The 71,499-nt window shown below is 38.3% G+C and overlaps 5 protein-coding genes across 6 annotated transcripts; 3 read left to right on the top strand and 2 right to left on the bottom strand.

The window, feature by feature from the left end:
- Positions 1-17,288: 17,288 nt before the first annotated feature.
- On the top strand, positions 17,289-17,666 carry LOC109236930 (probable LRR receptor-like serine/threonine-protein kinase At3g47570). Its single transcript, XM_019403171.1, has one exon. The coding sequence runs from the start codon at positions 17,289-17,291 to the stop codon at positions 17,664-17,666; it is 378 nt and encodes a 125-aa protein (XP_019258716.1).
- Positions 17,667-22,704: 5,038 nt separating this feature from the next.
- Positions 22,705-26,374, bottom strand: LOC109236935 (ABC transporter G family member 17-like). The gene is made up of 4 exons (XM_019403175.1): positions 26,003-26,374; positions 25,531-25,710; positions 25,114-25,382; positions 22,705-24,391 (listed from the first exon to the last, which is right to left on the bottom strand). Exons 1-4 carry the CDS (start codon positions 26,372-26,374, stop codon positions 22,705-22,707), a joined length of 2,508 nt encoding a protein of 835 aa, XP_019258720.1.
- Positions 26,375-35,367: 8,993 nt separating this feature from the next.
- On the top strand, positions 35,368-54,536 carry LOC109236941 (peptide-N(4)-(N-acetyl-beta-glucosaminyl)asparagine amidase). Of its 2 annotated transcripts, XM_019403179.1 has the most exons (17): positions 35,368-35,516; positions 35,611-35,664; positions 36,277-36,444; positions 37,250-37,348; positions 45,060-45,146; positions 45,809-45,891; positions 46,655-46,768; positions 47,380-47,434; positions 47,497-47,583; positions 49,443-49,498; positions 49,580-49,639; positions 50,169-50,256; positions 50,340-51,101; positions 51,221-51,281; positions 53,268-53,370; positions 53,959-54,093; positions 54,171-54,536. In XM_019403179.1, exons 1-17 carry the CDS (start codon positions 35,439-35,441, stop codon positions 54,253-54,255), a joined length of 2,175 nt encoding a protein of 724 aa, XP_019258724.1. In that variant the 5' UTR covers positions 35,368-35,438; the 3' UTR covers positions 54,256-54,536. The 2 variants fall into 2 exon arrangements, with proteins under 2 accessions (XP_019258724.1, XP_019258725.1); XM_019403180.1 differs by lacking the exons at positions 35,368-35,516; positions 35,611-35,664 and adding an exon at positions 36,539-36,640 and having other exon boundaries at positions 36,353-36,444.
- Positions 54,537-57,997: 3,461 nt separating this feature from the next.
- LOC109236939 (leucine-rich repeat receptor-like protein kinase TDR) lies at positions 57,998-64,530 on the top strand. Its single transcript, XM_019403177.1, has 4 exons — positions 57,998-60,310; positions 60,774-61,053; positions 61,531-61,739; positions 63,957-64,530. The coding sequence occupies exons 1-4, from the start codon at positions 58,132-58,134 to the stop codon at positions 64,361-64,363; spliced, it is 3,075 nt and encodes a 1,024-aa protein (XP_019258722.1). The 5' UTR covers positions 57,998-58,131; the 3' UTR covers positions 64,364-64,530.
- Positions 64,531-64,630: 100 nt separating this feature from the next.
- Positions 64,631-67,949, bottom strand: LOC109236940 (QWRF motif-containing protein 7). Its single transcript, XM_019403178.1, has 5 exons — positions 67,234-67,949; positions 66,859-67,095; positions 66,039-66,128; positions 65,836-65,943; positions 64,631-64,847 (listed from the first exon to the last, which is right to left on the bottom strand). Exons 1-5 carry the CDS (start codon positions 67,879-67,881, stop codon positions 64,788-64,790), a joined length of 1,143 nt encoding a protein of 380 aa, XP_019258723.1. The 5' UTR covers positions 67,882-67,949; the 3' UTR covers positions 64,631-64,787.
- Between the last annotated feature and the right edge of the window lie 3,550 nt (positions 67,950-71,499).

Raw genomic sequence — 71,499 nt, 5'->3', positions numbered from 1 at the left:
TGGGATGTTAGGTTTTGGGAGCGTTCAGTTGGAAATCTTGTATTGTTATATGCCGGGCGGCATCTTAAACGTTGTTATATTTTGTTATCTTGGTTTTTATTAGTTTCTTTCCGAAATTGTTTCTTTTTTCGCATTTGTTAGGCTTACCTAGTCGTAGAGACTAGGTGCTGTCACGATTGTTCACGTAGGGCGAACTTGGGTCATGACAAGTTGGTATCAGAGTTATAGGTTCATAGGAGTCATGAATCACAAGCCGATTTATTAGAGTCTCACGGATTGGTACGGAGATGTCTGTACTTATCTACGAGAGGCTATGTAACCGTTATGAAAATTCCACTTCATTTGATTTCCTTGTCGTGCGAGATTTTTTACATCACAATCCTAAGCCTCTATTTTCCATTCTCTCACTGATGGTGCGGATACGTGCTACCAGAGGTGACCAGACACCTGCGCCCCCTGCGAGAGTCGTCAGAGGTCAGGGCCGGGGTAGAGGCCGAGGACGCACATGCGGTGCAGCTAGAGCACCAGCACGAGCTGCTACCGAGGAGCCACCATTAGTTCCAGCGGGAGCCCAGGCGCCTGATACGCCCACAGCAACTACTACTCCAGTACTTCAGGAGACCTTAACATAGTTCCTGATCATGTTTGGTACACTGGTTCAGGCGTGATTGATTCAGATTGTACCAACTACTTCACAGATCGGGGGAGGGACCCAGACTTTCGCCGTTCGCACTCCAGGGCATCAAGTTCACATTGGTCAGGTTCCAGGTGTCATGGCGACACAGCTTGTGGTCCCAGTTCAGCGGGTGGTGAGGATCTCTCGTCCAGTAGAGGACAGGTGGGTCTGGGAGAGAGGGGACAAACGAGATCAGGAGAGAGAGAGTACAAGGAGGCGAGGAGACCTCGTAGACCGGAGAGACCCACTGGCCCTTATTTTGGAGGAAGAGTACGACATGGTAGAGGTTTTGTGGGCCAGCCAGCTCAGGTTGGGTTTAAAGCTTCGCACAGTGTTTCAGGTGTTCAGGGGTCTCAGAGTACCCGTACCGCACAGTTCCCACTGCCAACATCAGCCGCGAGGTTGTTTTGAGTGTGGTGACATACGCCATGTGGTGAGGTATTGCCCTAGACTAGGGAGGGGTGCGTCTCCACAGACTTTTAAGCCACTACGTGCTCTGCAGAGTTTCCAAGCTACGATTTCAGCACCAGTTGCTACCCTACCTGCTCAGCCAGCTAGAGGTAGAGGTCAGGGAGGTAGAGGTCGCCATAAAGGGGGAGGCCAGGCCAGATATTATGCCCTTCCTTCCCGTACCGAGGTTGTCGCCTCTGATTCTGTCATCACACGTATTGTCCTGGTTTGTCATAGAGATGCATCGGTTTTATTCGATCCAGGCTCCACCTATTCTTATGTGTCTTCTTATTTTGCCCCGCATTTGGGTGTATCTCGGGATTCTTTGAGTCCCCCTGTTTATGTTTCTACTCCTGTAGGAGATTCTCTTGTTGTGGACCGCGTTTATCGGTCGTGTTTGATTGCTCTTAGTGGTTTTGAGACCAGAGCCGATTTTTTATTGCTCAGCATGGTAGACTTTGATGTTATCTTGGGCCTCATTATGCTATTCTTGATTGTCACGCGAAAACCGTGATGATGGTTATGCTAGGTGTACTGCGAATAGAGTGGAGGGGTACCTTAGATCATACTTCCAGTAGAGTTATTTCATTTCTTAAGGCTCAGCGTATTGTCGAGAAGGGGTATGACGCGTATCTATCTTATGTGAGAGATATCAGTATTGATACCTCTACAGTTGATTCATTCACAGTAGCACGGGATTTCTCTAATGTGTTTCCAGCTGGTTTTCCGGGCATGCTGCCCGATAGAGACATTGATTTTGGCATTGATCTGTTGCCGGGCACTCAGCCCATTTCTATTCCTTCGTACTGTATGGCTCCTCCTAAGTTGAAGGAGTTGAAGGAGCAGTTATAGGAACTGCTTGATAAAGGTTTCATTCGGCCCAGTGTATCACCTTGGGGTGAGCCTGTCTTATTTGTGAAGAAGAAGGATGGTTCTATGCATATGTGTATTGATTATCGCTAGTTGAACAAGGTTACAGTGAAGAACCGTTATCTTTTGCCTCGTATTGATGACCTGTTTGATCAGTTACAGGGTGCTTGTGTGTTTTCTAAGATTGACTTGCATTCAGGCTATCATCAGTTGAAGGTTCGGGAGCCAGATATCTCGACATCTGCCTTTAGGACTCGGTATGGTCATTACGAGTTCCTTGTTATGTCATTTGGGCTGACCAATGTCCCAATAGCCTTTATGCATTTGATGTACAGTGTATTCTGGCCGTATCTTGACTCATTCGTCATTGTCTTTATTGATGATATTCTGGTATATTCCCAGAGTCAGGAAGATCATGAGCAGCACCTGAGGACAGTGTTTCAGACTTTGAGAGAGAGGATATCATATGCTAAGTTCTCAAAATATGAGTTTTGGTTGGATTCCGTGGCATTCTTGGGTCACGTGGTATCTAGTGAGGGGATAAAGGTGGATCCGAAGAAAGTGGAAGCAGTGCAGAGTTGGCCCAGACCATCCTCAGCTATAGAGATCCGTAGTTTTCTTGGCTTGGCGAGTTATTACCGTCGATTTGTTGAGGGATTTCATCCATTGCAGAACCTATGACCAAACTGACCTAGAAGAGTGTTCCGTTTCAATGGACGGAAGAGTGTGAGGAGAGCTTTTAGAAGCTCAAGGCAGCATTGAACACAGCCCCAGTTTTGATATTGCCTACTGGTTCGGGGTCTTATACTGTCTATTGTGATGCCTTGAGGATTGGCCTTGGAGCGGTATTGATGCAGGACGGTATGGTGATTGCCTACGCGTCCAGACAGTTGAAGGTTCATGAGAAGAATTATCCTATCCACGATCTTGAGTTAGCTGCTATTGTTCACGCCTTGAAGATCTGGCGTCATTATTTGTACGGTGTACCTTGTAAGATTTATATTGATCACCAGAGTTTGCAACATCAGTTCAAGCAGAAGGACCTTAATTTTCGTCAGAGAGGTGGTTAGAGCTATTGAAGGACTATGATATCACTATTTTGTATCACCCGGGCAAGGCCAATGTGGTGGCCAATGCTGTGAGTCGCCAGGCGGAGAGTTTGGGGAGTTTGGCTTATTTACCAGCAGCAGAGAGGCCCATGGCGATGGATGTTCAGGCCTTAGCCAGTCAGTTTGTGAGATTGGATCTTTCGGATCTTGGTCGGGTCCTTGCTTGTGTGGTTTCTCAGTCTTCCTTGTTCGATCGTATTCGAGAGCGGCGTTTGATGACCTTCATTTGTGTGCCCTCAGGGTCCGAGTTCTGCAGGGTGATGCCAAAGGTGTGACCATCGGTGATGACAGGGTATTGAGGATGCTGGGTCGGGTTTGTGTATCCAATGTTGATGGGCTTCGGTACTTGATTCTAGAGGAGGCCCATAGTTCGTGGTATTCCATCCATCCGGGTGCTGCGAAGATGTATCAGGATTTGAGACAGCACCATTGGTAGAGGCGGATGAAGAAGGATATAGTTGGGTTCGTAACTCGGTTCCTCAATTGTCAGCAGGTAAAGTATGAGCACTAGAGGCCGGGTGGGTTGCTTCAACAGATAGAGATTCCGGAGTGGAAGTGGGAGCGGATCACCATGGACTTCGTAGTTTGGCTCCCACGGACTTCGAGAAAGTTCGATGCCATTTGGGTGATTGTGGATTGGCTGACCAAGTCCGCGCACTTCATTCCTGTATGTACCACATATCCTTCGGAGCGGTTAGCGGAGATTTATAACCGGGAGATTGTCCGTCTGCATGGTATTCCAGTTTCCATTATTTCAGATAGAGATACTCAGTTCACATAACGGTCCTGGAGGGCCGTACAGCATGAGTTGGGCACTCGGGTAAAGTGGAGCACAACATTTCACCCCCAGATGGACGGACAGTCCGAGCGTACCATTCAGATTCTTGAAGATATGCTCCGTACGTGTGTGATGGAGTTTGGAGGTTCTTGGGATCAGTTCTTGCCACTGGCAGCGTTTGCTTATAACAACAACTATCAGTCCAGCATTCAGATGGCACCATATGAGGCCTTGTATGGTAGGCGGTGTAGGTCCCATGTGGGTTGTTTCGAGCCGGGTGAGGCTAGATTATTGGGCACAGACTTAGTACAAGATGTTTTGGAGAAGGTTAAGGTGATTCAAGATAGACTCCGTACAGACTAGTCCAGACAGAAGAGTTATGCGGACCGGAAGGTTCGTGATGTTTCCTATGTGGTTGGAGAGCAGGTTTTGCTGCGGGTTTCACCAATGAAGAGTGTTATGAGATTTGGGAAGAAAGGGAAATTGAGTCCAAGGTTTATTGGCCCTTTTGAGATATTGCAGCGTGTTGGGGAGGTTGCTTATGAGCTTGCCTTACCTCCCAGCTTGGCAGGAGTTCAACCAGTATTTCATGTTTCGATGCTCCGGAGGTATCACGGTGATCCGTCGCACGTGTTGGATTTCAGTCCAGTCCAGTTGGACAAGGATCTATCTTATGTTGAGGAGCCAGCGGCAATATTGGACAGGCAGATTCGAAAGTTGAGGTCAAAGAACATTGCATCAGTGAAGGTTCAGTGGCGGGGTCAGCCGGTCGAGGAGGCCACTTGGGAGACCGAGCAGGATATGCGCAGCCGTTACCCTCATCTTTTCACTACTTCAGGTATGTCTTTATGCTCGTTCGAGGATAAACGAATGTTTTAAGAGGGGGAAGATGTAACGCCCCGATCCCCTATTAACTACATTCCCGTGTTTGTTTCTGCTATTGTGAGTTGCCGGGAGGATTTGTTTGGAGTTTCGGAGAGTTTTGGGACACTTAGTCCCTAAATGAGAGCTTAAGCTTTATAATTTGGACCGTAGTCGGAGCAATGTGAAGACGGCCTCGGAATGGAATTCTCTTGGTTCCGTTAGCTCCGTCGGGTGAGTTCGGCTTAGAGGCGTGTTCGGGTTGTGTTTTGGAGGTCTGTAGCTTAATTAGGCTTGAAATACCGAAAGTCGAATTTTAGAAGTTTCCGGTTCGATAGTGAGATTATGATATCGGGGTCGGAATGGAATTCCAAAAGTTGGAGTAGGTACGTAGTGTCATTTGTGACGTGTGTGCAAAATTTCAGGTCATTCGGAGTTGAATTGATAGGTTTCGGTATCGTTTGTGGAATTTAAAAGTTCCTAAGCTCTTAAGCTTGAATCCGAAGTTGATTTGGTGTTTTGGTGTTGTTTTGAGTGATTCGAAGGCTCGAATAAGTTTTAGTGATGTTATGGGAGGTGTTGGTATGTTTGGGTTGAGATCCCGAGGGCCTCGAGTGTGTTTCGGGTCAGTTTTGAGCGAGTCCGGGCATTATCGAAACTCAGGCATTGGTTCTGGCGCTTAAATTTACAGCTGGGGTGGAAGTTTTACTGCTGGGGGCGGTGGTTTTACCGCTGGGTCGGAAAATGATCCGCGGTCCGCGGTCATGAAGAATTCGCAGGTCGTTGGTCCAACTTCGGAAGCCTATATCTTTTGATATACAAGGAATTATGAGATGATTCAAAAACGAAAGTTGTATCCCTTCGTGTCTAGTTTCCAAAAATGTAAAGAAATCATAATTTGGACATCTTTAGAGAAAGTTATGGCCAAAATACTAAAGTCTGTCACTGCAGTTAACATTTTCCGCTGCATCGGTAGATTTACCGCGGTCAGCGGTGAGTTTCCGTGGTCAGCGGTGAGGGAATCCGGAAGGTGAATTATAAATACGAGATTTTGCATTTTATTTCATATTTTGACCTAGAGAGCTCGGGATTTGGCGATTTCTCGAGGGATTTTCAAGAAAACCATCGGGGTAAGTGATTCTAACTCAATTTGGCTAAAATACATGATTCTAACATTGGATTCATCATTTGAGTAGAGATTTGGGATGAAAATTTGGGAAAAATTGTGGAACTTCATAAAATGAACTTTTAGGATTTGAAAGACGATTCGTAGTAGGAATTGAGTAAAACTAGTATGGGTAGTCTCGTAATTGAATGGGTTGTCGGATTTTGAGACTTTGGTTGGATTTCGAGACGTGGGTCCGGGGGGGGGGGGGGGTCTTTTTGGGCGATTTTCCTAATTTCACGTGTTAGATTCAAATTAATTAGTTGAATTAGTTACTTGAAGTTATATTTACATTATGCAATTACTTTGAATAGATTTGGGCTATTTGAAGTCGGATACTCGTGGCAAGAACATGGTATAGATTTGATTGAGCTAGTTCGAGGTAAGTGGCTTGTCTAACCTTGTGGGGGGGGGAACTCCCTTTAGGATTTGGTACTCTGATATTTGAAATGCCTTGTACGTGAGGTGACAAGCGCGTACTTGTGCTGATTGTTGAAAATCCTGTTTTTCATTTAAGTATCTATAATTTCATATTTTTCTTCACTGATTACACTACTTGAACTTTGAGCTTACTGTTAGCTTAGGAAAACATGCCTAAATGACTAAATTGCCTACTTGCTCAAACTGCCTTATGTGAACTCTGTGCAACATGCTAGGTTAGAATTACCTGTCTATTTCGATATTAAATTGAACTGAGTTAATTATTCTTATGTTGTTGCTGCGTGTTTACATTGGGACTACGGGCGGTTCCCAACAGATCCCCCTTGTCTTTTTATTTGGGACTACTGATGTGGTATTCCGGTAGATACCCCTTGTCTGTTTATTTGGGACTACGGATGTGGTATTTTGGTAGATCCCCCTGTATAGTTGTATGGAACTACGGGATTGCACCCGGTAGATCCCCCAGTACTGGGTATTTACATTTTGGGGACTACAGATCGGGATTCCGGTAGATCCCCAACGCACTATGAGTTGGACTACGGGACGACACTCGGGAGATCCACTGGACATTTACATTTGGGGACTACAGAACAGTAGCCTGGTAGATCCTCGGTTGCTGGACCGAACGATAGCCTTGGTTGTGGTTGTTGTTTTCTCACATTATTTGTAATTCCTTACTACTGCTCATCTCACTATATATTATTGTATATGACCGGTAGGGCCTGACCTTCCTCATCACTACTCGACCGAGGTTAGGCTTGGCACTTACTGGGTACTGTTGTGGTGTACTCATGCCCTTTCCTGCACATGTTTTGGTGTGTGCAGATCCAGGTACTTCTACTCAGTCTTATCACCCTTGAGGCGAGGCGCTTTTGTAGAGACTTCGAGGTATATCTGTCGCGTCCGCAGACCGAGGAGTCCCTTTCTATTCTCTGTACTAGTATAGCCTTTCTGTATCTTCCTTGTTGATAGACATTTCTAGAGTTAGAGCCTTTTATGTACTCTTAGCTTGTGATTCATGGGATTCTGGGTTTTGGGAGCGTTTAGTTGGAAATATTGTATTATTATATATCGGGCGGCATCTTAAACACTATTATCTTTTGTTATCTTGGTTTTTATTAGTTTCATTTTGAAAATCTTTCTTTTTCCGTATTTGTTAGGCTTACCTAGTCGTAGAGACTAGGTGCCGTCACGACTGGTCACGGAGGGCGAACTTGGGTTGTGATAATGTGCAAGGTCATGATTCAATTACAAAAGGAAGGTCATGATTTTATGCAGCACACACAATTTTAGATGTTGGAATCATTTGGTATTGCTTGAGAAGGGTACGCGTTTCAGAAGGTGCACTATGTTTTAACTTATGGATGTTTCATTAGTACCGCGGTACTCACTTGGTTGATCGATTGTTGATGTTCAGATTTTCTTATATGGCATGAAAAAATTATAGTAGTATTTCTCATGGGGATGATTATGTATGATAGATGTGTTAGTCATTCGAGTGGCGAAGTTGGGATCGGCTATGGTAATTCATGTGTTTTATGGATTTGGAGACTGGGAGATCATAGAAGCAGATTGTTTCAGGGTTGCGGACTATGAAGATGTGGCCAAAGTTAGCTAGATGGTGGTACATGCTATGGTTAGATCATTGTGTACTTTTGCATGGCTATTTATCCATTTGGGGATGGGTGGAGTTAATAATGGAGCCCATTGGTAAGCCCAATGAGAATGTGTATCCTACACCGGGTCGGATTTGTTGACTCAGCGTTGTTATTGTATAGAGGTGTGTCGTTCGGTTAGAATTGATATTATGCATATCTGATGTGTTTTATGTGTTACTCTTCTATGTTATGAAGGGTTGTGATTAGTGGTTATATGGATATATGGTGCGGGTTTGTTTTGGTCTTGTAGCAGAATTTAAGCAAGATGGTTATTATAGTGTTGAATGGTTGATTGCGCCTTGGTTATGTTCTTTCCGTGCTGTGGTATAAAGTGTTATTCACTTCTCCATGGTTATTGTCATGCACTTGTGTACTTGATTTCGAATTGCTTATGTTTGGTTCGAGGTATTTCATATGGATCTGTGTTTGAAAGGGTCACGTATTACATCTGGGTTATGATGGGATATGATCCTTTGTGGTAGATTCGTGTGTTTTGGTTCTACTGTGTGTGCTAGGTTCTTAGCTTTGCGTTGTAGTGGTACTTGTTGAGGTTGCAAAACGCTCCTCTCTTTTAAGTCATTTTTTATTTTTGAGTGCATTTGAATTTGTTGTGTATTGGTGCACGGATAGCACAGTTTGTGGCTTTGGTAGTATTGGTGTGGTTAGAGCTAGTAGCTTATATTTGATGAGATGAAGTCTTTGGGCCTGAGGTGGTTGCTATCGAATTTGATTACGGTGTGTTTGGAGGAATAATATCGGAAGTCAGCTTAGGATTTGGCTTTGGTTCTTGTAGGACGAGAGAGGGCTCCATGACTGGTTGATCTGATAAGTGGTTATGAGTTTCTGTGTGTTTCTTTCATCATTGACAGTGTTCGAAGGTTTAGAATGAGATTTGTTACATATGAGGTTTATTACCGGTACCGGGTTTGTTTTGAGCAGTTACACTGATCAGAAATTATTGTTACGAGTATGCGAGATGTGTGGTATATCATGCAATTTTATCTTCGATCATCGTTATGGCTTGATATAGCTTGCTTAGACTTATACAGTGTGTAGGTACGAGATTCGGGTCTTGTAAGGAATACGGATGTTGGAAATTAGATTCTAAGGCTTACACACTAAGGTTGAATTAAGGATCTTCAGTTATTTTGTGATTTGATGGCTTTGGAACGATTCTTGGCACCTTCGATGATGAACCTATGTTTAAGTGGGGGAGGATGTAACGACCTGACCGGTCGTTTTGAGCATTTGTACTTAACTGAGTGGTTTGAGGGAATGAGTAGCATCGTATGATGTATGATGTATTATGACGTGTGTGAGCCGTCGGTTTTGGTTTTCAGGTAATTGGGAAGCGATTTAGAAAAATAAATTTCGTGATTGAAGCTTTAAAGTTGGAAGAGTTGACCAAGTTTGACCTTTTAGTATTTGACCTCAGATCGGAGTTTTGACGGTTCCGTTAGGTCTGGATAGTGATTTTGGACTCAGGCGTATGCCCGGATTGCATTTGGATATTTTTAGAAGATTTTGGAGCTAATTGGCGAAAACTGGAAATTTGAAGGTTTGGAAAGTTTATAAGTTTGACTGAGAGTTGACCTTGAGGATATCAGATTCGGATTGTGGTTTCGGGAATTGAAATAGCTTTGTTATATCATTTGGGACTCGTGTGCCAAATTTGAGCTCATTCTGAGTTGATTTGATAAGGTTCGACACGAGTTTTGGAAGTTGAAAGTTGAAAGTTCATTAAGTTCGATTTGAGGCGCGATTCGTGATTTTGATATTGTTATGCGTGATTCGAGGTCTCGAGTAAGTTTGTATTATGTTATGGGACTTATTGGTATATTTGGACGGGGTCCCGAGGGGCTCGGGTATGTTTTAGACGTGGTTCAGATCATTTTGTGACATGTAGCATTGCTGAAGGAGACCTGCAGTTTGTTTTGCGCAGGTGCGGTGGTCGTAGAAGCGTTAATGTGGTCGCACCTGCGATGAAGGTCGAGTTCGGGTACCTCCGCAGAAGCGGGATTTTTAGTGCACCTGCATCATCGCAGATGCAGGGAATTAGTCGCAGAAACGGGAGCTGTTGTCGCATCTGCGTGTGCACAGAAGTGGGTCTCTTTCCGCAGGTGTGATGGGGGAGTTTCAGTGATTTTTTCACAGAAGCGCATTTTGGTTGCAAAAGCGACGTCGTAGAAGCGGCTATGTGTGTCGTAGATCCGACGATGCCTGGGCAGAAGCTATATATCGAGGGCTTGACTATTTATTCATATTTTGAGTTAGGGAGCTCGGATTTGAGCGGTTTAGGAGGCAAATTTCACCACATGGATTAGGATAAGTGTTCTATACTCGACTTTTATTACATTTCAAGAATCTATCCTCGTTTTTGGTATTTGGTTGATGATTTCAAAAGAGAAACTGAGGGGTTTTGTGTAAAGTTTCATAGAGTGAGCTTTTTAGTTTTGAACATCGATTCTGAGTCGGATTTGAGTGAAACTTGTATGGTTGGACTCGTAATTGAATGGGTTATCGGATTTTATGAGTTTTTGTCGGGTTCCGATGTGCGGGCCTGGGTTTGAGTTTTTCGTTGACTTTGGGCTTTTGATTAAAAATTCCACCTTTATCGGTTGGGTTTGTTTCTTTTGGCATTATTTGATGTTCTTGTGTTTCTTTTAGCTAGTTTTGAGCCGTTCGGAGATCGGTATGCGCGGGATGGCAACTTTGGAGCATTGTTTGGCTTGCTCAGTATTGGATTTGGCTTGTTCAAGGTAAGTAACACTTCTAAACTTGGTGTTGAGGGTATGAACCCATGAATATACGTGTTATGTGTTCGATATTGAGGTGACGCGCATGCTAGGTGACGGGTGTGTATGCATGCATCGTGTAAAGTATGACTCGGTTGATTCTGCGATACTGTGTAGCTAATAATCTTATTTTTATCCATGTAATTTCTACGTACTAGAGTAATTGAGCTATGATCCATGTTAGAAACCATGTTTAGGCTATATGCTTATTTTGTTGGGACCCACTGAGGTCATTTCCGTTGTTGAGTTATTTGCTTGAATTGTATTTACATACTTTGTCATGTTCATTCATTTACATATCATATCTTAGTCTTTGTTGTCATTTGTTGTCACATCATGTTGTTATCATTATTTGGGCTGTTTGGCATGAGATTTGTGAGCCCGAGTGACTGGACAGATTGATGACTAGCCGGATTATTAGTGATGTTGATGGGATCGGGCTGCACGCTGCAACAAGTGTTATTGATCATGATGGGATCGGGTCGCACGCTGCAACATGTATTATTGAATCATGATATGATCGGGCTGCACGCTGTAGCAAGTATTATTGATTCATGATGGGATCGGGTTGCACGCCGTAGTAGGCACTATTGATTCATGATGGGATCGGGCTACACACCGCAACAGGTTATATTATCGCTTAGGCAGGATGTCTGGAGTCTGCACACCCACAGTGAGCATAATTACTATTGATTCATGATCGGATCGGGCTGCGCGCCGCAGCAGGTACTGTGCAGTGCTGAGTGATTGAGCTTGATGAGTGGGAGTGTGAGACTGTGATATTGAGTACTCTAAGAGTGTGAGTACATGAGTTCATCGCTGTGACGTATTGTATCTGACATGCATACTTGACATACATGCATAGAGATGCATTTCCTCATGTTACACGGTTTTATGACATTTATGACTTCACATGCACATTGACATGTAGGCATAGAGATGTACTTTCTCGTACTATCTGAGATTGAATCATCTTACCTGTTGTTGAAAGTTTTTGGGAAAAATCAAAGGCTTCTGACTTACTCATATTTTTAGTGTTTTCGGTGAAGGATTTGAGTTTTACTATTATACTTGAAAAGCATGACTATTTTTCGTAACTGTGAACCAGCTGAGCATCATATCTCTGAGTTATTTCTTGTACCACTTTTATTATATTTTTATGAGCTGTTGTTGGCTATTGGTGTTGGATTCTGACCTTTGTTCCAGCTCATCACTACTTTCAAGCTAAGGTTAAGTTTGTTACTTATTGAGTACATGAGGTCGGTTGTATTCATACTATACACTTCTGCACCTAGTGAGATCCACTAATAGGAAGTCATAGCATCTAACGTCTCCGCAAGTAAACGAACTTATATTTTATTTTTTTACACAAGAGAGTGTTGGGATCGAAACAACATGGTGCATGCGGAAACTAACAATACAAAGCTTGGTAGACGATAAATCAGACGACAAAAGAAAAATATACTAAACTAAGCATAATAGTTTATAATGGTTTGGTCAATTGATCTACATATGATAAAACTAATATAAAAGAAGAAAACTATCGATAGAAAAATCTCCCCTTAAATAAAACTCTTTAATGACTGCAGTGTGGATAATTTTTGTGCTCTTGTGAGAAGCAGAGATCCTTAATTTATAGATGTGCAAAACTTGTCTTCTAAGAAAAGGATAAGACATATTAAGGAGATTTAATCCTTTTAGGAGTCTTTTTCATTCCTTCAAGAAAGAGAGTCCTAATAGATTAGAAATTAAGGGCAAAACCCTAACAGAGATATCTAATTTTACACATAAGCGATTTCAAAAGAATACTTTCTTAATTTCAAACATTGTAAATGGCCACGAAGGCCCATTTCCCCTCTTGGTACTGTGGCCTACATCTGAAGCGAAAAAAGTACAACAATGGAGACGCGAATACATAATGCGCTCAGTAAGTATCATAGACGACTCACTAAATGTTGGGACAAGTCTTTGATATGCAGTTATAATCAAGACTATCTTTTATTCAAATCTATATACATTATTAAAAGCAGGAAGCCCTTTTGTAAGACGTTAAATTACTTTTATGCCTTCCTAGCCTAAAAAATCTAATTACCTGATTTATTAAAAAAGAAAAATATTTCCCTCAAGAAAACTTACGAACCGATGTGTTATTTCAGAAGTGCGTTACTCATCCATGTGAAAGGATGCTTTGTTTAAATTCATTCGATCACATTAGATTGTGGAGTATCCGAATTGTCCCTTCTTTCTGGTCCAAATTTTCGTTGCATGCATAATTGGTCATAAGCTCCAAAGTTAAGAAAGAATTCCAAATCTTTTTTCTTCATGCAATTTAGGGGAGATATTTGTGTAAGTTGGTCTTAACTCACTATTTTCTTTCTCTCTCTTTCTTTTTCATGGATTTTTGGCGGAACACTGGAACATGTTCTCAAAATTTAGTTGGATTCATCAAAAACCTCCAATACTGTATTGATTTCTTCTCTAATTAAGATTATTCGAGTATAACTTTTCGTTGTTTATCCTTTATTTTCTTGCTTTTTATTTGAATTAGTTAGATCTAATAAAGATTAGTTGCTGACTTGTTTGTAATCCTTCCTGCTAAATTTCTACAATGAAGAGCATCATTAGTTGTTTAGGTAAAGAAGATATCATTAGTTTTCAAATATAATATCTATATATGCGAGTGTGGATAGAAGTTTCAACGTACTTCATTATTTATAATAGGGTTTTGGTTTTGTCATTCATATACTATCCTTATAATTTTAATTAACTTTCTGTAGTGAAAAGGACCTTTGCTATATCAACATTGCCCGTTTACTTAAAAAGTATCTTACGATGAACTTTCTGTCTTTTCTCCACATACACCTTCATCGAATGAAAGTTGAGATTCTCTTTAATTTCGATAAAGAATAAAAAAAAATTAAATTCCAATTTAGTTGACAAACAAAGAACAAAAAAATTGCTAAAGTTGTTTCCTGTTTGATGAGTGATATACAGTGATTCATCTAAAATCTGCGGAAACTCACTACTTATTCAAATAAGTTGCCATGATAATAACAAAAATACTGTGAAGTAGTAACATTGATATGTACAAAGTACTAAATTGTTAAATTCAGGAATTGGTGGAACTGGTGGGGTTTTCAGAAATCATAATGGAAATTGGATTTTGAGATTCATGGAAAACATACCCCAAACAACAAACATAAGGGCAGAAATTAAAGCCCTTATCAGAGGTCTACAACTAGCTGAACTAAACAACCTAGTTCCTCTAGAAATAGACACTGATTCAGCAGAAACAATCAATATGTTGTTAAATGGAAATCTAATATTTGACCCCCTAATTTGTGAATGCAGATTGTTGATTCAAAGGATGGGCAGCGTGGTCGTGAGGCACACATATCGCGAGCAAAACAGGGTAGCTGATGCGCTGGCGAAGGAAGCAGCTAAAGAAATTTTTTTGAACAAATACTTGCCTCTAGCAGTTCCCTCGGTATTTGCCAATGATGTATTTTGCGCAGACATCCTAGGAACTGAACTACCTACATCTTTTGTGGGATGTAACATAAGTACAATTATGCATAACTTTGCATCTATGGGGGCCATAAGGTACCCCAGTAACTCCCAAAGCAGTCGTAACCCCCCCCCCCCTTCCCCCCTCCCCCCTTTAACTAATTAATATATATTATCCCTTTGACCAAAAAAAAAAAAAAAAAACCCTAATGTGTCTACTTTGTCAGGTTACTACCTTAAAGATTTTCAATAATACATAAGTTGGAATTACATAAATATTTGTTATAAATGCATAATTTTGGGACGAAAGGATTATTTCGCAAATGGTTTGGTCTTTCTGCATAACGCAATTATTAGCCCTTTTTCCAAAAACATCTTTCCGTCAATATTGCCAATTCATCATTCTTCTTAAATTACTTGGCGAGTTTTCCATTCATTTTTTACTATTGGGTCACGTTTTTATTGTAGAAGAAATCAAAGTGTGTCTACATGCATTATGTTCATTCATTCTTACACACATTTCTCTTGCATGATTTACTCCATTGAAGTAGGAGAGAACCCACGTTGAAGGAAGCGAGTTCAATTATATTCGCTTCGCAAAAAAATATATATATATTTTTCTTTTTTAAATTATATTAAAAAGGACAGATATATTTGCGAATGAACCACTTGACTTATGGAACAATATAATGGTCGAGTGGGTTGAAGTTATTACGAGAGCCTATGCCTGCTCAAGGCTTCCTCAAATATTTCCTACCGGTTCCCTATAAACCAAGCTTGACACTTCTCCCATATACTTCATGGCAAGTTTCTTTTTTATACTTAGTTTATGAGTTTTTCAATGTTAATTTAGTATTAAATCTAAAGCTTCCTATTGAAGTTCGATTCTTTATTTGTGAAATAAAAACTATAAGCCCGTGTATGTGATTTACTAGCTAAATCGTCAATAAAATATATACAATTTCCTAAGAAGTTTGTGATTTTTTGGCAGAATTTGTTGGCTCACATTTGTTATTTTAGGATAATTTAACTTAGTTTATATTTAAATTTCTTATTTATATTATATTATGATTAGACGATTACTGTATAACTTTCTTTCTCCTATTACACTTTATTAGTTTTCTTTACTTTCTAGCTCTTTTATTTTTACTTAAGTTAGCTTATTATTTATGTTTACGGCTTTGCTTTTGTTAGTCTCGCAAAAAGAATTATTGGAGATTTTTTAAGTATGTTAAAGTCTAAAATATTTAGAGTTAAACTTTAGAACAAAAAATTTTAAACTAATGTTTATCAAAATGTAAAATTCTTTGTTAACATTTAAATTGTTTGCGCTTATAGTTTATACAATTAAAATTTTAATTTTAATGTACTTTTCGGTTTTAGTGTAGAAGCTTAAAATTATTGTTGGTATTGTTCTAAATGATGACATGAAATATTAATATTTTCTTTCAACCACTTAAAAGACAAGAAGGCCTAAAATGATTCATGGTATCACATTAACTACAATTGTAACATGTCATCGTTGAATCTGCTTGTGCAAAATCTTGGGTCCGCAAATGAATGCAATACTTTATATTATTTGTATTGGTTTGGAAGAACTGCTATATCTTAAATTGCAAATCTGAAACCAATTTAAACTCCTTGCTATTTTCATAACAAACATTACTACTATTATGTGCATGTGTGCCTTTCCATAGATTCATGAGCAGGAATCTATGTTGGTGGGAGCAAAGTTGTCCATTTTACGCAGCAAAGTGTTGTTTCAGAAGACCCAATTCTCTTCTCTGCTCCCTCTAAATGCTTGTCAGCTTCGTGTACAAGTGTGTCTTCGAGTAAGAATGTGTCAGCTTTGAGTAAAATTGTGTCAGCTTCAAGTAAAAATGTGTCTACGTATGTGTCAGCTTCGACTAAAAATGTCGTGGATTAAAAATGTATCAGCTTTGAGTAAAAATGTGTCTTCGAATGTGTTAGCTTCGAGTAAAAATGTGTTAGCTTCGAGTACAAATGTGTCTTCAACCTGTACCATTCCTGACTGTGGATTTCAACAAAAGGATAGTGGGGTTGTTCTCTCTTGCCTGGATGGTGGACGATTGTACCGCTTTGAGTAATGGAGTCAGCATTTCATTTTTCCTTAGTAGAGTCCGTGGGGGCACATGCACTAGTGCACAATCCGATCCTCCTGAGGAAGTGATCCACAGAGCCATTCTTGCTGCAACTTTGTTGGTTGTGCACTTGTGCTACTACTACAACTACGAGAAAACATACGAATAGAGAAACATTTTCTGAAAAGTGACTCATGTTATCCAAATTCTGGAAACAGCATTCTCTCTACATTCCAAGGTCTGTCTACTATCTACCCTCCCACTTGTGAGATTATACTGGTTTATTGTTGTTGTTGACTCGTGTTATCCAAAACCCACTCTCCGTCTAGATGTTTATTTCCTCAAAAAGAGGGTTATTAGACGACAAGTGATGCAATATTAATGAAACATATAAAGCTCATGATTCTTTGTAGCTTCCATTGAATAGAAGTAAATGCATTAATGTGGCACCAACAGCCGCAAAGACAACAATACAAGTCACTGAGAAAAATGTAATTAGATACAAATATCTCCGTCCCTCATAGACAAGAATTCCTCAAGGTGAAAATTTAAGTCAATTGCACTTTGCAATATTGTTGGTATGACATGATGAAGCAAGGAAAACCCCGTGTCATGAATTTGTAAATGGAATTTTTACATTCCTATACCATATAGGAAACCTTATTACCCTCAATGTTTACGGTTTGATATAATTATATTTAGTATACCGAATTACCAATTCAATACCATAGTGTATTTTAAGGGTACAATTAATGCAGCGTATATCCCTCCTTAATTCAAGGTACCGTATATCCCACCCCTCCCACGTTTCTCACTCCCAAACCCTCACCCTCACCCACGTTTTAATGAGGGATTCTCTGCATCAATTTGCTTGGCATGGGTGCTTTTCGGTCTGTATATAAAGGAATTTCTGAAGACGATGGTACAGTTTTTGCTGTTAAGGTACTGGACCTTTCACACCATGCAGCTTCCAGGAGTTTTTTAGCTGAGTGTGAGATTCTGAAGAACATAAGACATCGTAATGTTGTAAAGGTGTTAAGTGCATGCTCAAGTATTGATTATGAAGGTAATGAATTCAAAGCTATAGTTTACGAATACATGGATAAGGGGAGTCTGGAGGAGTGGTTGCATTTCACTCCTGATCAGGAGTCACATGAGCACAAAAAGCTAGGATTTCTTCAAAGATTAAAAACATTGCCATTGATGTTGCCTGTGCTCTGGATTATCTTCATAATGATTGCCAACCCCCAATAATTCACCGTGCACTACAAGAAATTGGATAATTAGTGGCGACATTTAGCAGCAACCCTATAAGTTGCTACAAAATGTATATTATCAGTAGCGACTTTAAAAGTCGCCACAGTTTGAATATATTTAGCAGCGACTATTTATGGGTCACCTCTAAAGTGGCTAAAATTTTCACTCCCGCTAAAACTAAAATTTTGGCTCCATATTTATTGTGGCGACTATTGCAAAGTCACCGCTAAATATGAATTGCAGCGACCGGGTCGCTCCTATTACCTTTTAAAATAAGTAAACTAGCAATTAAAATAAGAAAAGAAACACTAAAGCCCTGAGACTCCAGAGACAGAAGTGAAGAACACTCTCATCTCGAACAAATCGTCTCGATGTCAAAAACAGTGAAACGCCCAAAATCCGTCCTCTATAGCTAGAAATCCCTAATTGAAACCCAAAATCGCTACTCTCTAGTTAGAAATCTGTCCAGATATAGAAATCCCAAATCGAAATCCCTCAAAAATCTCACCCAAATCGAAATCCCTCAAATCAGAATGTGAATTCGAATGGGTGTTTATGATACTTGCTGGAAACTTCATTTTGAAGCTAAATCTCAAGATTGGAAGCTGGTTTGACACGAGTTTTGGTTTGAATTTGTGAACCGAGTATGCGAAGAAGAAGACCACTAGGGTCTTTCGATTCAAAGCTTCTTCAACTTCAAGTATTCAAGAACTTGATTACTGCTTCGGAAGTCGGCAAAGGGCAAGAAAATATAAAAGTGAAATTTTAACAACTCAGCTCTGTTAAAATCCCTAATCTTTTAGACTCGGCATTTAGAACTGTACAACTCCTTGCTAAGCTTTAGTCGGGTCGATTTTAAACTATTTCTGTTTGTACCCCATAGCGTGCTTCTTCGTTGTCGTGTTCGAGATTCAAAGTAATAGTATGAAACTACGAATCTGATTGAATATTGTTAATTCCCTAAAGACTTGACAATGATGAAGTTTATGTGGCCAGTTAGTATGATTTCATGGCATGCTGTATTGTGCTGTATTGTTCTGCTGATTTCTGGCTCACCTCCATATTCCCCACAATACTCCAGAGATTGTGATGGTATTTCAAAAACAAAGGTGTTCAATGTGACCATTGGTTGTTTAATTATTTGAGTACTCAGCATCATAGAATTCTGGGCCTCTTTGATTATTTGTTCGACTTGAGGGTTAGAAAAATATAGTCTAGAGCTATTAGAATTGTGTACCTCGGGCTTGTGCGCATAGACAGGAACAATGTCCTGCGAAACAATAAGTCGACCACTTGTGTTCTTGGAAAACTTCTGTTGTGTGCTACTGCCTGGAGCTTGTGGTTGCCTATTTTTTGATGTTGTGTTCATCAACATAGCTGCTTGGGCATTCTTTACCATTTTATCTAGCTCCGGATTGGAAATATGCATTGTTGCTGTAGTTGCATCATGTATTTTAGTTGTCTCACCAATGTGATTATCCCCCGTTGCAATCTCAAGTGTAGCACAAATGTCCTTTGCATTAATATTTTGCTTTTCAGTTCCTGTAGAGCTCATTTTTTCAGCTATTGATCTTGTATCATTATCCATCTGTTGCTCCTTACTTTCAGCCTCCTTCGTAAAGTGTTCCCCCTCATTCACCAAAGCATCAAACGAGTTTGAAACCCCAATGGCATTTGATGGTACAATCTGATTTTGAAGATCTGGTGTTTGCTTCTTGCGAGGTGATTTATTCACCTCTGTCCAGTTGTTATTCTTTGTATCTAATTTGCTTGGAGTTGAAGCAAATTGCCTTTGAGTATTAAGTACCTACCCTTCCACATGCATTCCTGTATCCTTAAGACCTGATTGTTTATTAATTTGTGCCGCAGATGCAACAGTACTTCGTTTCTCCTGCATAGCTGATATCTTCTCCTTGTCATGTGCAAACTGCTGTACATTTTTTGCATTTTCCACACCTTGAACTTCAGATCACGTGATCTGAAGCCAAGCAATATTCTCCTCGATGAGAGCTGGACATGTTGGTGATTTTGGTTTGGCAAGATTTATTCCACCAGCTATTCACAACTCTTCAGCAAATCCAAAAAGTTCTACTGGTGTTGGCGGAACTATGTACAAGTTGTCACAAGCTTTAACTTAGCTCCATGTGTTATTTCAATATTTATTCTTCTTAAATCATAATGATTCGTCCAATCTCATAAATGGAATTTTCGACGTAATTGCATTTTTTGCAGAAGATTTGTAGAAGTTTTAGTCGTTTTTGATTTGTGAAAACAGAAAACAAAGCATCTACAATCAGAATACAAATAATCTACAATTTATCTACAAAATATCTACAAACTGGGTACATTGAATTTTAATATCCCAATTCCCATTCGATTGTAGTTTAATTGCGATTTTCGACATAATTGCGTTNTGGAAGAACTGTTATATCTTAAATTGCAAATCTGAAACCAATTTAAACTCCTTGCTATTTTCATAACAAACATTACTACTATTATGTGCATGTGTGCCTTTTCATAGATAGTGTGAGACCTCCATGCTCCATATATAGGGGTAAATCTGTAGTATAATGAGATAATATATGGAGTAATTATATTAGAAAAATTACAGGTCTGCTTTCTAATAGTTTGAGTTTGTCGATGAGATAGTATTGGAATTCAATACTGTATTAAAGCAGGCATGTGATTTTGGATTCATTTTTCATCCCTATCATCTTGTTCGACACCTCAGTTAAAAAAAACTATTTGTGCCCTGCCTCGATTTGAATTATTAAAAATTTTAATCTGACCTTCGCCTCTCTTTACCTCGACAACATTAGTCCCCTTACGACGATTCATATTGATCATGTGTAGAAAGTTATACTTTATTCTTTCATGTACTATTATTTGTTCAAAATTTCATTTTAATAATATTGATATTATTTTATAAAATTATGTTTCACATGACTCAACATACACGTACAACGCACGTACGAAGAAACTAATATATATATATATATATATATATATATATATATATATATATGTCTGTGTGTGTGTGTGTAATAATAAATTTAAATAGCTACTTCTATAGTCGGTTTGGTTCGGGTTTTTTCGGTTATTTTTTTATTAAAACCAAAACCAAATCAAATTTGATCGGTTTTAAAATTCAAAACCAAAACCAAACCAAACTTGAAAAGTATCGATTTTTTAGTCAGTTTGGTTCGATTCGATTTGGTTCGATTTTTCGGGTTTTTATAAACACCCTACGTACTAACATCGCGTTGAAGAACAATAACAAATAAAGATTGACTCGTTAGTAGAAGGGAGAGATCAAGTCAAGGCCCAATATATATATGATCAAATATCAGGACGTAAGTTAGTTTACGTAATCAAGTTGACGCTATAGCGAAAAATCAAAATATCATCACAGGAAAATAGGGAATAAATAAGTAATAAAAACAGAAGAGTTTTGCAGAAAGTACTTCTTTGAATCCTTAAATAAAACGTCTCAGTCACCAATAATACTTTTGTTCTTTTTTTTCCCACTCTTAGCTGGAAATGATGTTGCAATTGAAAGAGTTGTCATTCTTGTAGTAGTTGTGTTGACTTGAAGCTTTGTTAAGTATGCACATAACCTTTTAGGACCTTTAGCCCGTATTTAATGGCAACAGGGTGTATGTTGATAAAATACAACTCTTCACATGGCATTCTTGTATATAGAATTATTCTCGATCACTACAGGAAATAAAGCTTTAGGTGATGTTATTTTGTGGCAACCTCTTTAGTCCCCACCAAAAGTAATGCTATATGTCGCCGTTTGTAGTAGCGAGGTGCCTAAAATTTATTTTGTGGCCTATTTATTTACTATTATGACGAGCTTAGTCGAAGCTAATATGAATAAAACAATTATAACATTGCAACATGGGCAAATGGCAAGCGGCGAAATTTTTTCACACAAAAAAAATCCAATTAGCCAATATTTTCTATGAAAAAAGTAGTAATACTTTGAAAAATAATGTACTTGACTTCAACAACTACGGTTAGAGCTATAACACTACAGGAAATAAGGTTTTCAGTGATAGATATTTTGCGGCAACCTTTTTGCTCGCCACCAGAAGTAGTGCATACGTCGACTGTGAGAGCAGCGACCTATCAATGTTGAGGCACTTTGTTCACCATTTGTAGCGACTAGAGGTCGCCACCAAAGCTTCAACTCACCTTAACTTTAACACACAGGACATGGGGTTTCCCGTGACGATATTCTATGGAATCACTAGCCGCCACTAAAAGTAGTGCCATGTGTCACCAGTTAGAAAGGCATCCTACCTAAAATCTATTTAAAGAAGCTTCAACTCACTTTAACACTTAGGGAATGGGGTTTTCAGTGGCGATATTCTGTGGCAACATCATAGGTCGCCACGAAAAGTAGTGTCATGGCTAGAATGACTACCTACCTAAAATCTATTTTGGCACTTTGTTTAGCTTTTGTGGCTACTTCTTATCGCCACAAAAGCTTGAAGCCAAGTAATTATTCTTTAAATATTACTTTTCTCATAGAAAATATTGGCTAATCAAAATTATTTGTATTCTATATATAATTTTTTAAATATTTTTGCTAAAGCTTGTACCAATGTGTATGCCATCCGTTTGTGGCGGCTAATCTCACCACAAAAACGAAAACGAACGCGCCACAAATATATAACAATACTTTAATAGCGACTATTTTAGTCGCCACGGAGCGTGTGACAAACATGTTCCTGTGGTGCATCATACTAATTAACTGCATAATTAGCTTTACAAACTGAACTAATTACAAATATATAGTTGCATAGGTGGAAGGGTCTAATAGTTGAAGACTTATGAGCCCGCGATAAAATTCCATAAATCATTAACAACTATCTTTATTGTATTGTGTCCACCTAAAATGGAATTATCATCATTATTGCACCTTTCATCAATGAGTCAGTTCATACAAAACTCTAGAATTATGGGTGAAAAAAAATTTAAAATACAAATGATATATTTTAAACAAACCTTTAAACAGGAAAGTACATTATTTTCTTTCATTCTTTGAATAAAACCTAAGAACAACATAGAAGAAAAGACGATAAAGAACTCCCCAAGCCAATAGGATCACAATATCCAGCCATATATTTTCCTTTGTAATATCCATAGAAAACAGAACATCTTCTCCAATCAACGTGCAATTTTGTGGCAAATCACCTCTAGAAATTGCAGTATTATGCAATGGACTAATCTTCACATCACCTAAAGGACCAGGTGAAAGATCTGCAATATCACCATTGTAACAATGTTTTGTGCCTTTAAATTCATTAATTAGCAATGCTTCAAATGGATATTTGATTGCTGAAATATAATGCAGCCATCTCCAAACCAAAGGAATCTGAGTTCTCTTCAAGAAGAATCCACAAGTAAGGAAAAAAAGAGCTGTGGTAGCTATAACAATCGCGTACCCCGTGATATAACTTGGAACAAGTGCACTAACTAACATCACATATGCATTGCTAGTTATGAGTGAGGAGTAAAGTATAAGCCAAAAGCTAAGAATGCTGCTATTTAGGCGAAGAATGTATTGTGTTATGCCAGCAAATGTGAAGCCTTGGATCGCGAAGAAGGGGAGGTAGACGATTAGGGAAGAAATGACATAAGAAGATGCCCTATAAGCGTTATGAGATGTCTCGCGAATGAAGATGAATCTTTCTTGGATGAAAGTAGGAACAGCATCATTCGACGAGAAAAAGACTAGGCAAATGGTGAAAATGTAGAAGTTGAGGAGGTGATTGATTGTTTTGAAGTTGAAATGACTTAGTCTTTGGAAGAAGGAAGATAGGACAAGGCCCATGACTGTTAAGACAATTTCACGAGAGAGGAAGAGTTCAGGAGTGCGAATCACGTTCAATGTGGTACGCCACGAGAGTACTAAAATTTCTCTAATCCATGGATTTGCAAATTTTTGCCTATGAATTGGCTCATCAAGTACTTCTTCAATTTCAAACACTTCTTCATAAGATGGATTATATGATGAGTGATCCATTCCTTCTCGTCCCGGAGTAAAGATTGCTGAAGGTGCTGGAGTTATAACATGACGTGAAGGTGTTTGTTGAGTCATTGAGAATTGACCTGAGGACATGCTTGATTTAAAACCTGAAAAAGGTGTTTGTGCTCCATTGTTATTCCATGTTGGTGGACGGCGAGGAGTTCCTTTAACACCATTGTATAACCAAACTGAGAAATCTTTGTAGAAATGAGAAGCCAAACGTGGATGAATCCCACTCTGCATACTCATAGGTGTTTGTGGTACCTTACGTTCCAACGAGTTATCAAAATCTTCCTCATCGTCCTCATCATCATAACCATAATTATTAATGTCAGATTCAGACTGATCTTTAGGATCTCTTTGGGAATTCATGTTTCCATTGGCCGAAAAATGAGAGCTGCGAAGGCTGATATGTTTAGTCCAGGGTGACTTTGCATAAGGAGTACGATGAGTTTTTGGTGTTTTGGGTGGTTTTCGGAGAGGGGTTTTTGCAGCTTGATCAGGTTTGATGCCATCCTTTTGATACAAGACAAGGGGATCAAGCCCCACAGTTGATTCGTCGTACTCTTTGATCACATCTAAGAGGTACTCTAAGCTGTTTTCACCATCTGGAACTGGTCTTGCAAAACCAGCTAGAAAAGCTGCTACTCCTGTTGGACTTCCCAAATATACAAGTCTTCCCCTGCATATTCACATTGCAATTCTACTTTACATGAAAGTTCTCCGAATATACAAGTCATGGAAAACCAGCTAGAACTTTGCGCACCAACTCATCTCAAATACCCTGCATTTCATTTTATACAATGGCGCTCGACTGATTACGAAGTTTAAAAAAGATTTTCAGCGCATACCAAAGTACTCTTAAAGCCTGCGGTCTTAAACATTGAGTTGTCTTTTCTATGGCTATACGAGCATGTCATTAAAGGTAAAATGAGAAGGTTAAAGTTCAAGAATTTTCAAATATAAAAATTCCTTGCTTGATTATATTTGGGGGTTGGAGGGGGGGGGGGGGGTTACAGTGAAGAGAACCAAGTAGCAGATCCTAGCAAAAAACAAAATAGAGTTTTGAACCAGAAGGACAATATTCAAGTAGCCTATTTTAATTCTCCACCTTCTTCTGTTATGAACTTTTGTGTACAATTAGACCTAAAAGGAATGTAGTTCACTAGAATCATTCCATTAATCATGTAACTGTTTGCTATATGTCTATTATATTATCTTTTGACTTCAAAACAAAATATAAAAATGTGCCGTTCTTTCTTAAGCATATTAGATAGAAAGAATGACATAAATTGAAGCAAAGGGATTACTATTAGTTATCTTTCAACAGGGCAACATGTATTTTAATGTCTGAGCATAGTAAAACTAGCAAGGTCAATTAAGGATGGACAAAAATAGTAGTACCTCGCAAGGACTGTGATGCGATCAAGGAGCATTTGGATTCTGTAAGAAGGCTGATGGATGGTCATGAGAACTATGCTACCACTTTTAGCGATGTCTTTCACTTTCTCAACTACACTAAAAGCACTCGTAGAATCAAGACCTGAGGTAGGTTCGTCAAGAAACAGCAGAGATGGCTTATGGATTATGTCAATCCCAATTGAGACTCTCCGACGTTCTCCCCCTGACACTCCTCTTCTTCCTTCATCTCCTATGTACGTGTGTGTTGCACTCTACACAAACACATAATAAGTCTAACTTATATACACCGACAGTGTAAAATAATTTCTGTATTATTAGGTCAAGTCATCTAAAGTGTAAAGCAGGTAACTTGCTGGATGTGAGGGTGAAAAATGAGGAAATTAGTGAGTCTTGACATACCGTTAGGCCTAATTGTTCGAGAAGTTCATGAACTCTTTTCTTCTTCTCGGCTCTAGATATTGAAGGTGGAAGCCTGACTTCAGCTGCAAACATGAAAGTCTCGAAAACTGTCAACCTAGGAAAGAGCTGATCATCTTGCATTACATAGGAGGAGATCATCTTCATGTAACTTGTTGTCACCTGCAGAAATATTGTAAAATCTCTTAATCATAACTGTCACATGGTCATGGACTATGTCTTTAGCCAAATTGTGAACTTATAAGGGCAACCCGGTGCACTAAGCTCCCGCTATGCGCAGGGTCCGACCACAAGGGTCTATTGTACGCAGCCTTATCCTACATTTCTGCAAGAGGCTGTTTCCACGGCTCGAACCCGTGACCTCCTGGTCACATGGCATATGGCAGCAATTTTACAAGTTACGCCAAGGCTGTGTAAACTTATAAGGATATAGACAAATAAGAAAACACTTAACTGGTTTGCCATCAATTCTAACGGTTCCTTCAAGACTTCCACGAGCAATTCGACCAGCCAAAGCATCAAGAAAAGTAGATTTTCCAGCACCACTAGGTCCCATAATAGCCATGATTTCACCTCTCAAGGCTTGTCCAGAAATATCATTAAGAAGATAAGCTTCTTTGTTGATCAAAACACCATCTTTCTTTACTTTTTTGGTGACGCTATAAGACAGATTATTGAACTCAAGACCATGTCCTGGAATTAGCTTCCGAGTTGGCTGCCTCGCCAAATTACTACTACCATTGATCTTATTCAATTGTGCAGATTTGTCCAAGTCCAACAAACTCTCTAAGCTCCTGTTCTTATCTGTCCGCTTAAACTTTGCCATTTGATTTTCTTAAGCGACACTTATTTTACTCCTCTCTTTCTGTACTTAGTTCATTAGTTGCTAAGCTCGCGTCAAGTTTTATAAATGCAGCGGATCGAGAAATTGAGATTTGGACAAAAAATGGGACGGCCAAAACAAAAAGAAATTGGAATTTAGTTGGTTGTGATATACAGTTGGTGCATGAGAGATCGAAGGCGGTAAGGTTTATACAAAGTTGTATTTTTCGTATTTCTCTTTTTTGGCCTATGTCCTTTTTCCACTTTGGTTTTGTCGTTGGTTTTTGCTTTGAACATGTCGGAATGTCATATTTTGACTAATAGTTTGTGGAGACAGATGTTCTCCTTTGTTTTTAGTACGTGTAGTACAAACACCGGAAAGTTTTCTTGTTTTCTTGTTTATGCAAAGATACATATGGTTACTCCATCATAAATTTATGGGAAAAGGGCCAAAAATATCATTCTACTGTTCGAAAAGGATTATTTATGTCCGCCGTTATATTATCGGATCACTATTACACCCGACATTACAAAACATGTACAAAAATACCCTTCATCCGTTAAGGCCCTCCACCATGACCAACACCATCACACATGGCATGATATTTTGCTGAGATGAATGCCACATAACATGCCACCTCACCGCATTCTTCCCCACTTCTTCTTCTTCCACCATCTCCATTTTTATCCGGAAGCTCTTGACCACCACCAACTTAGAATGTGGATTTCAATACGGTAGTATTTGTGAATTGAACTAAAATTCAATCTTAGTGAGAAGGATTTGGAGAAACCTGCCTGTTCATTTTCATTTGGCACTCATGCTGAATATAACTTCTTCCATACTTTTGCAATCGGCAAAGTTGCATGCCTCAATTTCTTTTTATTATAAATTAGACACATATTCTCTATTCTTAATTGGAATTTGAGGCTCGTATCTTGGCTTATTATGCAATTTCCATGTCTGCTAATGTATTTTAAGTTTTAACCAAGATACAATGTTTTTGCTTCGTGAAACTGAGGTTCCCCAAGAATAATTTTTGAATGTGCTGCTTTCTCAAATGTGTATTAGTGATGATAGGCTATAATTACGTAATTTAATCGATTATTACACTCTAATTTACTGCATTTTAGTTGAGTTTGCGTTTTAATCGCTAGTGTTTTGCACTAATTGTGTATTTTATGCCTTGTAGGAGTGATTCCGAGCTATATAGATGTTATGGAATGAATTCAAGTGATTTGGAGCTTTGAATTCTGAGTAAAAGCCCAAGAAATTAAGCCGGGATCGTGTTCAGGGGTTAAATTTGATAGTTAAGAACAAACGAAGACTCAAGTAGGCATATTGCGCACTGTCTAGTAAAATAGACATAACTTTTTTCTCCGAACTCCATTTGGACTATATAATATATGGTTGGAAAGATAACTCAAAGTTCTACAACTTTCATGTTTTATATTTTTTCAAATTCCAAACAGAGCAGGGTGAAAAATACGGTCGAAACCGCGACAGCGGACCTGGACGCGGACTGAGGCAGTGCACTGGGAAAATACCGCAACCAGTTTTTGGAGGACATGCTCCGAGCCTGTGTCATTGATTTCGGAGGCTCGTGGGACCAATTTTTGCCTTTAGCAGAGTTCGCCTACAACAACAGCTACCAGTCCAGCATTCGGATGGCTCCATATGAGGCGTTGTATGGTAGGCGATGTCGGTCTCCAGTCGGATGGTTTGAGCCGGGGGAGGCTCGGTTATTGGGTACAGATTTAGTTCAGGAGGCCTTGGATAAGGTCAAGATCATTCAGGACAGGCTTCGTTCGGCTCAGTCGCGGCAAAAGAGTTATGCGGATCGTAAGGTTCGAGATGTAGCTTTCATGGTTGGTGAGCAGGTCTTGCTCCGAGTGTCGCCTATGATGGGCGTGATGAGATTTGGGAAGAAGGGCAAGCTTAGCCCTAGGTTCATTGGCCCATTTGAGATTCTCGATCATGTGGGAGAGGTGGCTTACAGACTTGCCTTGCCGCCCAGCTTGTCAGCAGTGCATCCAGTGTTTCATGTGTCCATGCTTCGGAGGTATCACGGCGATCCAGCCCACGTGTTAGATTTCAGCACTGTCCAGTTGGACAAGGATCTGTCTTACGAGGAGGAGCCGGTAGCTATTCTAGACCGGCAGGTTCGACAGTTGAGGTCGAAGAGTTTTCCTTCAGTGCGTGTCCAGTGGAGAGGTCAGCCTCTTGAGGCATCGACCTGGGAGTCCGAGTCTGATATGCGGAGCCGTTATCCTCATCTATTTCCCGACTCAGGTACTTCTTTCTTTTGTCCGTTCGAGGACGAACGGTTGTTTTAGAGGTGGAGAATGTGACGACCCAAAGGATCATCATCAGATTTCTCTCTTTTTCGTGCTTCCGAGGCCTTGAAAACCTCACTTTTAATTTCCTCGATTTGCGTGCGCAGCCCGGGCGCGAAGCCAGAAAGCTTTTATGTTGAAATATGTGAACTTTGTGAAAAATTTAAAGAATTTTGATATTAATATTGCTAAAGTTGACTTTGGTCAACATTTTTGGTAAACGGACCCGGACCCGTGATTAGGCGGTCCTAGAGGGTCCGTAGAAAAATACGAGACTCGGGCATATGCCCGGAGTCGAATTTCGAGGTCGAGAGCCCGAGAAATGAATTTTTCTGTGAAATTGTTTTTCTGAAATTATTAAGGAAAATGGAAATGAAAATTGATTAAAAGACTATGGTATCGGGCTCGTATTTTGGTTCTGACGCTCGGTGCACGTCTTAAATATGTGTTAAGAACTTTCTGTAAAGTTTGGTCGAAATCGGATGTCATTTGACGTGTTTCGGACCTAAATATCTAAAGTTAGAAGTTTAAGAAGTTTGAAATGAAAATGATGATTTTGAGGTTTGATTCATTGATTTTGATGTTATTTTGGCGATTTGATCGCTCGACTAAGTTCGTAGGATGTTATTGAGTTAGTGTGTGTGTTTGGTTGGGAGCCCCGAGGGCTCGGGAGTGATTCGGAGGTGGTTCGGGGTAATTTTAAACTTAGAAAACATAGCAGATTTTCTGCAATTTTTGCACAGCAAACCCCTTCTTCGCGTTCGCGTTCCAAACACGCGTTCGCGAAGCTTCAGTGGTCTCTCTTCATCGCGTTCGCATCCCTCGCCTCGCGTTCGCGTAGAGTCATCTGACCCTGAGGGCTTAGTCCTTTTTCTTCCTCACGTTCGCGGACACTTGACCGCGTTCGCGTAGCTTGCCAGACTCCCTCCAGCGCGTTCGCGTTTCCCCTATCGCGTTTGCGTATAACAGTTCCTGGACCCCCCAGCAATTTCCTTCTACGCGTTCGCGTCTGTCTCCATGCGATCGTGATAGCTTACCCAGTTTACCCTTCGCGAACGCGGCCCTCTCCCGCGAACGCGAAGGGCAATTTTGCCCAGCGAATTTTTAAGTTAAAATCAGAACAGTGAACTCGGGATTTTCATAAAAATACACGAACTCCTTTCTTCTCCAAGCACTTAGGCGTCCATTGAAGCTCCCTTTCATCAAAACTTCTTGGGTAAGCATTGTTCAACTTGTTTTCTTCAATTTCCTCTATTAATTACTAAATTCCTAGCCCTAAATACATGAATTCAAAGTAGAAAATGGGGGTTTTGGGTAGAGTTAGGGCTTTGGGGATTTTGGGTGATTCAACCTCAATTTGGGGTCGAATCTTGAAATAAATTATATATTTGAACTCGTGGGGTTATGGGTGATTGAGTTTTGGTCCGAGCCTCGTGTTTGGACCATGTGGGACCGGTGTCGAATTTTGGTGTTTTTGGAAGAATGATAGGAATTTCATTTCTAGGCTATGGGATTATGTTTTTGAGCCCTTATTGATATTATTGAACTAATCATGCCTAGATATCATTGTTTCGGAGTTGGATTGTAGAGGAAAGGCGGTATTAGAGAGTTGATTGCTATTCTTGGACCGAGGTAAGTGTTTGTTCTAACTTTGGCTTGAGGGAATAGGATTAGGATGTTATTTGCTACTTGCTAAATGTGGAGTACGGTGTATAGGCATGGTGACGGTTGTCTATGCCCCGGAGTCTAGCATGACCGTGAGTCTTAATTGCTTTTAATTCGAATGATGCGACGCAACTTCCTTGTTTAATTGATAAGTTTCTTATAATGTGAACGGTTGAGGAAGAATTGTGATTGGTATATTTTGGAACGTTGGCTCGAACAAGAATGTGATAGTTGAGAAAGAAGTGATTTAAAAGAGGATGTGTTGTGATTATTCCCTTGCCGGGACGTGTAGACTATTATTATGTACTCTCCCTTGCCGGGATATTTGGGTTGTTAGCTGCACCCTTGCTGGGTTGAAGTGTTATGTTGTCGAATTCCCCTAATGGGGCCTTCTTTACAAAGTCAGATATTTTGAACTATAATATGGGATCGTGTGGCACGCCGTCCACTTATATATATATATATATATTATGAAATGGGATCGTGTGGCACGCCGACCACATATATACTATAATATGGGATCGTGTGGCACGCCGACCACTTATATATTATGAAATGGGATCGTGTGGCACGTCGTCCACTTATGAATTAAGAAATGGGATCGTGTGGCGCGCCGACCACTTATATATGAGTTATGGTATTGAGGTAGTCTCGTCGTTATATGCGTTGATCTGTATTCGCTGTATTTTTTCCCCGAGCATGCCCCCTTCCCCCTTTTTAGTTGATATTCTCTGTTGTTATTTCTGTTGCCTTTGTATATATATATCTGCACAGGTTGTTTTTGGTAGGTCCTGTCTAGCCTCATCACTACTTCGCCTGGGTTAGGCCAGACACTTACCAGCACATGGGGTCGGTTGTGCTGATGCTACACTTCTGTGCTTTTTGCACAGATCATAGTACCGGAGCAGGAGCCTTTGGTCAGCAGTAGGAGCTTTGGGAGCTTACTTCAGTCCGGAGATTCCGAGGTAGCTTGCTGGCGTCCGCATGGCCCGGAGTCTCCCTTATCTCTGTCTTTCGTTTGATTTCCTTTGTATCGGATCAGACAGTACTGTATTCTTATTCAGACTTTGTATTTAGCATTCAGTAGAAGTTCGTGAGCTAGTGACACCAGATCTGGGTAGAGGTGTATTTGAATTTCCGCACTTGGTTTCAGTTATTTATATTTTTGGGACTTCCGCTTTTATATTAATTGCCTCGTTCTTCTTTATACTGTTAATGATGTTGAGAGAAATGTTAAATTAATTGGCTTGCCTAGCTCCTATTAGTAGGCGCCATCACGACTCCCGAGGGTGGGAGATCCGGGTCGTGACAATCTTGATGTGTTTTTAATGAAAGTCTTTTGATTTGTTTAATTATTTGAAGGGAATGTCTTCTAAATATACATGATGTACCTTTTTATTAAAACCAAAATCTCAAAGGCATCTGTTTGCTCAAAAGTTATCACATATCTTATGAGTATAAAACAATATAAATAAATCACGGAAAAATCATAGCAAACCGTAATAATCCGTTGGACCAAATGAAGGAAACGAAGATAAGTACTCAGGATTAGGGGGAGAAACATTAGAAGCCTTTATTGATAATATTGGTTTGGTCTGCCTCTCCATGAAGAGGTTCAGAGCCTTACAATGGTGTTCCTTTTGCCCATAATATGGGTCTCGTTATCTCTTTTTTTCTCTCTCAATAGTGAAGAAGAAGAAGCCCCCCTTTTCTAGGGTTCCCTCTCTTGGTATTTATAGCTGTGAGCTTCGTGAGCTGGCAATAAGTGGCCGTGACCACGTTGGGATTTCGCCTTCATGGTGGCGGATGGGCCATGGCCTTGCTGATCGAATCAGATGCGGGTTGAATATCGTTAATTCTGAGTGGTCGTGCCACTAATTAATCATGAAATAGCTTAAGCGGGATTAGCATCGTTAATGATCGTAGGGTCGGATTCTGACCCATACAACATCCATAGTTGGTGACATTGGAAGAGACAAATATTGTAGCTCATTCAACTTTTAATTAGCTGATTTTACAAAATGTGATGATAATTATCCATATGAGGATGGAGAGTATGATTGAAATCAAATGCTTCGGTTGGGATTTTATTTTAAAGAGATGGTGGATGAAGGGCGAGATGGTGGTGTAAGAAGAGGTTGGGAGGAGGTACAATAGGGCTAGAGTGGTGAGGTGGCATGCCATGGGCCATCCATCTCAGCAAAATATTAGGCCATGGGAGATGGTGTTGGCCATGGTGGAGGGCCTTAACGGAGGGGGGATAATTTTGCACATGTTTTATAACGTCGGGGGGCAATAATGGTTCGATAGTATAACGAAGGACATAAATAATCCCTTTCGAATAGTAGAAAGATATTTTTTACCCTTTTCCCTAGATTTATTTGTATCCATGTATATTTTACAGTTTTATAGCGTGTTTGGCCAAGCTGAAAAAATTAGCTTTTTTTAAGAAGTATTTTTTTCAAAAGTACAAAGTACTTTTAGTGAGAAGCAGTTTGTGTTTGGCTAATTAATTTGAAAAATACTTCTGAGTAGCAATTAGTGTTTGGCCAAACTTTTAAAAACTGCTTCTAAGTGTATTTTCTCAAAAGTGCTTCTCAAAAAAGTGCTTCTAAGAAAAAGCTACTTTTTTCTACTTCTAAACTGCTTATGCTTCTACTCAAGAGAACTTTCTTTTCTTCTAAAAGCTTGGCCAAACACTTCAACTTTGGAAAAAAAGTATTTTTTTTATGAATAAAAGTGCTTTTCAGCTTGGAGAAGCTTGGCCAAACAGGCTATTAGTCACGATCATATACAGAAAAAGCAAAAACATTAAGAGGGTACATGAAATGGAGGTGATCGCAAAATCAGAAGTACGAGTAGGGGTGGCAAACAAGCAGATTGGGTCAGATATGAGTGGGTCGAAAACAGATAATTCAAAAAACGGATAAAATTCGACCCGACCCGTATTTGAGACGGATAAAAATCGGGTTATCCGGCGGATAGTATGGATATCCAGATTATCCATGACTTCTTGAATACGATCACTTATGGGAGAATTCCTAGTCTCCCAAACTTGAGGAACCCCAATTTGAGGCTTTACATATATAAAAGTTAAATACATTAGTTATCCATTTAGTTAATCAATTTCTAAGTGGATAATATGGTTCTTATTCATATTCACCCGTTTTTAAAAAGTCATTATCCAACCCATTCTTGAATGAATAATTTGGATGAATACCTGTTTTCTTTTAACCATTTTGCCGGCTCTAAGTACGAATACCATTTCTAGGGTTAAGGTTGTGTAAGACAACTAAAATGGGGTTGCAAAATATTTCAAGTGAGCTGAGCTTGTCAGCTAAGGCAATTAAAGGCTGATCAACTTTCACTTTGTTCCACGGGAGTTACTTAACTAATTCTTTTTTTAATACAACTTATTTGGATGGTTGTTACATGTCGTTTCAGCATGTGACGTATTGTATTGTAGTGTTTTGATGAATATATTGTTTGGATAGATTGTATCGTTTGTCGTCGTTTCATGATATCACATAATATGAAGAGTATTACAAAGAAAAAGTAAGGTACAAAATAAATAATTTAAATAAAAAGGTACTTTAGGATATAAGATAATAGGATTATTTAATAATAAGGAAGAGCAAAATGAGAAGAAAAAAAGATAACGACACGACCACACTAAATCGCCGTTATATAACGAATTTAACAATACAATATAATAAAATTTAAGTAACCATCAAAACAAACATTATATTTATAGTAGCAATATGATACAATACAATAGGTAACAACCATCCAAACAAACCGTAAAGTTACACAATTTTAATTAAATATCACAAAAATCATTAGTAATTTAGTAATTGAATGACTATTTAATAACTAGTAATTTTTATGATATTTAGACAAAATTGAATGATTATTTAATTAACAAAATTTATTATAACAACTTTCATTGATGTTAGGTAAAATTATAAAAAATAATTTAGCAACTTAGCAACAAAATAAAAGTTAAGAGGCTGAAAAAGAACAGAAAAAAGGTCAAACGTTAGGAGTTGGAATTTCCAGAAATTTATCAGTTATTACCGGGGGATTTGCATCTATACCCGTTTTTTGGGGCACGTTTTAACTTGTGCCCAGTTTGCAAAACAAATTGCAAGCGTACCCACTTTTTCGCGTAATTTCAGCATACGGGGCTGAAGTAGGCAATCACGCAAAACTTCAGCATTCTAGTAGACGGACTTGAAGTAGCAAGTGTGCTGAAGTTTTTGTTTGTAATTGCTGAACTTAAGCATAGTAAGTTTTATTCTCTATTTGCTGAAGTTTTTGTTTGTAATTGCTGAACTTAAGCATAGTAGCTGAAGTTTTGTTCTCTATTTGCTGAAGTTTTTGTTTGTAATTGCACTAAATAAGCTGAAGTATTTTTGTCCTAGATTCATTAGTTTTGTCATTAAGCTTGGATTCATTAGTTTTGTCATAAAGCTTGTTCAAAAACTTCAGCAGAAGATGCTGAAGTTATTTAGTTTATTTGTAAAAACTTCAGCATTAAATAAGCTGAAGTTCTTTTGTCCTGAATTCATTAGTTTTGTTATAATCAGACTACTATAAAATAATCAAATTGCCAACAGTATCTAAATCATAAAATTTTGGAAACAAATAAATGTGCAAAGAACAGAATTATCATGAAAAGAATCACTAAGTGTGACCTTAAACTTCCCTTACGTGGAAATATTTATAAATTATTGTCTACTAACTTACATAATTATTTATAATTTGTTTTTAAATAATCTGATAAACATAATTATGGCAATCATCCAATGAACTGAAGTTTCATAGCAGCACCAACAACAACAGAAGAAATAAGAAGAAAACGAAATAGGAGAAGGAGGAAGAGAAAATGGGCTGAAGTTATTTAAAAAGTGGGTACAAGTTAAAACTTTTAAAAAAATGGATATAGCTTAAATGGGGCGACCAAACAGGCGCCGGTGCAATTTTTACGTTATTACCCATAGAGAGGAAGGAATCCAATTCCAAAACCAGGCAGTGAGCAAACACAGCAGATTGAAGAAGTTCCAAGAATGGTGGTTCGAAGATTCGCCGTTAGTCACAACGACTCCACCTTCGACGTTGATTACGACACTGACGATGGCTTCGAAGTCCTCTTCCACCTCCTGCTCTCATTCTCACTTCTTCAAATTCATCTTCCTTTTCATTTACAAAACTTTTTCTCTTCTCTCTTCCTTTTTCCAGGTCCTCAAGTACCAGCTCTTCTCTCTCACTTCCGTTCCTCCCGATCAACAAAAGGTATAAATTTGTGATGACTTGTAATGTGCACATATTTTGCATTTGCTTGTGAATTTTACCGTTGATTTTATGTGAAATTGGAACTTTCTGAAGAAATTGAAAGGTTCCAGTGATCTGATTGTTTTGGACTATCGTGATCTCGCGTTATGTATGTGTTTGTGTTTTGGTGTATTTTAGCGTTCTATTTACTAAAAGCTGAAAATGATGAGAAGATATTGGGAGGAGATACGGATCAGATGTTATTTGAATAATTTTGATCTCGAGTCAATTATGGATGCGCACTCTATGAATTGAATCTTAAAGAGAAATTGTCTTCATGCAATGTGTGTGTTTGTGTATTTGCCTCTGAATTTTGAAGTTGATTTAATATTAAAATGGAAATGTTGAAGATATTCAGAGGAGAGATGATAAGATTGTATAATACAATGCTGATCTGGAGTCAATTTTTTTGATAAGCTTGATAAAAACTGAATTGAAGAGATGTAACGAAATGAACGTGTCAGTATGATTTGTGCTTCAGTGCTTATGCTAGTGAATTTGAGTATTTGATTTGCTAAGATTGAAACGATTGTGAATTTGCGCATTTGATTTGTTCAAATTGAAATGAAAAAGATATTGGGAAGAGATGATCAAATTGTATCCGACGAGTCAGATCTTGCTTCATTATCGGATAAGCTCCGCTTGGTATCAATTGACGGAATTGAAGAGGAAATAGCAGCTCAGGAGAAAGAAATGTCAGAAATAGCAATGTCAGATGAAGAGTTGGCCCGGATTCTTCAGGTTCTGCATTACATTAAATTTTTGGTTTAAGTTGTCAAATATTTTGTGTTATTTAATCTCAGATGGGATTATTAAACTGCCAATGTTCTTGCAGTAGACGTAGTTTTGAGCTATATGTTTTGCTTTGGGTAAAGATAACAAAAATGAAAGTGATGATGATAGCGAGATGCTCAAGGAAAGCAAAAGCAATGTAAAGGTTTGAGCTATAATTAGCTAGAGCGTTTTGAAGTTCGAAGTGATATCTTTGCAATAACTAAGATTGGTCTCTTCAGTCTTGATATACTAACCTTCATCAATGAGTTTACTATCAAGAATTCTTTGGTTTGTCAATAATGAAAATACCAACTGCTGAAGAACTTCATGTTGAGCAGTGTGAAAGGATTAAAATTAATTAAAATATCTAGTTCTATTTCAGTTATTTCAAGATGTGATTCGTTTGAACATAGTAAGCAAAGCTTTATTTCTAGCTTGGAAATATAAAAAAACTAAAGAATTTACATTCTTTTTCATTTATATGATCTTTTTTTCCCTTAAATTGGATTAATTTCTTTTCTCTAGCGATATTTGACTAGCATCCTTATCAACGACATTTACGAACTTACTGTGGGTGGAAAAAGTAGAAGTGACCCTTCATTTTTGTATCTTAGACTAATTTTAGTTGTATGGCTAATTTAGTTGGAGGTAAAAGGAGACCTTTCTTTTTGCATTTCCTTTAACAATAAACCACAAGAGCTAACGTATTATTATTATTAGAATCGTTTTATGCTCTTAACACTCATTTATTATCATGTGATTGTGCTTCTAGGCAGAAGAAGAAGCTCTTATGATGCAGCAGTTTGTTGCTAGTGAAAATAAGGAGCAAGTTGAACAGCGGATACGCCCATATGTTAATCAAGTTCTAATGGTACATCTTCTTGTGTCTGGCTTTCTTTTGGTCCATCTTAACTTGTGTTTGCATAGTTGTTTCTCCCTTTTTAGTAGATAGAGTATGAGATGGTTTTCTTTGGGTATTCTACTTTAGAAGCCCATAAATATATGATGCATTTCCAAAAATAATATTTCTTCTAAAAAATTGAACATACCATAAATACTAATTACTCTATGTATTTTTTTTATGTTTCAAGAATTCACATTTGTTCTGCAATTCAACTTAGGTATGATTCTTGATGTCCTTTTGCAATACCAACTTTTCACGCTAAATCCTATAATGAATTTGGTATATATTATTGTCTCCCAAAATGAGTAAAGTATGTAAATTATGCCATATCCTTAATCTCACTTTTCTCTTAGTTATGTGCATGGAGTGGGATGGATAGAGTAATTCATTATTGACTTTTTTTTGATAAGGTAAATTATATTAATCAAAAGGGAGAAAACTCCCGTATACAAGAAGTATACCAAAAAGTAAAGAATTTACATCAGAACATGATTCTCTACAAATGACGCCCAATCTTGTATACAAGTAGGGGCTATATGAGTGCACCAAAAACCGATCAAAGATAAAAGATTATTCTTAAGATGTGAAAAGGGAGACTCAATTCTCTCAAAAAGCTTTCCTATTTCTCTCCCCCCAAACTATCCACATGAGAGCTAACGCGGCGAACTTTCACGCCTTTTGCTTTCTTCTTCTACGGAAACCGACCCATCTATAAAACATTTCCTTTACAGTGCTTGGCATCACCCATTGAACACCAAAAAGATTCAGGATTGCCCTCCACAAACTCGATGACACAGGGCATGCAACAAAAGATGGTCAACTTCTTCCCCTGAGCTTTTACACATGTAGCACCAACTAAGAAAGTGCTCAAAACCAGCTGCATTCAACCCAAAAGCCTTTCATGCTTTCGACATAACTGCTTTTGTCCACCGTGATGTTTCAATGACCGCTGGGTTTTGGATTACCTGACTGTTGGAAGCACCACAACTGCTACATGGTCCGGTCTTGCAATGCCTCCTTTATAGCTCTAGTTCCAAAGAGGAAGGGTGCTATTGAACTTAAAGATTTCAGGCCCATAAGTCTCATAGGTAGTATTTACAAGATAGCAGCTAAGCTTTTAGCTGAGAGGCTCAAATCTGTGATTGGGAAGCTTATTTCAGGAAACCAAAATGCTTTTATCAAACAAAGGCAAATCACCGATGCTGTTTTGATTGCTAATGAGGTGTTGGATGAGAGGTTGAAGAGTGGAATCCCACTGGACATTGAGAAATCTTTCGACCAAGTTAATTGGTCCTACATGTTCTCAATGCTAAGGAAAATGAGATTTGGTAGCAGGTGGATTAGATGGATCAAATATAGTCTGACAATAGTCAAGTATTCAATTCTAATCAATAGGAATCCAGTTGTCTTCTTCTCTCCGCAAAAGGGACTAAGGCAAGGAGATTCCTTATCCCCTTTTCTTTTTATTATCGCTATGGAAGGCCTCAGCAAGATGCTTGACAAAGCAAGGCAGTTACAATGGTTTGACGGTTTCAGTGTTGGAAGGTCCCTAGAAAGTGAACTTACAGTTTCACACTTGCTTTATGCGGATGACACACTAATCTTAAGTGGTGCTGAAAAAAATCAGGTCTGATATCTTAATCTCACCCTGCTCATTTTTGAAGTTGTTTCAGGGCTTCATATCAACATGTCTAAGAGTATGATTTATCCTGTTAATGAAGTTCCTAACTTAGAGGAGCTAGCTGATGTTCTATGTTGTGCTACTGGCTCTTTTCCAACCACATATCTAGGATTACCATTGGGAGCAAAGTATAAGTCTACTGCAGTGTGGAATGGAGTGATAGAAAAGGTGGAGAAAGATTGGCAACATGGCAACTACAATATCTCTCTATGGGTGGCAGGCTAACCTTGATTAGCAGTGTTATGGATAGCATTCCAACCTATTACATGTCACTTTACCCTATGCCTAGTAAGGTGCTAAAGCAGCTGGACAAGCTCAGGAGGACCTTTCTTTGGAAAGGGAATAGTGAGGGGCATAAGTTCCACTTTGTCAAGTGGTCCAAAGTAACCCAACTCAAAGAACTTGGTGGTCTTGGTATCAAAGATTTGGCAAAACACAACAAGAGCATGCTAATGAAATGGCTAGGAAAACTTGGGGAGGAGGATACCAGCGTGTGGAAGAAGGTGGTGATAGCCAAACATGGACAACAAAGCCATTGGTGTACTAAACTAAGCAGAGCCCCTCATGGTGTGGGGTTATGAAAACACATTAGTAGCCTTTGGGATGATTTTTCACAGAATGTCTCTTTCAAGGTTGGGAATGGTTCTCATGTTAGATTCTGGAAGGATATTTGGTTTGGAAATTGCCCACTGAAGGAGAGCTTCCCTCTACTATTTCAGATAGCCAATGATCCCAATTCTACAGTTAGGGAATATAGATCAGAAAACGCATGGGCCCCTCTCTTTAGAAGAAACATGCATGACTGGGAGTTGGACAATTTTTTTGTGTTGTTGGAAAGACGAAACCTCACGGTAAATGATCAGATTCCAGACAAGCTCATATGGGGAAGAGGTAGTGCAGATTCCTATACAGTCAAGGCAGGCTATAGGCATATGTGCGAACAGAATGGAATCATAGACTCTTGGCCGTGGAAGCTCATTTGGAGGACAAAGCTTCCCACAAAGGTTATTTGCTTCACTTGGACAGCCCTTAGAGAAGCCTGTTTAACTCAAGATAGTCTTTGTAAAAGGAGTTTTCAGTTGGTGAATAGATGCTACCTATGCCAGCAAAACTCTGAGTCAGTCAACCACCTTTTTTTGCATTGTCCAATGGCAACAAATATGTGGAATATGTTTCTAGCAATCTTGGGGCTTAGCTGGACACAACCTCAGGGCATTAAGGAGGCAGTAGAAGGATGGAGCAGATGGAAAGTTGACAGAGCCATCAAGAAAGTCTGGAAGATGATCCCAACATGCATTTTTTGGTGTCTTTGGCAAGAAAGGAATCACAGATGTTTTGATGGCATTTCAACTCCAATACATGCTCTTAAAGCTAAATGTCTTGTGTATCTGTTTAGTTGGAGTATTCTAGGCCCTGTAAATAATGTTATTCCGCTTCTAGACTTCATTGGCTCACTTACTCTAAGTTAGCCCCTTTCTACTTTTGATTCTTTTAGTTAGCTCCTGGGCAGGTTTTTGTTATATTGTAATGGAGCTAACATTGATCCTTCTTGTAACTTTTGCATCTTCTTGATGCTTGCAATGAAGCAACTTATCTCATCAAAAAAAAAAAATAAGCACTTCCTTACCGCCTTTTGACAAGTACCGTTTCTGCTAGCCTACTAATCTTTTTTCAACCCTTTCAATCACTAGATTCCAAACCGTAGTATCCTTATGCGAAGCGCCCAATGGGAGACCTAGGTAAGTAGTGGGAAGAGAGCCTACCTTACATCTGAGAACATAAGACAAAGCATCAATGTTAGCAACCTCACCCATCGGGAAAATCTCACACTTGCCGAGGTTGATCTTGAGTCCTGATACTATCTGAAACCACTGCAGGACCTGCTTCATGTAGGTCAACTGATCTATATCGGCATCACGGAAAACCAGGGTGTCATCCGCAAAAAGTAAATAAGAGACCCTTTGGGCACTGAGCGCCCCGATCGGAGCTGAGAATCCTCTCAAGAAGCCTCCGCCAGCCGCACGATTCATCATTTTACTCAAAGCATCCATCACTAGAATGAATAGCATGGGGGATAGGGGGTCACCTTGCCTGAGACCCCTGGAGCTGCCAAAGAAACCACACGGGCTACCATTAACCAGGACAGAGAATTTGACTGAGGAAATGCGGAACTTGATCCATCCCCTCCATCTTACCCCAAACCCCATCCGCGTCATAATGAAATCCAGGAACTCCCAATTGACATGGTCGAAAGCTTTCTCAAGGTCCAACTTGCATAGTAAGCTGGGTTCTCTATTTTCCTTCTGGAGGCTTCAAGTTCATTTGCCACCAAAGTAGCGTCCAACATCTGCCTACCTTCCACAAACGCATTCTGGGAGGACAAAACAGACACGTCAAGAACCTTCTTGAGTCTATCGGATAGCACTTTAGAAATAATCTTGTAAATGCTCCCCACGAGGCTAATAGGCCTGTAGTCTCTGATATAAGATGCGCCTTCTTTCTTAGGCACAATGGTAATAAAAGAAGCATTGATACTTCTCTCGAAAACACCATTCACGTGGAAGTATTCAATGACTTCCATCAACTCCCCCTTAATGGTGTCCCAACAGAGCTGGAAGAAGGCCAAGGAGAAACCATCAGGCCGGGGGGCCTTATCACCAGCACAACTCGACACATCCTCGTGCACCTCCTCCTCGAAAGCCCTCTCTAGCCACTCACTGTCTCCCTCCCCTATGTGGTTGAACTCTATTCCCCCCAAAGTAGGCGTCCAACTAACTTCCTCTTTGTATAAGTTCTCATAAAACCCTATTATCGCCCCTTTTACCTCCTCCTCTCCCTCAATCCTCACCCCATCCACAACTAAGGACTCTATGAAGTTTCTCCTTCGATTTGCAATCGCAGCCCTATGGAAAAACTTAGTATTTGAATCCCCCTCCTTTAACCAGAGCGCCCTCGATTTTTGCGGCCAACTAGTCCCCTGAGCTATTGCTAACTCGACTATTTCCCTCTTAACCTCCCCCAGTCTCGCTTTCTTAGATTCATCTAACTCCCTCGCCCCTTCCCCTCTCTCTAATTCCCCCAATTCATGCATGAGCTCCCTCATTTTAACCTCTACCCTCCCAAAAACCTCCTTGTTCCACCTAATAATATCTCCCTTGAGCAATTTAAGTTTCTTCGAAAGACGGACCCTGTAGCATGTCCACCATTCTTTCACTTTGTCACCAAATCCTGGCACTTTCAACCACATGTTCTCGAATCGGTAAGGAGCACGCACCCCCTCCCTTTGCATCCATCTAGCAAGATAGGCAAATGATCTGAAGTCAGCCTAGGTAAAGGAATCTGCAGTACATTCGGCACCAGCTCATCCCAGGAGGGCGATATCAGAAATCTATCAAGTGTAGACCTTGAGTTGGAATCCTTCGCCCTGGCCCAAGTAAACCTTTCCCCTGACAGAGGAAGGTCAATGAGAAAGTGATCATTGATGAAGTCAGAAAACTCCTCCATGGCCCTCGAAATCAGGCTACACCCTAATCTCTCATCCGGGAATCTAATAGTGTTAAAGTCTCCCCCTAGAACCCATGGAATGTCCCATTCCCCCATAACATTGGCTAGTTCCTCCAGAAAGACATCGTTGACCCTTCTCCTACCGGTCCGTACACTCCCCCACTCCACCCCCACTCACTATATCTTTGACAAGAGCTGCTAAAAAAAACTCCCTTCTTAATCTCCTTTACCTCCAAGCTTCTATCATCCCACATAAGAAGAATGACCCCGACACTTCCCACTGCTGGGACCCAGTCATATTTTACCCAACTACCTCCCCAGACACTCCTCACAATCGCATCCGACAAAACTTCCATTTTGGTCTCCTGAAAACAAACTAGGTTGGCACCCCATTTTCTAACTCCCACTTTGATGATGCCCTTTTGTTTGGGTCATTCATCCCCCTCACATTCCATGAAAGAATCTTAACTTCCATAAGTAACAATATCCTCCTTTTTCCCACCCCCTAGCCGAGCTCCCTTCCTCCCTGTCACACACCCGGCCCCTTCTCTGGTACACCACTACATCCCCTAAATTATTTTGCTTAACACCTTGACCCAACTCCCTCCCCGCACCATCATAAAAAGACTGTTGCTCAATCTCCCTCAACAGTTCTAACATCCTATCTTCCTTCCCTTTAAAAGAAACACCTAAAAACTTCCCGAAGTTTAATAGTTTATCCTCCATCCAGAAGGACATAACTCCTCCTCTAATCCGTGACGAAATTGGATAGACGTCTTCTATATGTACCTTTTCCTTGCTCCTACCGGAGGAATACAAGACCATAGCATTGCTAGCAATAGGAACTTTAGGTGCCGGAAGGGTCTCACCATTTCTTTGAGAGGCACCAACCTTTGAGATTAACACCCCGCTGTTATAGGAATGTCCAGAAACGCCAGCAGTGTAGCGGGAAGGAAGGGAGCATGGAACCCTTGGTGGCATATTAACAGGAATTCCTGGTCCGGCGGTAACATCAATTGGGGCATGCGCAACAATCTCCCCAAAAGAAGGAGCTTGAAGTGTAACCTCAGCACAGCTAAGCACAGGAGAAGATGAGGGGGCGATAGAGCTGGGTCCATCAGAGGCGGGAGGCCGTGAAGTAACACCACCAGCTTTAGCCGGTACGGCCCCTGAAGCAACTGCCATCGAAGAGGGGCGCATGACACTAGAGCTCGGAGAAGAAATATCACTGTGTGAAGCACCATTGGCAGAATAAGGAGCGACTGTTCCCATATGCTTAGGAGCCTTATCAGACGCAGCTTGAAATAATTTGGGCCCCTTAGGATCAATTCTAAAAGAATTGGGAAAAGTTGTTGGGCCCATGTGTGGAGGCCCATGCCTATACTTGCTGAAAACTTGCCCGGTCCTATGATGATTAAAAGAGGACCGGCCCATTCTGCCTTTCCAGCCCGCATCACTAACCCAGGGGCATTCACGTTTTTTCCTCCTAATAAAATTTTGTCTTCTCCCAAATTCAAACCCCCGTTTCTTCTCGATCTAACTTCTGATTCCGCTTAGCCCACTGATCCTGTGAGCCCTCCCCTCTCTTCAGAGACTGATTTCCCCTCCCTCTCTTCTATTTGACCTACCCTTTTCTTCTGCTACTATCACAGGCATAAAGATAGGGCGAAATTCAGGGCTCAACCAAACCCTATAACTCAAGTAGCCATCTTCCACCACAGTGGGGACAGGGATTTTGCCCCCTTTCCTCACCACAATCCTCACTCGCGAGAGATCGTGTAGGCTGCAAGTGACATCAATAAAGCCCCCACAGATTTCCCCAGTCTTCTTGAATAGGTCAAGACACCAAAGATGCACCGGGAGACCCACCATGTTGACCACCAATGTTTCGCCTGTGAAACGAGGGTCGGACACCCATCGTGCTCCACTCATCTGTCTAGGTTTAAGAAGTTCCCATCGAGCCACCTTTTTCCTTTGACAAGAATTTCTGAAGCTTGAGACACGTCGACAAATAGAAAGAGATATTGCGTGTCCCCCAATAGCGATATTTTCAGCCCGTCCTTGACGTTCCATGCCTCTGCTGCCCAGTTCCTAACAGCCTCTGGAGAACCAACCCATTTGGAGAAAGACCCAATCAGACAAGATTCCAAGAAACCCTTTCGCCTGAGAGAGTGCTCCGCGGACAGCGAGAAGTGCGGCTCCTGCCCTACGTCGAGCTTTCGATGGCATCTTCCCCCAAGTTCTAGGGCTGGCCAAGAGGGAGCTTTGATGAAAGACATGTTTTCCAGTTTTCTTGATTCTATAGAGAAGTAGGAGCTTCTCTCTGTAGAATCCATCATATTCATCATTGACTTTTAAACTGGAAAATGGAATGCAATAGAAGTTGTGGATTGGTTTTGTTTCCCCAGTCTTAGGATAACTTATGCCCACATTTTGATATTATCTAAAATCATTTTCTTTTGATAGATAATAAATGTCTTCCTCATGTTGTAGTATGAAGATCCGAATCGGCAAGAGATGGCTCGAAAAACGGTGCCTGTGGACAAGCTTGTGGAGAAAGCATTGATTTCTTTGGGAAGGGTTAGAACTATCATCTTGCTATTTAATTATTGTGCACAAATTGGTAATTGTGCAAAATTTAACAAATGAGGTGTGTTGTTTATTTGGAAACAGATTGAGATGTTGACCATGTATTCATCATGTGATAAGATTTAGTGCCCTTTCTTTGTTTTAGTTAAATTAACCTTATCAACTCTTCTGGTGTATTAGAGATAAAATTTGTAAGAAGTTGATGTTGCTTGATCTGTTGTCTCTGATAACTGATGAACTGATTCATGTGCATCTTTTAGTAGTTTGCCTTCTTTTCTCCTTTCCTGTTTCCTGAAAGAAAATTGAATTAGCGTTGGCTGTGAGTTCTTACTTGAAACTGAATTTTGTTACTGGGAAGATGATGATTGTTAAATCAGTTTGAATATGTTATTATGGGCCTCAGACCATATATCGCTTGGCTCAAATAATTAGATTTATTTTTGAAATGAAAGAAAAATAAAAAAGATATAGCACTAACAACAAGAAGAACAAGTTTTATTCATACAAATTTTAAACCAATACAAAATGTGCTCTATACTTACTTGGCGTAGTTTGTCACATGGGTCATGAGTGGAGCTTAGTTCCGACTGGGTTTGAGAATTTGTAGGTTGGCATCTGCCAGAATTTCTGACATCTGTACTGTGTCTGCTTAGGAGGGAAACTTCAGTCCAACAAAAGTTGAACAAGATAATGCTTTCCTGTTACAACTGCTGTTCTGGTTTAAGCAATCATTCAGGTAAATTTTTGACTTATGCCGCTAATTCAAATTTTCATCACTAAGGACTGAATAGATTTTCATTTCATTTCACCTCATCTGAAAAGTTCTTAGTTATTTAAGAGGAAAGACATTTGGATATTTCTTATAATATCTTTATGTTGTTGCCTGAATACTTAGCTGGCCGAGGACCATGACCCTATCTATGATCGCAGTCAATGAAGTCATGTCTCCTTGCTCAGTGGCTGTGTTGAACCTATTTCACCCAATAGCTTAACTAATATTGTCCGTAAACACTTGACTATAAATATCTTTGACCTGATGGGCCCCAGAGCTTTGGTCTAGCGGTAAGAGCGCAACATGTGATGTGTGGGTTAGGCACATCACAGTTCGAACCCTGTCGCAGACAAAAACCTGGTATTGAAGTGGAGAAGTATAGATGGGCAGGCCCATTATCCTCCGAGTTTCCGACTCTGCGCCACTGGTCTTGGTTATCAATAAATATATATTTTCCACTTGATTTAAGAGACTATTTCTTTCCGTGTCCACTTTGCTTTTTGAGAAATCAGCTATTAAGCCCGAGTATTGTCTTACCAATCACTGTTTATGGATCACATAACTTCCTTAAATTTCTATCCATTATCTACTTCTCTCTCCCTGCCTAATTAGTGAATTGCTTTTATTAAAATGGCTTTGACACAGAGCGGCTGTATGTTTGTAACTAATGGGGTCTTTTTAAATTACGATTGACACTATTCTCGTTTTATTTTTGTTGTCATTGTAGGTGGGTAAATGCGCCTCCTTGTGATAGTTGTGGTAATGAAACCAGAAATCAAGGCATGGGAGTTGCAAATTCTTCTGAAACACTATATGGTGCTTCTCGAGTTGAACTTTATCGGTATGTTCGGAAAAGATATTTCCTTCTACATCCTATGTGGTGTTAGATAGGATCTTAGGAAGATTATCCCCCATTTCTCTCGAATTCTAATAACTAGTTGGTAGTGCTAAAAAGAAAAGTATATTTTGATGGTATAGCTTGTTACAAAAGTATACTTATGTATCAAGCTTCTTAATTAATGCCAGTGTGTTTCTTCCGGGAATCCTCATCAACTTTTACTAAAACTGTGCTCTTTTGTTAAGTTATTGCTCAAAGTGTATTTCCCATGATATAGTATAGTCTCTCAGAGTTCTGTGCTGGTTTTTCTCAGTTGAAATCTTTTGAGACCATTGCTAGCTCAATACGACTAAAGGGGTAAATGTAAGAATTCATTGTCTATTCCCGTGATATAGTAATGCTTCTTCACTTACAGTTGACTACCCAAATGATGCCTTGATTGAACGAATCTCACATGTGAGGATCTCTTGGATCTCTGCTTTGCTATTTTGACACTTTTTTAAGCATTAAAATTTTCTCTTTCTGGAGGGATATAGGCTTCCCTCTTCTCTCTATCCATTTTTAACTGGAAAATAGCATGGTTGTCTTATAACATTTATCTCTAATGTTCACAGGTGCAATTCATGTTCAAATATCACCCGTTTCCCAAGATACAATGACCCATTGAAGGTATTAGATACATCTGCCACTGGAAAATTTCATATCACAAATTCTGACTGACATTTATGCAGCTTCTGGAGACAAGAAAGGGGCGGTGTGGGGAGTGGGCCAACTGCTTCACGCTCTATTGCAGGGCTTTTGGTTATGATTCTCGTTTGGTAAGTCTCTTCTCCAAGAAAACATATTTTGATGCCTTACATATTTGGATTTCACCATTGTGCTCTATTTCACTCTATGGAAGACAATTTTCATCAATGCTATGTAATTGTTAATTCTTAGTTATGGCTTGGAAGCTTTAGTGACTGGAAAATTTCTCTTCATACATAAAATAAAATTTAAGGGATTGATAAATATGCAAATGTAAACATTGAAGAACCTGCAGAAACAAAGTGCCGTTTTAAAATGATGATAGGAAGATTTTAACAAAGCTGAAGATGATAGGAAGACCAAACTTTTATGAATTGTAGAAATATTAACAAATAGCTGAATCATAGGTGAATATATCTGGAAGATTTTTTATTTGTGTGAAGAGCTTTAGAGAAGCCCAGAGTTCCTTCCACCCATTGAGTACAGATTCTCAAAAAAAGAATTCACAAAAACTTGCATCGTATCTTATCACCAGCTTCCTCAGAAAATACCGCCAGGACTTTTTGGTTTTTAATCTTTTTGAGCTGGTATAAGAAGCTTTACAAAGAAATACTTAATTCGAGAACCAGATAGGAGTGCTATCTCTGCTTTTTATGTATCTCTATCCTTGCAGAAATCCAAATTGGAGGAAGATAATTAAAAGATGTATTCAGTTCTACCAGTGGGAAATACAAACAAATAAAATAGGTAACAAACGCCCTTAGACATCTAGAAGAGGTGCGCAAGGAGTGACTACCCTGGATACTGGCCTAAACCGGAAACGTTGAAGATGTCTACTTGCCTGAAAAAACTGCATTTTGCTTCAGACTCAATTGCGAAGGAATTCACTCATTATTTAGTGCCAGTCTTGTCTCCTTTTCCAGTTTTTCTGCAAGCTCATATCTATTAAGCAGTACTGCATTATGTTGCTTTTAGCAAGAAACCATTTGTGAGAAAGCACGGGAAAAATATATTATTGATCTCTTTACAATATAATACAAGAAGTCCTATTTATAGCTATACTCTACATAGTACATATTACTCCTATTCTAATGTGGGACTATACTAGTTATATACATAACACATAACTATCTAGCACCCCCTCAAGCTGGTGCATATAAATCATATGTACCGAGTTTGTTACAAATATAACTAATACGAGGACCAGTGGGCAGTGAGGGACTTGGTAAAAATATTTGCAAGCTGATCATTTAACTTCACAAACTTTGTAATAATATCTCTTCTCTGACGAAGTGACAGTTAATCTCACTGTTTTAGTTCTCTTACGGAACACCGGATTTGATCCAATTTAAGAGCAGCTTGATTATCACACACCAGTTCCATCTCACTAAATTTTCCAAATTTCAATTCCTTAAGCAGTTGTTTGATAGCTCACATGTTGCCTAGTCATTGCTCGATATTTTGCTTCTGCACTAGATCGAGCAACTTGCTATAGCCATTGCCATAGCACACTTGCTCAAAAAGAATCAAGCCCCACGTGAAGGGGCGTGTTGAAGATATAATTAAGTAAATAAAAGTGTGCTCTCTCTAATCAAGGATCTCTGCCTGCCCTTCTACCATGTGAGAGCACGGGAAACATATACTATTGATATCCCTTTACAATATAATACAAGAAGTCCTATTTATAGTGATACTCTACATATTACATATTACTCTTATTCCAATGTGGGACTAGACTACTTATATACTTAATACATAACTATCTACCACCATCTTCCATCCACATGATGGCATGTTTTCCCTTATGGTGCTTCTTTATTGTGTTTGCTTAGGTAAAAATCTATGTGCTAAAAGTTAACTTCTGATGGAATCAGCTGTTTTATAGATTAATGTTTGGCGTAAATTCTCCTTCTGTTGTTTCATTTTCCAGATTTTGGACTTCACAGATCATGTCTGGACAGAATGCTTTTCACCATCGCTGGGAAGGTATTATCTTTTTCAATGGGGTAGCTCTATAAATTTGTTGCAATGATCCAGAACATGAAGTGATGGGGCCAAATAGTGCAGATGGATGCATCTTGATCCTTGTGAAGGAATATATGGCAATCCTCTATTATATGAGAAGGGGTATTTTCTCTTTACCACTTTTACCTCTTGGTAGATGTGATTTGTTATTGTACGTCATGTAGCAATTGCATTATTCATGACGTGATCACATCAAATTCTCTGGAAGCTGACTAGTGGACTATTTTCCCCTTCTTATCATATACAATGACATGCCTGCAAATCCAAAATAGGAGTTAGCAGTCATGTAAATATCTGTCGTAACTGTAATGATCAAGAAGTGATTGAAGATTCTAAAGATGCGTGTTTTGAAATCATTAAAGTGTGTCAAACTTAGTGACAACAGAACCAAAGCTCAATTAAGCAATGGAAAACTTGCTTATATTTAAGTAGTATCTTCTTATTATGGCTAGCACTTCACATGTTCGTGAAATATTTAGAGAACAACTTCGCACTGGTACTAAGATCCCACTATGTGTCTGTTGTTGCCATTCATGTCATACACTAATTTTGTACCTGCCTTCTTATTTTTGGTGTTTCAACCTTTTCCTACCTGCCTTCTTATTTTTAGTGTTTCAACCTTTCTCTGAAGATGGAAAAAGAGTTTGAACTATGTGATTGCTATTGCAAAAGACGGTGTGCATGATGTCACTAAGCGCTACACCAGGAAGTGGCCTGAGGTAATTAGTTGAGTGTCTCGTTATTGATACTTTTATGTGCTCCTGAGTTTCTGCAAGTGAGATAAATGTTTTTGATCATGAAGGTTCTTTCTCGGCGAAACATCACTTCAGAGCCTGCTCTGTCAGCTTTTCTCTCTGATATAACTAGAGAACTGCGGAAAAAATTATCTGCTGAAGTGATTTCAGCACTGGATGAACGGGACAGGACTGAACTGGATGTCATTGAGCGAGAATTGTATTCTAAAGATGATGCTGCAGTCTCATTACCTGGAAGGCTGAGTGGAGATAAGGACTGGCGCATAGCAAGATCAGAATTTGTCTCTGATGAAAAGAACTCTCTAAGCTCTTCATCTTGTCCAGTTCGCAGATGCATAGATGATCATGTTACAAAGATCTACAGTGCCTTTTCCCCTGTTCTTTCAAAGTTAATAGAGTACTCACCCTCTAAAACAACAGCTGTTGAAGTTCTTGAGATTTTCAGAAAGATATTGGTTGATCTAAAGAATTCCCCTTTCAGAACCAGGAGAACCTCTGTGAACTTAGTTTCAAGTAGTTCTGGTGGTATTTTCAGTAAGATTTTGGCATCTTTCAGCCAGTTACTTGATGCTCTTTCTTTGAAGAGTGAGTTAGGTTTGAATGGGAGTATTGATGTATGTTTAGCTTCTGATCCTGTTAGAACTTCTGTTGCTCTGCCTGTCGTGTTCCACGCACTGGATGATGTGATTTACAATATTGGACAATGTGCTAGACTAGATAGCAGGTCCCTCTCTTGGCCACTTCTTAAGTTGAACAGATTATGTTCTGGTCTAGTCCTTGCTAGCGGGGAGGAGCTTCCTTTTGGAATTGTGAGTAACATTGGTTTAAAAGCTGTTACTTTCAAGAACTTCTAGTCATGTGGAAGAGAATTTCCTGAAATAGTTATATATTGGCGAAGAATCTTAATTCTCTTGTTCGAATACATCAGGCTACATGTGCATTTGATGGAACACGGATGTCAAAGTGGGAAGAACCAAACGGTGCAACAGGTAAGCTTAAGCAAAAATGTAATTGTAGCATAGCGTCATTGTTTCTCATCTAGGTCAACTGCATAAGGTTATTTCTCCACTACTTTTCGATGTGTTACTTTTTTCTGTTCATCAGTAAATAGATCTGCTATGATGGTGAATATTGCATAGTATACTTTGTAACTTTTGCTTTAATAGCTTCAATTTAGGACGTCCTTTCTCTAGTTTTTAAGTTTACATCTGGAAGGATCATCCAAGTCTTCAACCCCAGGGCTTTGGTTTAACGGTAAGAACACAGCTTGTGATGTATAGGGTAAGCGTACGTCATGGGTTTGAACCTTGTTTCATACAAATAGCCTGGTATTTAAGTGGAGAAGGGCAGAGGGGCAGGCCCATTATCCACGAGTGAATCATGGCCCCCTGACTCTCGGGGATTTCTCGGTTATCAGGAAAAAAAGGATTATCCAAGTCTTCATACCTTAGGAAGCCTTGAAAATCCAAGGGCATCATTTTCTTCGAAGGTGTGTGAACTCTGACGTATCTTAGCCATCAAGTGTCAGTATTAAATGAGCATCTGGCAGCATCAATAAGGTGTCCCAAGACTTTCCATTTAGAATGCATGTGAGTGAATTTGAAATTTTAGTTGTTTTTTACTTAGGGTGAAAGGTCCATAAACAAGAAGAAAAAAAATCAATAAAATGGAAAAGCATGTGACTCATGGATGGAGTTATTGTGAAGTTTAGGAGCTGAAGAGCAAGGAGAAACTAATACAATAACTTTGATTGGTACCTGCTGATATTGGTCAGCTAAACCCTCGGGTTTGTGTTTTTCTTCTTCCCCAGATGTTTCTTAACGTAACAAGTAGCTCATAAGTTATTAATATTTCTTTCCAAATGCATCTTCTTCCGATTGTAGCAAGTCTTTATTTCCTTCGGAAGCCCAATATTTGGCTCCGAAGGCCAAAGAGATCACTCTTGTCTCGATTAGTAGATAATTATATGTCATATTTAAGCCCAAGATTTGGACCCAAAGGCCAAAGAGATCATTGTTATCTCAATGGTGTATATGTAAATAATTAAAATGTCATATTATTTACCAGTAGACATTTCTGTACTAAATTCTATGATATCTTCTTGATTCTGATGGATGTTTTCTGCTTGTTGGTGAAAAAGTATCATCTGTATCATGTCTCGATGCACGGGGTTGGGGGGGGGGGGGGGGTATATATATGGCTGAAAGAGATGAAATGAATCAGCTTTTAGTATATTCAACAGAAATAATTTAACGGTGAATGTGTTACTAGCTTTTCATTACATGTTAATGCAAAAAGTTATTATTAAGCAATCATTGCAAGTTGAGAATATGAAAGAGGAAAAGATGGAAAACATATCTAATTACTGAATTGCTTTGTGGTATCCCTTGTTTCTTGATGTTCATAAACAAGTGAAGGCACCAAATAAATAAGATTTCCCTCTCTGGAGAATGTTGCACTTAGGGCGTCATCATGATGACAATGACTCGTACATTCGTTGCAATAGTCATTCCTGGGATGAAAAGATGATTTATCTGCAGTTTAGAATAACGGAAAAGAAATCAGGCTGTTTAAGCAATTTAATCTGCACTATATCTCTACTCTCAATTCATGGAGTGAGGGCAGCAAGGTTTTAGGTACAACAAAATGAGAAAAAACACAATAGCACTTGGAATTTTGTGATACAACTATAATCACCAAATAGTCCTCCTCTTCAGTTTGCAGATGTTGTATGGAGGGAGGTGCCTCTTCAGGCGCCAATTATGAACATAAAGAAGGGTCCAAATCTAGAGAACGTCTACAATGATCTCAAGTAAAGGAATTAAAAGAAAGGAATTTATATTGGAGGGAAAAGATAAACAAATACACATTGATTTTTAAGGGATGAACACATGCTTTTGCGTATACATTTTCATATATCCTCCTTCTTTATGGTTGTTTTTCTATCTGATATTTACTTGTATTCTGCCTTATAGGTTGTTGGATCATATATCAAGTAGCTGGTAACCAGATGGTTGAGCTTGTGGCATATGAGTTGATGTCTGCTAATGATGCTCCAGAGAGAGATCCAAAAGACTGGTATGGCAAATTGGCTTCAAAGTGTAGTTCTGAATATATCTTTTCTATCCAGCCAGCAACTTTATGTGTATTGCTGTGTATGAGAACATAGTAATGGAGAAGTGTGATAAGCATACCCAAATCAAGTATATATTTGACACGGGCTCTCTATAATGCTAAAATAATGGGAAATGGATTTATGCATAGGTTGAAGTCAATGAAAGCATGACTAATTAGCACGATGAATTTGAAGTTGCTTAAACAGCATTTTGCAACTGCTGCTTGCTGAAGCAGATGGTTTGACTAGAATGGCTGGTTTACTATTGCTTCTGTATATGATTATGTGGTTTTGTTATCCAAACGAATTTGACAAGTCTGGTATTTCTCCTCTTTAATTCTTTAGTTCCCTGTTCTCATATACAATTTCAACTAATAGAACTGGTTTCTGAATAGATGCCAATTTGTTATAGCTTTGGTGACATTTAAGTGCTCATTAGAAAGTTGGCCATTTTAGAGAATCAACTGAAGTTTGATCAACTTTTGGAAGTAATGCAATAGAAAACGTTACTATCATTGTGTATAGACTGATGGACTTGTTAAATGCATTAGGGTGCTAGAAGGAAGTGAAAATGGAGGTTCCAGCTGGCATCTCTTGGATAAACAAACTTCCCAGATGTTCGACAAACGTTTCCAAAGAAAAACATTTACAGTTAGTTCACCAGGCTATTTGGCAAATGCATTCAGGTAAAGCTATAACAGAGTCTCTCAACAGATCACTTTTTCGTGATATGTCTGTTTCTGATCACTGTTAGTAATGGCAGGCTAAGGTTTCTAGCAGTTCGAGATGCGAATGCAAATTCAAGGTTTCAGATTGGCAGCATTGACCTCTATGCAAGCAGCAGTTGACTTGATGTCCCTAAACTATAGTACACCTTCCCCTTTCTCTGGCTTAGGCTTCAATTCGAAGCTGCTGTTGAAGCTTCACCAGTTGACCCATTTCTGTTGTGTTTGTGCCCCATTTATTTACATGTCTCTCCAGAGCATAATAATGATAAGGAGCGTCGTTCTTAAAAGAGGGGAGGTAAGATTTAATTTTACTAATTTATTATGTCTAACATGTGTACAAACATTCTTTGGGGCAATGTAAAATTGTCAACCTTTACCATAATCATTTGCTTTTCCCTTTACCTGTTACTCTTTTTTCGGTGGCCTATTGACTGATTCAGGGCCTGTATTGTTTGGGTCATTTTTTAAAATAGCCAGATTTACAACTGGTCGTTCAAAAATAGCCCAATTTCAAAATTAATCGAAATTTAGCCACTTTTTATGTAAAGATAAATCTGAGCAAAACCCGAAAAATACTCCAGTGTATTATGCCGGAGTTCCAGCATAAGTATACTTGAACTCCAACATATTATACTGGAGTTCCAGGATAGTATGCTGGAACTCCAGCATAAATACACTAGAACTCCAGCATAATATACTGGAGTTCCAGCAAGTATAATGGTCCAGTATATTATACTGGAGCCGGCAAAGTATATCGGTCCAGCATAATATGCTGGAGTTCATACACAAGTGCACCGAACTCCAGTATATTATGCTGGACGGGTTTCTATTGCAGCAAAACGGTGACTATTTTTCATTGACTTGATAAACGCTGGCTATTTTTGATTGACCAATCCGAAAACTGGCTATACCGTGAAATTTTGGCATTTTTCGTTGTATAATAAAATTGGAGACAGTGTTATAACTTTCTTCTTTGTCATGAATACAATTGAGTATCTTTAATGATACAAAGTAATGCCCATCATTTTTAAAAAATTACCAAAGTCAAATTGATAGGAAACAGCTGGTATTAAATACATTATTCACGTCGCTAGTGTCCAAAAAATAATCATCATTAAACAAGTGAATACTAGGATAGCACCTGAAAATTATGCTTATTAGCAGTTTATTTAATATAGTGAACTAAACCTTTTGCGAATGTTTTATTTTTCAGTTAAATATGTGATCTTTCATCGATGGTCCAGTGTTTACTATTTTTATTTATTTTCCCCTCTTGAACATAATTAATAGGAAGAAGGGAATATGTAACTAAGCAACAATGTTCAAAAAGCCAATAATATTCAAATTCGTAATATCATTTAGATTCGGAGGATACATTCCTCAACTAACGAAAATATTTTAGCGGAATTGTCACATATATGAAATTGAGTACATTTTTTACAAAGGAAAAGTCCATTTGTTTCTCAAAAAGACTTGAAAATATGTTCAATATCGTTTGAGATTGGTTGACTATGATCAAGTCAGAGCCCTCTATAAAATGTTGGAGGAGATTGATTGGACTTTATATTGGTCCTTATTTATTTATTTGCTAAAATTGAATTCTCTAAAGCATAAAATATAAGTACCACTTGAGAAAATCTAAAATTCTAATATCACGGTTCAAATTGTAACATCTTAATCATGAAGTTATTCTTTCGGAATCAATATTTAGTTTAGTAGTTCAAAGTAGAAAAAGAAGAAAATATGCTGAAAAAGAGAAAAGAAAAGGAGGACCAATAAAATTAAAAATTGGGAGAAATGGAAAAATAACTTTCTTGGATCCTGAGACTGCTAGGGACATTTCCACTACTATTGACAAAAATCAATATCATTCTGTTTGGGATGGTTAAAGAAAAAGAAAACAAGGAATGATGAAAAAGTGGTGCCTAGATAAAACAAAAAAGAGAAGGAGAAAAGAAATCCAAGAAAAATAAAAAAGTACTGCAACAGAGCAGACAAAGGAGAAAAATTACTAAGGAAATAAAGATGTGAGGCAGAAAAAGCAAAAGAAGACAGAAAAATAGACTTGTTAGCTTTATCAAATGGTGATGAATTGTGTGAATAGAAGCATGGGAGTTACATAAAGAAGTAACAACAAAAAAACTAAGAGGAAGAAGAGAAATTGGTATTGTTGAACTTGAGTTATTGGAATTTGAGTTTACCATCTATACATGTATAAAAAAATTATATATTATAAGATTATCCAAAAAATAAGCACAAATAATTGTCCATTATAAGAAGAGGATTAGTACCTGAAAAATAAGTTTAGTACCCTATTTAGCAGCAACAACAACAATATATTCAGTGTTAAGTACCCTATTCTCCTATTCTTAGTTCCTTGTTGTTAGACGATGCGTCTTTATTACCGGTAGTTTTAGCACTTCTCTTATAGCTTTGTATTCCTAGATTATTGCTATTACATGATGTGCCATTTGTTTTCGTTATCTTATTTCCTTGCCATTGTTATTATTTGTTTATTGTGTCCTTTTCACTGTTCTTGAACCGATGGTTTATCGAAAACAACATTTCTTCCTCATAAGGAAGGGGTAAGGTCTGCGTACACATTACCCTGATCCCACGTGTGGGATTTTACTGTATTTTTTGTTGTTGTTGTTGTAACAACAACATACACAGTGTAATTCCACAAGTGGGGTTTGGGGAAGGGCAGGTATATGCAGATCTTACTCTCACCTTGTGAAGGTAGATATGTTGTTTCCGACATACCATTGGTTCAAGGAAATCACAATCGTAACAGTTTAGAAAAAGAAATACGATAGTAAAGAAGTTGTAAAAAGGAAGCAGTAGCAATAACAAAATAATAAAAAAATTGAAGCGAAAAAAACATCAAGTTAAATACCCTAGTATAACAATTTAAATACACTTAGAGGTCGTTTGGTAGCTGGTTAGAAGAAAGGTTATTCATGTATAAGGGGTAACATAACTTATACCATGTTTGGTAGGCAATAGTTATTTTGTAAAAAATTCTGCATAACTAATACCATGTTTGGTTGACATTTTTCAATTATGCATAAATAATACATGTATAAGTTATGAGTCAATCTGTGTATTATTTTATGCGAGGTAGAAGATGGAATAACTAATACATGTATTAGTAATACATGGATAAAATACTGAAATGACAAATTTACCCCTATCACTTTACACATAAGGCTTCCTTATTTCTCTGCCAACCCGTCAACAGGTTTCACTTGCTTTCACTTGCCAACTATATACCTTGTCTTCTCTCATTTTTAAAGAACAAACTAGCAAAAGCAAACTGGAGAAGCCACTAGAAAATGGAAATACCAAAACTAAGAAGTGAAAATCAAATATGTCTAAACTTCACATAGTTCAGTAGTATGACGAAGAAGTGAAAGTAACACCCAAAGTTCCTAACTAAATTGTTTCCTACATAAATGGAAAGAGAGAAAAAACAATGTAAAAGAAGGTCAGGGGTATAGTTGTAAACAAGCATTTTACTTTAAATTTTATATAATGTATATCAATTTCTAATACAACAAACCAAACATTCAAAAAAATAATCTCTGCATAACTAATACCTGCATAACTAATCCCTGCATTACTTATCCCTGCACAACTAATCCCTGCATAACTAATACATGTATAACTAATACCTGCATATCTCTAACCGGCAACCAAACGAATACAGTATAAATATTCATTATACCATCATTATATATGAGTTAAATTCTTCATTATACCATCATTATATATGAGTTAAATTCTTGGGATTTTACATGTGACTCTCTTTCCCCCCCCCCCCCCCCCAACAAGACAAAGAAAACAAACTAAGGAACTAATCATCATGAAATCTCCTCTATATCCAACACTTAGAAAAAGCAATTCTAACCAACAAAACATTACTTCCCTTAAATTTACCACTCTTTACAAAGCTTATTTCTCAACCATTTCCTACACTACCACAACCCCAAAACCATGAACCATTTCATTTCTCTCTTTCTCACTACATTTTTCTCAATTCTCTTCTTTCTCACAAATATTCCACTTGTTTTGTCTAATTCAAATCTTTCAATTCAACTCAATTCTCTTTTATCCTTAAAATCTTCTTTTCAAGATCCTAATAACACATTCCAAGATTGGAATCCCACAACCACCTTCTCAAAATTCAATTTCCAGCCCTTTTGGTGTTCATGGTCTGGCATTAAATGTGACAAAAAAACAAGCCAAATTACAACACTTAATCTCTCAAGAAGAAATCTTTCTGGTAAAATTCCACAAGATATTAGATTCTTGACACATTTACACCACTTAAATTTAAGTGGAAATTCTTTTGATGGACCTTTACAAACAATTATTTTCCAATTTCCTTTTCTTAGGACACTTGACATTAGTCACAACTTTTTTAATTCAACATTTCCACTTGGTATTACTAAGCTCAAATCTCTCACACACTTAAATGCCTATAGCAACAATTTCATAGGTTCTTTGCCACAAGAAATTGTTCAACTTCAAAATATTGAGTACTTAAATCTTGGTGGAAGTTACTTTGATGGTGAAATTCCAACAAGTTATGGAAATTTCAAAAAGTTGAAATTTTTACACTTGGCTGGAAATTTACTGTGTGGTAAAATCCCACTTGAGTTAAGTTTCTTGAACCAACTTGAACATATAGAAATTGGATACAACAATTACACTGGCAATATTCCTTTTGAATTTTCCTCTTTATCAAATTTGGCCTATTTAGACATTTCTCAAGCTAATCTTTCTGGAGAAATTCCATTTCAATTAGGAAACTTGAAAAATCTTGAATTTTTACTTCTTTTCAAGAACCATTTTATTGGTAAAATTCCTCAGAGTTTTTCCCAATTGAAATTACTGAAATCACTGGATTTATCAGATAATCATCTCTTTGGCAATATTCCAGCTGGATTTTCAGAATTAAAGGAGCTGAAAATGTTATCTTTGATGAACAATAATTTAACAGGTGAAATTCCACAAGGAATTGGTGAGCTACCAAATCTTGAATTATTAGCTCTTTGGAATAATTCACTCACTGGAATTTTACCACAAAAATTAGGATCAAATGCAAAGTTACAAAACCTTGATGTCTCTTCAAATTCTTTGTATGGTCCAATTCCACCAAATCTTTGTCTTAGCAATAAGTTAGTTAAACTTATCCTGTTTTCAAACCAGTTCAGTGGTAAGATTCCTTCATCCTTAGCAAACTGCACAGCTTTATCGCGGTTGAGAATTCAAGACAACAATCTCAACGGCTCGATTCCTTTAGGATTCGGGTTTTTGCCAAATTTCACTTACATGGACATCAGCAAGAACAAATTTTCAGGTGAAATTCCAGAAGATTTTGGATATGCCGCGAAAATGGAGTACTTGAACATTTCTCAGAATTCATTCAAGAGCGAGTTGCCTGAAAATATTTGGAAAGCGCGGAGTTTACAGATATTCTCCGCGAGTTACAGTGGCCTTGTTGGAAAAATTCCTGATTTTAAAGGGTGTGAAAATTTGTACAAAATTGAGATTGAAGGAAATAATCTCAATGGTAGTATTCCATGGGATATTGAACATTGTGAAAAGCTAATTTCGTTGAATTTTCGACGAAATTCGCTTACTGGAATCATTCCCTGGGAAATATCTGCAATTCCTTCAATAACAGATATTGATTTGTCACATAATTTTCTCACAGGGACAATTCCTTCGAATTTTGACAAGTCGAGTACATTAGAACATTTTAACGTGTCATATAATCAATTAACAGGTCCATTGCCATCTTCAGGATCAATATTTTCTACATTTCATCCGTCGTCGTTCATTGGAAACGAAGATCTTTGTGGTATTATTATACATAAACCGTGCAGGACGGATAAACTCGACGACGGGGAAATAGATATTCGGCGACAACCTAAAAAAACAGGCGCCGGCGCAATAATCTGGATTGTTGCTGCAGCATTTGGGGTAGTATTGTGCTTCCTATTTGTGGGTGTCCGATGTTTCTATTTGAATTATAGCCAACGATTTTCAAGTGATAAGGTAATTGGACCGTGGAAGTTAACTGCATTTAAAAGGTTAAATTTCACGGCAGATGATGTCCTGGAAAGTATAACAACCACACACAAGATACTAGGAATGGGATCTGCAGGTAAGAAACATCCTAAATATTATGCCAATTTATATGATGCAGTTCCAATTTTGAAAGTCAGATGAGTTTTTCTTTGGTAGTGCTTTTTTATATATTTTATGTATTTTGAATTGTTAAATATTGTGACTTATAATACTTTTTATGTAATTTTTAAATACGTATTTTTATTTAAAAATTAAAACTTAAAGATTCTATGTCTAATTTTGTGATAAAATTAAAAAGTTTGACTCCCAAAATCGCAATTGCATCAGTATTAGTATGAACTCATATTTTCAAAGAACTCAGAATGTTGAACTCGTCTGGATCTACCTCAGGCAGTGGCGGAGCCACATTCAAATTACACTTCATTGCTAGATAAATTTTTCTAGTTTATGTATATTTTATGTTGACTTGATCTCCTTAACTTTTCGGTGTATTTAGTTTTTATATTTTGACTCCCCTTTGGTTCCGCCACTAACCTCAGGTACAGTGTACAAGGCGAAAATGCCAGGTGGCGAGATCATAGCGGTAAAGAAGCTATGGGGAAAGCAGGTGAAGGAAACAAGAAGGAAAAGAAGGGGTGTGTTGGCTGAGGTTGATGTCTTAGGCAATGTAAGACATAGGAATATTGTGAGATTATTAGGTTGTTGCAGTAACAATGAGTGTACCATGTTGTTGTACGAGTACATGCCTAATGGTAGCCTTGACGACTTGTTGCATGGGAAGAACAAAGATACAAATTTGGTGGCTGATTGGTCTACTAGGTACAATTTTTTTTCACTTCAAATTTATTTGGTATGATAATGACTTGAATTAAGCCGAGAGTTTATCGGATATAGCTTCTCTATCTCACACAAGGTATAGGTAAGGTCTGAGTATACTCTACCCGCCCCGGACTCCACTTGTGAGATCATACTCAGGGGCGTAGGCACCTTGCTTGAATACGGTGTCACATGACACCGCTTTATCGAATTTTTTCCGCAATTTGTATGTGTAAATAATAAATAAAATTATAATACTTGGTATAAATACATGCCGTTATAGTAATTTATTTATTTGTTCACTTCTTCAAATATTGATACCATTTACGAAAATTCCTGCATACGCTAATGATCATACTGGATATGTTTTGTTGTTGTAATGAGGTGAGTTGCGCTTATATGAAGAAGTACTAAAGATTCATATTGCAGATCTCGATATTTGGAACTGAAACATAGTCATTGTTGTTATTGATTTACTAGGTACAAAATTGCACTAGGGGTGGCACAAGGAATTTGTTACTTACATCATGATTGTGATCCTGTAATTGTTCATCGTGATCTAAAACCTAGCAATATTCTTTTGGATGGAGAAATGGAAGCTAGGGTTGCTGATTTTGGAGTTGCTAAATTAATTCAGTGTGATGAATCCATGTCTGTGATTGCTGGATCTTATGGCTACATTGCACCCGGTAAGTTTTTAATCTCTTCAGTTTTCTAAGGATTATTTTCAATAATCAGTTAAGTAGTACAATTTGAACTACACCACATAAATTCGAAATCTAGTTGTCTTGTGTGTGTTTGGTACGATCGAAATTTTTTTTTTCATAGAAAAATCTTTTTTCCCAAAAATATTTTCAATGAGGTAATCACAAATAATTGTTACGCAAATAGCCGGTCATATTCAATATTTATTTTTCTAGCTGGTATACATAGATTATACATAATTATGTACATATTATACATGAATTATAAATATATATATATATATATATATTCACCAGCTATTTTTAGTTTAAAAAATTAGCTGGGCGGTTTCTTTGGTGAATTCTTGATAGTTCATACACAAATTGCCGGTCAAATTCACTATTTACTTTTCTAGCCGATATATATAGATTATACATTAATTATACAAAATTATACACATTATATATGAATTTTATATATATTATATATTCGCAGACTTTTTTAATTTAAGAGATTAGGTGAACAACTAAATTCTCGTTATGTGCGGGATCCGAAAAAGAACCGAATCACAAAGATCTATTGTACGTCGCCTTGAGTAACTTCCATTATGAAAATACAATTTATATGATCAGCAAAATCTGATTAAAAGTTCTCTGTCCCTAGTGACTATGTGAAGGTAAATTTGGATTTATCCATTGTTTATTATTTTTTGCTTTAGATTGTGTTTTTTCTGTTGTGTAATGTTTATCCAAAAATCCATCGTCATCCTGTCGGTTTAGTTCGTTCTGTAGGGTGACGAAAAGAGTCACTTACATGCTTAACGTGGTGTCATGTCATAAAATGCTGTATTTGGTGAACTTCATGGTCTATCTTCATCATTTTTGTCCATTTTTTTATTTATTATTTAATCGTGGTATTCATGTTAGTTTACACTTTGCTCGAAGCAGGTGAAGAAATTACTTAGTATTTTTGTCTCTATTAAAATTTAAATTTAAAACCTCGTAATTTTCAATCACTTCATTGATCGCTAGGCCGCACCCTTATATACTTGTTTCTGTCCACTTTCAAGTGTCAAGTGCCTCAATAATTTCAACTTATAAGAATCGATGTAAGTTAATGAATACCTTCGTCGTTGTTGTTGTTATTAGTGCTTTGTGATGATATATAGGTAAGAATTTGATATAAATAAGTATATATTTTCAAGAAAGTTTTCAAATCATCATAAAGTGTAGGAGTGACACCACCATTATCAACTTCTTCTCTTTTTTGCTCTTTCTCGCCGTGATTTGCTACTACAGTTTTAACCCTTTAAGGGCCATGGTCAGTATTAATTGCGCGTGAATTTGGCCCTTAGGCTTTAATTTTGATTTTCACTTTATGCTATTCTTTGGACCCACAAAGATTTTCCTAAAGTATTATCTGAATCTTCATGATGATTAATCCCCCTAATTTATTACTAGTACTATATTCCTTGGCCTCAATATTAAAGAGTCAAACATACTAGATTTCTAGGCGCTAGAAGCCAATATGTTATGATAGCCCCTTTTTTCTTTGGGTTTTCTACTTAATGTTTAAATATTCGTGTTGGTGTACCGACTAATTCGAATTCACACCGTGTAAGATCTATTAAAGAGGAGAGCGCTCTAGAATTTTCCATTCCTAGATAACCCATTTATTCGCAAGGGCAGATCCACGTAGGGTCAAGAGGGTTTATATGAACCCGCTTCTTCAAAAAATAACACGCTATATAGGTATATTTTACCTTTCTTCGAGAAAATGTTGTTATATAATTTTTGTTGACCCCGCTTAGCACAAAAACATTTTCCAGTCCACTGGCAAAGTTGGTTCAAGTTTTCTAGGATGTCCTTAGTTTGGAACCAGCCAGCTACACATGGCTACTCTTTTATCCCTCTATACAAACGACATAAAAATTCTCTTTTTTAGATTAGGAAACTTTTGTCCATATATATACAATTTAGGGAAAGAAAATTATATCATTTTAATAAAAATTTAATTTGTTGGCGTTTTTTTATATTTACTTTTTTTTGTATTGTGAAGCCGTTTGATAAAAATTCTGGATCCGCCACTGTTTATTCGTGAAAGATAGTTATGATTTCACTTATCATACTTCTAGAACTTCTTAACTTGTAGTACAAGTACTAATCCAAGTCCATTAAAATGTAGTAGTACTATAGTTGACTAAATATGTTGTATGTTTGCAGAATATGCTTATACATTGCAAGTGGATGAGAAGAGTGACATCTACAGCTATGGAGTGGTGCTAATGGAAATTTTGTCCGGAAAAAGATCTGTAGATCAAGAATTTGGTGATGGAAATAGCATTGTAGATTGGGTGAGGTCGAAAATGAAGAACAAAAATGGTACAAATAACGTGTTAGATAAAAATGCTGGCGCTTCGTGTCCTCGGATGAGGGAGGAAATGATGTTGTTGCTCAGGATAGCGTTGCTCTGTACTAGCCGAAATCCGGCTGATAGGCCTTCTATGAGGGATGTTGTCTCTATGTTACATGAAGTCAGACCTGAGAGGAAGTTGTCTACGAGTGGTGGTGGTGGTGGTGGTGCAACTACGGCATTTTCTTTGGCCCAAAAGGCCAATGTTGAGTGTTAATATTATTGGAGATTTGAATTTTCTTTTTCTTTTCTTTTATCTCTTCAAATTGTGGGGGATTATTGGTATAGGAGAAATCAATATTTTCTTTTAAACTTTATTTGGTGGAAATTCAGGTGTTCTTGTTCTACCATTCAATCTCGAACAAATCACTCATTTTAACTTGACTAGTAACAAATAGAGGATCTATCGCAAACAATCTCTCTGACTTCTTAAAGGTAAGGGTAAGATCTGCGTACACGCTATTCTCCCTAAACCCTACTTGTGCTACTGAATTTGTTGTTGTTGTTGTAGTAACAAATAGATATTGATATCAAGGATTACAAAATGAAACAAAATATAATGATATTTAGTACTCTTAGAATATCTCAAAATTGTGTGGTTCGGCTAAGGAAAAAAAATATATTCAAGATCAAGCTCCTTCTTATCTGCTCCATTCTTTAGCCAATTGGATAGAATGTACTCTCAAGGTTTCTTCTTCTACCTGCACATAGAAAGAGATCATTGGTTGGAAAGAAAATCAAATTAAATTTTTCGTTTTTACAAAAACCTTACAAAAAATAAATAAATAGGAGTAAGTTGTGAGACGTTCACTAAAAAAAGTCTCTTTGTAGCCAATCATTTACTAATATTTATGAATTATGGGCGAACAAATATAGCGCCCAATTAAAAAAGAATGATTTTTAATCGGTTGAACCATATCTTCGCTTTAAACTATAAATATAATCAAAAGAAGCTAATTAGTAAAAACATATATTTACAAAACGCCACTACAAAAAAAAAATTAGACTTCTCCGTGGCGACTCGAAAATCACTGAGAAATGTCTAGTCATCGAAGCAACGACATTAAGTCGTCACAAAAGTCACTATTAGCGACGCTTAATAGTATAGTAATATAATGTAACCTCCAATATACTTGATTTATGTTTTGTCTATGGTTAATTAGATGAAAAAGAAGTTGGCAAAGTCGCAAGGCTAGGAAATGGAACTTGGAACTAGCTGCTGCGTGTGAGATATGGCAAAAGAGATTGTATTTAATTTTGGAGTAGCGGGCGTTTTGATAAGGAAAAACAGTAGACATTGACAGATAAATTAACGAAAATAAAAAATGATAAGGAGAAAGAATTTAAGTAAATAAGAGTGTACTTAATAGTGTTGGAAAATTGCTATTGGTCGAGTCCACCTATAAGGGGTGCTAGTAAGGCCGTTAATCAATTAGCTAGTCCTCCTCCCAAATCATAGTACTAGCCATAAGTACCAATATTGGTGTTGAAAAAAATAGAGACAGCTGTAGTTAGCTTGATATCCGTCATGTGAGAATTTTTAACGACCAGTAATTCGAGTCGTGATTGTTACAGACGATCCGCTTCCACAAAAAGAAGCCCATAAGTCTCCTAACTAGTATTTACGGGTTAAATAATTCAAATAGACGTCATCAGAGAACAAAAATGAAATTAAAAGCTAGATCTGACCTCTAAAGAAGAAACTGTATTTATATGATTCTCTAGTTCCTCCAAAAACTCTTTCTCCTGCTTTAAAATGACTATAAGCTGTGTGAGCAAAAAACATGACTGCTCAACCTGGAAAATCAATCACAAAAACTGTTACTAATCTTCTTCATTATTCTAATTAATAGGTCTGTATATTTTTTAAATGAAGAATTTTAATTAATTACCTGCCATTGCATATTCATAATAAAATCCTCGATACTGTCCATGACTTCCTCAGCTGAGATCACAGCATCATAAACCGACGTCACTTTTGCCTGTCCAAATAATAGAAAATTAGTTTTCTGATAATAGAATATTTGACCTTCCTATTTTTTGTATTTTTTTATAATAAATATTCACATATATTTTAATTAATTTAATGAGACAAAAAATAATAATATTACAAATTTATTATTATAGTAGATTAATCTACTATATATATATATATATATAAAACACGCCTTCACTCCAATGTATTTTCATTGTATCCTAAAGAGTTCTATTTGTCCTAAAACAATTACCTTAATTTCTTGTTACAAACTTTATAATTGGCAAGAAGTAACCTTTATATATATAATTAAAAAAAAAAGTAACCTTTATATATTTTTCACTCCAACAAAAACAAGTACTACTATAATAAAGTTTTCAACTCTACTTAAGATATATTAATAGTATGTATTCCAAAGTAGGGCAACAAAACTGCCACAAGGTAGTACTACTAAAATTGTTCTCTGTCCCAAAAATTTTGATTTTCTAAGATTTTATTGGAAACAAAATACCGTGCCACCAAAAATACGTTTTCAACTCTATCCAACGCAACTTCTTTTTATATTTCTCTGTGCCCCACAATCCACATGATCCCAACTAATAATAAACTTAATTTACTTCAACAAACATGTAAAATTTAAGTAAAAGTCTTTTAAAGGAATACTGATAAAAGGACATATAATTAGACTCAACCAATAAATAATAAAGAAATGTTTTTCGACAAATTAGAATTAATACCTCAGCTCCATCTACTAGTGGAAGACAAAGAGAAACTGCTGATAATTTCCTGGCCACCCTTCCAACTGCTTCAGAATTTTTGACCTCTAATCTTTGCCATTCTCTAAGTAAACGACCTTGAGAATTCATTATTCGGTTTATTTTAATTTCATGTTTCAATTTTTGCACTTGAATTCTCTTCTCTGCAGTAAAGTTTCTCATAATTGAGATTCTTAACCATACATTGAACAGCTTCTTCTGTTAAACAACCAAAAAAAAAAGTAAGGGTAAGGTCTGCGTACACACTATCCCCAGACTCCACTAGTGAAATTACACTGAATATATTATTATTGTTGTAAAGTAAAGTATCTAGGCATTGAAGAATTCAGAAGTTACCTGTGCAACCCTCTTGATTGTAGCCATAGAAGCCTCAGCACGAGCATTGACAAACCTCCATTGTACCAATCTATTATTCATAATCCTATATTGATGAAAATCTTCTTCTAATACAGGTGAAACTTTTTTCTGCTTAAAATACTTCAAAACACCAACAACAACACCTCGACCGTCACTACTCTCCTTAGACTCCACTTTCAATTTTCTCGTACTCGGCGACTTAGGGACCGTATTATGCAACTGCGATGCTGAAGAATTAGGCAACGGACGTCCTGGTGACAATGCCCATGCAGAAGAAGAATTAGTACTAATCTTACTCTGATTATTACGTTGTAAGAATTTACCAAAACTATGATGATCTCCATTTTCTTGAGACGACTTTTTAGTCGTCTTGATTTGTGTATAATTTGGGCTTCTCATCAATGGGCTAACATTTTCTTCTCCTCTATAAGTTCTCATTTTCGTCGTTGATTTTGACCGATTGACAAGACTTGGTACGGGGTCTGTTGATGAGTAGGTGGGAATTTCGGGGAGTGACATTCCGCTTTTGCTTCTTAGTAATCGTGGAGAATTAGCCGGTGATCGCGGAATATTAATGGCTGGTTGTTGATTTTGCTTGCGAGTACTGCGATTTTTCTCCTTCTCCATTTTGATAATTTAATGTAAGGTTTTTGTTTTACAGGTTTGTATTTTTGGGAGAAAGATTAGTGTATAAAATTCAACAACTAGTTATATAAGAGAAAGAAATGTAGGTTTAGAGAACTATAGCTTGAGGGCTAGTAGTTGAGAGCACGTTAATATGTTTTTTCTTCTTACCATATTGTAGTTCGAGGCTAACACGAAAACTGGTCGACTAATATGTTAAAGGAAGAGGACTTTCTGGAGGTCAACGTTAATATGCAGTCATTTTATTATACGAAATGTTATACACGTCCTACTAACCAACATATATTAAATCCCATCACCAAAGGATGTGGTGCAGTGGATGGGACTGCTCCTCCCTTAACCAGAGGTCTCGAGTTCGAGCCCTGGGTGTGGAGAAATCCTTGGTAGGGAGCACTTCCCCCCCGAATGGGGCCCTACGCGGCGCGAATCCGGATATAGTCGGGCTCCAATTCGGGTACCGGACACCGGGTGGGAAACCAAAAAAAACATATATTAAATCCCATAATTTGAATAGTTAGATTATTACTCTAATTAGCAGCAACAATAACAATTATTACGCTTCAATCTCAAATAAATTGGACTTAGAAAAACTGAAATCGGTTATATATATAAAGTCTCATTGACCATATTTTTCTATTTGAATGCATCACAGGTAGAATAGGACCTAAGGTAAATGAACTAACACGACTGAAATGTATTTTGAGTTAATTAGTATTGCCTATATAACTTTTTATTGTGTCCTAACATTTGCTAAGTTATAGGTTCCAAGAGATTGTAGGTCTTTCAAAATACTTTTCTTACATGTGATTTTAGATTTATTTTGTTTTCTTTTTAACACTTTCACTTGGCATGGTTTCACATCTACAAATGAATGCATCTCAAGGGTCAACTCAAGGCATGACCAAACTATATTTCAAACGATTTTCTTTCAATTTATCCTCAGTATAATGTGTGCTATTTATACATTCTGACAAAATATGATCATTTTTAATCATGTCTAATCTTCTACAAATTACGATCGCACATCCATCTTAGCATTCACATCTTTGTGATACTCAGCCCAGCGTCCATACCATGCATTATTGTTGTAACCATTTATAAATGTACCTTTCACTTTGATAAATGTCCTTTTAACTAATGATGTAAATATCTGATTAATTGCTTCTGTTTTCACAAATTATTATGGGTATTTTGTACGGGTAAAATCAGGGATAATATTACCTCTGATTCCCCGATAAGGAAACGAGAGAGAGGCATGATCTGACGCAACCTCGAGTGAAGCCGAAGGGTCCCTTGTTTCGGACCCCAGGGGGTATGAACGGTACATCCGGGATCGGGCACACCCAAACAACGGATCCGGACCAAGTAACATTTCGAGACCAAGGAAAAAGAGAAAGGGTTGAGCATGACGAGCAGGGAGCCGTAATATTCGCCCTCAACCGGATATTACGGTGCAAATCACGTCCGATATCAACTGCGGATAGACATTTGCCGGAAAAAAAGATTCATACATTATTTAGACTTGTACTAGGATTGAAATTCCCCTACTATATAAAGGGGAGAATTTTTTCATCTTAAACCATTGTTGGCACACATATCAAAGCAATAAAGTTCATTTTTGCCTTCTAGCTATTGTTCAAAAGTGTTCTTCAGTTCTCCTTCTCTTTAGTTACAACCGAGCCTATATCGAGGGCTCGATCGGAGCCAATCTTATTGTTCAATTCAAAGCCAAGCTTAATTGTTCCATTGCGTTTGGTTTAATCGTTTTATCTATCTTTAATTATTGGTTGTTCTTACATCATTCATGTTAAATTAAATCACGTACCATTTAAATCGCGAACAAATTTAATTGTTACTCATTTTTAAGGGTAAACAGTTTGGCGCCTACCGTGGGGCAAAGGATAATAGTGATGATTTAATACGAATCTCTATAACACACCCTATTTTACACTTGTTCTTCGAAGATTGATTTCAGGTTAACCTAAGGATGTCAAATTCTCAGTCTGCTCACTTGAACATTGACGTTGAGTCAGGCCACCACTGAAAACAATAATATGGTACCTAGCAATGACGTGCCCCATGTTGATCCCAATGGTGTCCCAGTTGCTGACCTGGATGACGCTAACTCACAGGTTTTCATCAACATCAATCTGCCAACCGACACAGAAAATAGCATTCGCGGTGCATCCCTCCCATCGGCTCGAGAAGCACCCGAAGGGGAAGGTGATCGAGTTAGCTTGCTGTTGATTTTCGAAATGTTGCAAGCTCAGTAAGCGGCAATAGCACAGTTGCAGACCCAAAGTCACGTCCGTAACAAGATCGAGCCCGAACAGGTCAGGGAAAACACTCGAAGGGATGAACAAATTATCGGGGAACCGGATGAGTTCGGGCCCAAGGAAACTTCCGAAGTGATGAAGATGCTAGAAGCATTGACGAAGTGGGTGGAGTCTGGTGAGAAAAAGATAGAGGTCAACGACAAGAAGATAGAAACTTATAATTCCAGGATCGGTCAGATCCAGGGAGCGCCTCCAATATTGAAGGGGCCGGATTCCAAAAAATTCATTCAGAAGCCTTTCCCCCCGAGTGTGGCGCCGAAGCCGATCCCGAAGAGATTCAGAATGCCCGACATTTCCAAGTATAATGGGACCACAAATCCAAACAAGCATGTAACCTCTTATACATGCGCAATCAAAGGGAATGACCTGGAGGACGACGAGATCGAATCAGTGTTGTTGAAGAAATTTGGGGAAACCTTGTTCAAAGGAGCAATGATATGATATCACAACTTGCCTTCAAATTCTATTGATACATTTGCTATGCTCGCGGATGCTTTTGTAAAGGCCCATGCTGGCACCATCAAGGTCGAGACAAGGAAGCCGGACCTTTTCAAAGTCAAGCAAAGATGCTTAGGGAATTCGTGTCGAGGTTCCAAATGGAACAAATGGACTTGCCCCTGGCCGCGGATGATTGGGTCGTTCAGGCGTTTACCCAAGGGCTCAACCCCCGAAGTTTCGTGGCTTCCCAATAATTGAAGCAAAACTTGGTGGAGTACCCGGTGGTCTTCGGAGTCTATTTACCCGAACAGAGCGAATGACAGATCTAAGAGAATCATCAACCAGGAGCCAAGGCCGGTCCAGGATCGATATAGGCCGTACGGTTCGGACCGAAGGGGAATGGATCCGGACGCCACCCGACTAGGAACGACAAAAGAAATGATCAAGGACCGAGCAACTGAGGCCTGATGAGCAAAAATAGTTTTGACAGGTCGCTCGGGGGTCGGGAAGCACCGAGATTATCGGAGTACAATTTCAACGTGGATGTTGCAAGCATAGTGTAAACCATAGGGCGCATCAAAGAGACCAAGTGGCCCAGACCACTGCAGTCCGATCCCGCCCAGAGGGACCATAGCTTAGTGTGCAAGTACCACAGTACTCACGGTCATAGGGCCGAATATTGTCGACAGATGGAAGAAGTAGCTCAATTATTCAACAATGGGCACCTCCGAGAATTCATAAACGAACGAGCTAAAATTCTCAGAAACAGGGACGCCAACAAACAGGTCGAACAAGAGGATCCCCAGCACGTGATCAACATGATCAT

This window comes from Nicotiana attenuata, unplaced genomic scaffold (assembly GCF_001879085.1).
Source record: "Nicotiana attenuata strain UT unplaced genomic scaffold, NIATTr2, whole genome shotgun sequence".
Taxonomy (NCBI): domain Eukaryota; kingdom Viridiplantae; phylum Streptophyta; class Magnoliopsida; order Solanales; family Solanaceae; genus Nicotiana; species Nicotiana attenuata.
This window is presented reverse-complemented; position numbering and strand designations above follow the sequence as displayed.

Coding starts and splice junctions, on each gene's coding strand:
- LOC109236939 (XM_019403177.1), top strand. CDS start 58,132: ATGAACCATTTCATTTCTCTCTTTCTCACTACATTTTTCTCAATTCTC. Junction 61,054..61,530: donor GTGGCTGATTGGTCTACTAG/GTACAATTTTTT, acceptor TTGATTTACTAG/GTACAAAATTGCACTAGGGG. Junction 61,740..63,956: donor TTATGGCTACATTGCACCCG/GTAAGTTTTTAA, acceptor GTATGTTTGCAG/AATATGCTTATACATTGCAA.
- LOC109236941 (XM_019403179.1), top strand. CDS start 35,439: ATGGTGGTTCGAAGATTCGCCGTTAGTCACAACGACTCCACCTTCGAC. Junction 47,435..47,496: donor GATACAATGACCCATTGAAG/GTATTAGATACA, acceptor ACATTTATGCAG/CTTCTGGAGACAAGAAAGGG. Junction 47,584..49,442: donor TTGGTTATGATTCTCGTTTG/GTAAGTCTCTTC, acceptor TTCATTTTCCAG/ATTTTGGACTTCACAGATCA.
- LOC109236935 (XM_019403175.1), bottom strand. CDS start 26,374: ATGGCAAAGTTTAAGCGGACAGATAAGAACAGGAGCTTAGAGAGTTTG. Junction 25,711..26,002: donor TTAGAATTGATGGCAAACCA/GTTAAGTGTTTT, acceptor ATATTTCTGCAG/GTGACAACAAGTTACATGAA. Junction 25,383..25,530: donor TCGAACAATTAGGCCTAACG/GTATGTCAAGAC, acceptor GTGTTTGTGTAG/AGTGCAACACACACGTACAT.
- LOC109236940 (XM_019403178.1), bottom strand. CDS start 67,881: ATGGAGAAGGAGAAAAATCGCAGTACTCGCAAGCAAAATCAACAACCA. Junction 67,096..67,233: donor CAATCAAGAGGGTTGCACAG/GTAACTTCTGAA, acceptor GTTGTTTAACAG/AAGAAGCTGTTCAATGTATG. Junction 66,129..66,858: donor CACTAGTAGATGGAGCTGAG/GTATTAATTCTA, acceptor TTATTTGGACAG/GCAAAAGTGACGTCGGTTTA.
- LOC109236930 (XM_019403171.1), top strand. CDS start 17,289: ATGGGTGCTTTTCGGTCTGTATATAAAGGAATTTCTGAAGACGATGGT.